Source organism: Adiantum capillus-veneris, chromosome 8 (assembly GCF_014529385.1).
Source record: "Adiantum capillus-veneris isolate H3 chromosome 8, ASM1452938v2, whole genome shotgun sequence".
NCBI lineage: Eukaryota > Viridiplantae > Streptophyta > Polypodiopsida > Polypodiales > Pteridaceae > Adiantum > Adiantum capillus-veneris.
The window spans coordinates 28454704-28526792 of NC_140938.1; the positions used below are offsets into that span (position 1 = coordinate 28454704).

A 72089-nucleotide genomic window follows, 5' to 3' on the forward strand; every position below is an offset into this window, starting at 1 on the left:
AACAGTTGTTACATGCCATGGTGAAATACTTGATAAGGGAAATGAACCCACAAAGATATTTTAGAATAGTGTAGTCACCACCACAAAGATTGACGACAACAAAAAAGGTGGGTCTAATTGCTGCCTTTTAATGGTGAATCTGCTAAATGTCAAATATTTGCATCTATTGTTGGCCCAATTACGCTACTCTGAGAGAGGCCTCTTTACATATTGTAGGAAGATTAAACTCTTGCACTGTTGTTTACCGACAAAAATTGATGCCTTGAAGATGTGTACGTGTATCAATTATCACCCCTAAAATAGTGATGGCAAACCCCCACTGACATGTGAAATCATTACCACCAAATAGCCTGTCAAAATGCTTTTAAGGGGGGTGTGGTTATATATATGAACACGTACCAAAGGTACACAAAGCTAAGAGGTCGACTACATCACTAACACGGAGATAAACCCTCTTGCAGGCTTTAAAGATGTTGCACGGTAGGCCTATTGAAACACTTCAGAAGCTGCTTATCACCATAAAAGAACTGCATAGGGAAGACAATTGCGGATCACTTGTCCAACGGAAACATTTTCAACCCCTCCCCTCTCTGCTGCACACCGCCCTTTGATTGGATTGAGAAGGCTACCTCAGGCAACATGCCTCAAATTTGAACAATTCAACAGTACAGAAAAACTGCTCGACGACATAAAAGAACCACTACTCCATAAGAATAAAAAGAAACCAACAGTATTTCCGCAATGCCACCACCTCGTCGTGCTTACAAACATTATAGGACATATTCCTTCGCCAGCATTTATGCACAGAAAAAGAAGCATTTAAAGTATGAAATTCTTGGGGGGGGGGGGGGGGGGGGGGGGGGGGGGGAATTGATGATGATGATGCAAATTTGAACATCTGTTGAGTCAAAAATCCGTAAGTAAATTGCTGTAATTTAGAACCATATACCTTTCTGCAGATGGCAGGTAGCTTTGGGTAAATCAAAAATACTCGGTTCTTCCAAATATTACAGAAAGTGCAAAGATAGTGTTGTTCAGATTGCACTAGCGATAAGTACTCCATGTGGTAATCACTTTCCTATGGAGATCTTTGGCAAAAAAAACATATGCCAAGTAAAAAGCAATTGACACTCCAGAGGGGGAAGAAAGATCTATAAGACTTGGCCAAGGTCTTGTATTAATAACTGTACAAAATATTACATCAGCCAAAAAGACGAAGTGAAGTATTGACTACTGGCCTCTTTGAATGTTCTGGAATCGCCAGAGACAGTGACAAATCTGCTTGCTCGGATACCATCGGAACGTCCAGTGAGGAACTGAAAGGGCCCAACCTGAGACTTCCCTGGGAAGGCTCAAGCAATTGCATGAATAATGGCAACTCTTCTTGTTGAGGTGGACTCCGCTCTTTTGCAGCAAGTGCAAGGCTAAGATCAGGGGTGCTTGGCCCCTCATCTGGGACCTGAGGAAAGAATTGAAGACATGAAGAGGAGCCCTCTTTTGACATGCTGACTAGAAACAATGAAGGCCCAGAGGAATCATTTATCAAACTATGAGACAATGACTCCGTTCTATCATCCCTGAGCGCAATGTGCTCTGTGCTCCTATGATTGATGCCTTTGCCTGCACTTACGGAGCATTCACCTGGCTCTCTACTTCCCCTGCCGGGTCCTCCATCGGAACAGAAATACTCATCGCAATTACTGGTGAGATCATCTTGATTTGCATTTAGTGGCTTGGCCACCTCCATAGAAATTACCACTTCTTCGTCAACTCCCTCCTCTTCATACCCCTCGATCTCTGCTGGACTAAGATTTAAATCTGCAATTGGCAATTTCCGCTCTGCACCAGCAGTGTTTTCCCTGCATAAAGAGTTGCTGTTGCTTCCTCGTTGTGAGTAGTTACCCTGCTCATCTCCATTGTAGTCCTTCACAGCTGAATTTTTCACAACTGACTCTTCTTTGATTTCTGGTGACTTGCCTTTCTGGACAAAACTGTCTTTGCTCAGATCGTGGCTCTCTGCTCTCGGCTGTAGGCGGCCCAAGCCATGATCTGAGTCAGGAGACCGGGAATAAGATCGGGAATGATGAGAAGAGCGACGATATCTATGATGATATCGATCAACACGAGCACGTGATGGTGACCTGCCACGATTAGCAGGTGGAGATCTAGAGGGTGTGCGTGAGCGAGTGTGTTTATTCCAATGTCTAGCAGTCCTGCCATAATCTCCATCAAGATCCCAATGCCGATGTCTGCTACTGCGCTCTCGTGCCAGTGCTCTCTCTCTTTCTGACTCCCTCTCCCTGCCTCGTTCCCTCCCTTTGTCTCGGTCACCTGTCTTGTCCCTGTCCCGGTCCCAGTCCCGACCCCGCCTCTCTCTTTCCTCCCTGTCTCTCCATCTTTCTCTGTCCCTTTCTTTGTCTCTGCCTCTGTCCCTGTCTCTTTCTCTATCCCTATCCCTGTCCCTATCCTTATCCCTATCTCTATCCTTGCCCCTCTCTCTTTCTTTCTCTCGTTCATATTCCGAATGTCGTCTTGAACGCTCACGCTCTCTATCCCTTTCCTTTTGCTTCTCTCTCTCCCTTTGCTTATCTCTTTCTCTATCCCTTAATACACCTCTTCCAGATTCCATCCTGTCACTTTTATCATGAGCTCTCTCTCGCACTCCCTTGTCCTTATCTGAGCTCAGCTTTCGAGACGTCCACATATCCTCCTGTCTGTCTCTGGGACTCGAACAGACCAAAGGTACTGGTGAAGTTGACATCAAAGGAGTGGAATGTTTTGCCTTCTCAGAGCCACCTTGCTCAATCTTTGGCAGCACAGAGCTCAATTTTGCAGCACTTGAGACCACAAGTTTCGTACTAACATCCACCTGAAATCATACAACACAATGTCACTTTAGACAGAGCTTCATAACATTTTCAGTCTTGATGCAAAGAACTTACCTTCTCCTCAAGTTTGAGGTCAGAGGGGGGGTTTTGTGATGATTCATTAAATGCTTTCATGATTAACGCCCCGTCCATTGAAAGAGAAGCAAAGCTTGAAGGATGACCCTTCCCAATCAAGTTTTGTGGTGTTGGCAAGACTGTTGCTGCTGGCGTTTGAGCCTTGAGCTCAGACCTTTCCTTTCCAACTGCTTCAACCTCCACCGGGTGCGGAATTTCTGGTTGATTAGGCGTTGTTTGTTCAGAAACAACCAACTCAGAATCAGGGCCTATTAAGGGCCCAACACAACTGATGCGCTCTGTTATGGTTGGGGTAGGTGTTTCAACTTTGTTTCCAGAAACCAGTAACACATCAACACCCTTGTTCCGTAAACTATCAATTTGCATGTCCTCAATTTTTCCCCAAGAAAGAACTACAGATTGCACCGGTAGCTTCAAGCTGCCTTCAGTTTCTACTTGCTTTGGCTCGCCCATCACAACAGGAGCAACTGGTTGCTTGATTGGAAGCTTTCTAGCCCGAAAAACCGCCCATAGAAACATAAAATTGTTCCAACCTTTTAAAGAGCATCAAAATACTGTCAGATCTTCTGATAAACGATATCTCTGCAGCCAACCTTACATTAAAATTCCAAATTGGTTTCCTTAACCTGAACACGGCACAGTCCAAAAAAATTTATACCCAGTGCAACACACCAACCCCATGGTCCACCACATGCACACAACAAACGCTGAACTTGAGAGCAACACAGCATTATGAATATCTAGTTCCATCATGGTTTGCTTCTGACCAATCCAGCGACACTAAGTATTGGTGCAACAGGCTTGACAGAGATTTTCACGACCACCACTGAAATAGAATCAGGAGTGCGTAAACAGAACCAGCTTGAACACCAAGAGAAGCATCTTCACATTGATTATTAATAATGATTCCAATTCTAATATATGGCTTTCTCCAGGAACTGTAACCACTGGATAACCATCATTTGTGAATATCAACGCTGGCAAATTGATTTGTTTCTAGCCTTCAAAATGCTTTAAGGAAGCGAAATTCCTCTCAGCTCGAGGGCAAGCACATCTGGTTCCCTCAGGCAAGCAATTTTCAGCCATCTAATTGGATATCCCAGCCCAGGTGTGAACAAGTAAGTCTATCAGAGCATGCAATGCACAAAACACCACATCATATATTCCAATGTATACTTACATCGGGAACCGCAAGGCAATAAATTGGATGGAAAAATCAGAAGCTCTGCATCTTCAATAAATCCCTTCAATGTCAAGTCGAATTTAATCAAGCGATCAACTAAGGGTTTGTAATACTGCACATAGCTGAAAATACGAGGAAAAGAGTCACAACAGCATTTTGCGATTCCAAAATCTATCAATATAACAAGTCACAACTAGACCATCCAAACCGATGAAGTACCTCTCTTTACCACTTGCAAAAAAATAGAGAGCAATGTTGTCGTTGATAGGACCATTTTTCTGAAACTGAACAGGCCAAGAATTGTGCTCACTACCACGTGGTAGTTCCTCTAATAAAAGCAAAGGCTGCAGCTTTTTTGCTACTTCACGAACTTTTGGCAGGGCAAGATTGGATGGATTTGCTTGTAGTCCATGGAAATTAATTTGTGTCTTTTCTTTTCCAGCTACTTCAAAAGTACCTCTGCAACCAAAGACAAAACCAAATGTTCTGATGAGAAAGTCAGAGACAGTACAGGGCCTCAATAACCTTCACTGTTAACCTCTCACTTAGCGGTAATGTAACTATACAAACAAGAGTCAAAACCACAGCTAGCTTAAGACAGTAAGACAAGTACAACAGAGACAAGCAGAAACTAAATTGCAGCCTAATAAATTTCCACACACTTTGGATGTACCTAACCTTCACAACCGAGAAGAAAACAAACAAGAGTATTCTAAATTTGTCACGTAAAAGGCCCGTTGAGAGTGCACACTGCACAGATGTTTGGAAATTTTTCTGACTAAAAAAAACAAGTATAAAAATCGCACACATATCTGAAGAACATTAGGATATGGCAACAAAGCAGAGGCCTTCAAATCCATGTACCTCAAATATACGTCATCTATGCAACCAAAGAGGAAACCAACAGAACTAGGGTGTCACTTAAAATCCCTTTGACAGGATGTGTGCACCTAAAAGCCTTAATAAACATAACTGAAATGAGTCAGAACAGTGAAGAAAAATTATGTACTCCAACTGGAAGCTTGATCATGCAGTGGAGGACCATAGATAGGGATTCCCTAAGATAGGGTGTAGACACTCAAGTCAGAGATTTCGTCTCTCTACATTTTGATTCTTTCCATCCAGCACGTGGAGCAAGAGTTGTGCCAATAACCGGTGCAGCAGATGTTGACATGACACAAAGATCAGATAAGATGCCTGGGTTACTCCAACCTTTGCCTATGCCTCATCAACCCTAGGAGAGTATTGCCATGAACTTGATTATGGATCTCCCAAAGACTCATGCTCGAAATGATGCGATTTGGAACTTAGTGGACAGATTTAGCAAGCAAGCTCACTTTATTCCAGTCAGGAAACAATCAAAGCAAATCATATGGCTAGGGTTTTTCTAGCACAACTTTTCATTCATGGGATGCCCAAGTCTACTGTGAGTGATCGAGATCCTAGCATGAAAGAAAATTTTGGCTGGGCAAAAGGACGTGGAACCTTTTTGACACCCTCGACGACCTCAAATGGCGCTTTCCCTGTAGATGTGTGAACCGCGTTGTTGTAAGCAAACTCCACAAAGACCAGAACTTCTCCCTCTGAATCTTACGATCAGAGATATAGGACTTTAACAAGTCCAAAACCATTGAATTGGCTATCTTCGATTGCCCATGTAAGGTGCAGCGGAAGTGAATGTTGAACTTTGCTCAAGATGAGTGCTCCGAACTGTGCTCAAGGGTTCCTTTTACTTACGGAAGAGAGAACCTTCCGTTCCATCAGTGAGAGAGTGCAATGATCACAAACAAAGTGAAAGACATTGTGAATGAAGGTGCTGAGACTGAGAGATAGAGAGAAAAGAGAATACGACACCAGAATGTTGTCAAACCCTCCTCCAAGGGCCCCACTCTCTATGGCAAGAGAGGTCTATGCTATTGATTGCACAATCCTCGTACAATGGTCTAAATGCAATGGACTTGCCGACGATGATGACGACGACAAGACAGGCTGAAAACTGAAAACGCTAGGAACTGAATTCTGCAAATCTGCCATCTGCTGAATTCTGACTCTATGTCGGTGACGACGGCGATGCGACGACGATGCGCTGAAAACGCAGATGCTGAAATTTGTGAATAGAGGGCTGAATCTGCAAACGTTGGCTGATCTGACCGTGCAGCGAGGATCTGCTGCGGGAAGGTGAGTTCTGCGAGGTTTGGGGGCTGCGGTGCGGATGACTGCTGAAAACTGAAAATGCTGATGCAAATAATCTACTTGTCGCCGGGAATCTGCAAACGCTGATGGTAATCTGCAAATGCAAAAACGCTAGGCTGATCTGTTGTCTGCAAAAATGTCAGCCTGATCTGGGAATCTGCAAACGCTAGGTGATCTGCTGCAAACTGCAAAACGCTGATCTGCTGCAGAAAACGCTAGCTGGTCCTTGTGGCTGAAAAACGCTAAGTCCTCCTGCCGGTCTTGCTGAGAAGGTGCACTACCAAAACTTGGTTCCCTACCGCCTCTTCTGCCAGAAAGTGTTAGCGCTAGCTTTCTTATATATTAACTTGCCAAAGTTGCCTACCCAGTTTCCCAACAAAGTCACTTATTAATAATAAGTGAAAAATGGCTAAAATAGGGAAAATGGGTCTTGTGCACTGTAAAATGCTCATGATGGATTCTGATGGTAATGCTCATGATCATGATGTATGCAACCAGAGGATATGCAACTACTGTAAGGCCTGGATGCACAGCCTGCGCACAGGCTCACAAACGTGCCAGAACACTTCCTAATCTGACTTGAACCCTAATCATGAAGTAGCTTGTTCACATGCATATAGGGTTAGATGTGCATGTGACAGCCCATCTATTTGTGGATGAAATGAAGATGAGAGTTTAAGCCCGGGTGCCTATATTCTCCCGCATCGCTCTCCAAAGCAAGCTCCTAAATCACGGATCTCTATCTGACACTTTATATTCAAGCATGCCATGTAATCAGAGAATCTGAGAGACGAATAGATTCGCCAAATGATCAGCTTTCGCTGTCTTCTGTACCAGAATGAAGCGAGCCTACTTGTTGAATCTGTGAACAGCTGTCCAAAAGCCATCGTGCCCACTTTGAGTCTTAGCAAGATCGAAGATAAAATCCATTGGCATATTCTCCCAAGGTTGGTGTGGAATGGGTAAAGGCTAGAGTATCTCGGTGCTTGTGTCTGTCAAACTTGACCTTTTGACACACCAAACAAGAGCATAGTAGCATACAAACTCATCCACATCCTTTTTGAGCTGAGACCATTAGAAATACTTTTCCACTCCTTCGAAGGTAGTCTCACATGCCTCTATACCCTGAAAAGCAAATTATAGCACTCTACCAACACCTTTAACCTCAAGTCCTTAGCAACACATAACATGGTCATTCTCATTAAGTAACCTTGCTTGAGAGTATAACTTGTAACTATCTCCGCACTTTGGATATCAAGCATAACTTCAAATGTTAGGTGGTGTATCGCCGAAATGGCCATTACACGTGGCTTCCGAGACAACATGTCTGCCACCAAATTCTTCTCTTCCGTTACGTAAACAATCTACAAATGAGCGACAAAATGTTTATCCATCTCATTTGCTTATCAAAAAGCTGATTCTGGGACAAGAAATATTTCAAACTGTTATGATATGTACACATTGTGAAATCTACTCTAAGCAGGAAATGTCTCCACCAAGTCATAGCGATATCACTGCTATCAACTCCTCCTCGTAGATCTGTGCAACCCTCTCTAGTCTAGAGAACATTCTACTCTCATAAGCTATGACATGGCCCTCTTACATCAAGACTGCTCCCACACTGCTACCACAAGCATCACAATGAACCTCGAAAAGTTTTTGCAAATCTCGTAAAATCAAAACAAGACCAGTCGTCAACTTTTCCTTGAGTGTCTTCAATGATGCAATTTATAAGGGTCCCCAAGCAAACGGATCCCCATTCTGAGTCGGGGTGCGCAATGGAAAAGCAATCTCCGCAAACTTTTTAATGAACCGCCAGTAGTAAGAGCATAAGCCCAAAAAGCTCCGAACTTCATGTACATTCTTTAATTCAGGCCAATTCCAGATGGTTTCTAGCTTGTCCGAGTCCATCTATACACCCTCTGTTGAGAAGATGTGTCCTAAAAAGTGCTCTCTCTTGTAGGAAAAACTCGCTCTTTATTTCCTATTGACTACCAATTTGTGCCATTGTAGTGCCTCAAAAACCTTTAAAAGATGGTGTCTATGATCTGCTTCACTTTTGGAGAACACGATGATGTCGTCGAAGAAGGGGCCCACAAATGACCTATACTCTCTAAAAGTCATGTCCATCATCCTGTTGAACATTGCAAAAGCATTTGCGAGACCAAAAAGGCATCACCAAACACTCGTACAATCCAAAGGACATCCTAAACGCGGTCGTGTCACAAAATGATGACGCAGCATGCTATAAGTTGTTCCAACTTCTGGGCACCTGCTGACAAGGCCCCATAAGACACGACATAAAAGAGGCAAGCGGACAGACTGTACGGATGCCGCAATTTATGATAGCTGCTGACGTGGCATTCTGCACAAAGCCTCCGCGTTTTGCGTTGACAGAGATGACATGGCAGGGCGTACGGACTAATGTGTTTTGCCTTGGGAGCTTTTGGAACCAGAAGCTTTTGAGTTTTGAAGCTTTTCATGTAACTGCTTTTAAAAGCCCTCGGGGACTTTAAATATGACCCCAAGGCCACTCTCTAGCTAAGATTAATGACAAGCTTTCAAGCAAAGAGGACCCGCGGGCATTGTAACTTTGCTCACGCATTAATATAAAATAAATACCGAAAGGGACGCCAATCGTTGGGGCCAATCTCTCTTACGCCAGGCCGTGTCGACTCAAATTGAATTGTGATTAAAGTGTGAAGTATTTTTAAGTGTTTTCTCTCGTGTGTCATGCCAGATTCCCGACTTGGGGTGTCCAAGTCTGCTACAGTGGTATCAGAGCTCAGCCGATTTCTCTTCTTGTCACGTGACACATACAACCCTATGTGTCCGTGGACAAGCTACAACATGACCAAGGTTCAGTTCAATCAAGTCAGTCTAGAATAGAAAGTGATCTGGCACTTTTGTGAGTCTGTTCGCAGACCGGGCATGTCCAGACACTTAAATTAGATGCATATCCTCTGGTTGCACACAGCATGATCATCAGATTTCCATCAGAACCCATCAAGAGCGTTTTTACAGTGCATAGACCTATTTTTCCTATTTCTGACATTTTTCACTTATTATTTAAAGTGACTTTTGTTGAAAAGTAGGTAAGGCAATTTTGCTAAGTTTGTATATAAGCAAACCTAGCGCTAGCACTTTCTGGCAAAAGAGGCAGCAGGAGCTTCGGTTAAACAGGCACCTTCTCAGCAAGAACCCCCCCCCCCCCCCCAAAAGCAGTTGACCTAGGGTTTTCCACAAGGAGATCTAAATTCAGCCTTGGCGTTTTTGCATGCAATTCAACCCTTGGCGTTTTTCCATTGCAGATCTGTAGATCCACAGCAAGGCCTCAGCACATCCACAGCAAGACACAACAGACTCCCTAGCATTAGCAGATTCCCACAGCAGAGACTAGATCAGCCTAGCGTTTTTGCATCAACCTGACACCCTCAGCGTTTTTGCAGATCTTCGCAACGGAATCGGCCCTAGACTCAGCGTTTTCAGTTTTCAGTTTTCAGTCGTCAGTTTCTGTAGCAGAACCCCCAAACCTCGCAGATCTCACCTCCCGCAGCAAATCCTCGCCGCACGGTCAGATCCCACGAAGTTTGTAGATTCAGCCCGGAAAATGCAGATTTCAGCATCTGCGTTTTCAGCACGTCGTCGTCGTACCATCGTCATCGACCTCGTCACCGACATAGAGTCAGAATTAAGCAGATAAAGATTTGCAGTTTTCAGCCTTTAGCGTTTTCAGATTTCAGCCCATCTCGTCGCCGTCCTCATCGTCGTGGACATCGTCGGCAAGTCCAAGCATTGTAGAGATTTGTGCAATCAATAGAAGACCGCTCTCGCCACAAAGAGTGGGGCCTACGGAGGAGGGTTTGACAACATTCTGGTGTCGTATTCTTCTCTCTCTATCTCTCAGTCTCAGCACCTTCTTTCACAGTGTTCACCACTTTGTCTGTGTCCATTGCACTCTCTCACTAAAGGAACGGAAGGCTCTCCCTTCTGTAAGTAAAAGGAACCCTTGAGCACAATTCGGAGCACTCATCTTGAGCAAAGTTCAACATTCACATCCGCTGCACCTTACATTGGTATCGGAGCGTTGGCAGTGTTCTGTATCACTCAAGGAAAGATCAAAGAGAACCACATAAAATTTTTTTGCTTGTTAAGGTCGCACGTAACCCAAGACCACTTGGGCGTGTCGATTCCTAATCGTGTTTTTGAAGAGAGACAGGAAACCCAAGAAAGAAGGGTTTGTCCAACCTCCCCTTGTGCCTCTTTTCCCTCATTAAGAGCGGACCGTGCACTTAGCGGCCGGCCAATCGACATGAGGTGGGAAAAAGCAACCTTAAGTGTGAGCGCAAGGCTGCCAAGGGGTGCGCGCGCGGAAAAGAGCAGAACTCGGGTGAAGAGAAGATCCTTCTCTAACACAGATTGCAAGCTAAAGAAGAACCTCAAGACCCTCAAGAACCCAAGAACCGCAAGAACCCAAGTTCCTCGTGAACTTAAGAACCCAAGACTTCAGTGGATGGTCATCACCCGAAGCAGAATGAATACTTCGCATGGAGGTGGTGAGCATGGGAGTGGCGAAGAAGAATTTTCCCCACAAGGAGGTTTTTATGACCCTCCCCCTTCCCCATCTACGCCAAGGATTGCACTGACTCCTATGGAGCTTTTCGACGAGATGATGATGGACAGGAAGTTAGAACGCGAAGCACGAACAGCAGAAAGAAAGGCCGACTGAGCGTGAGCGTGAGCAAGTACGCTTGGCGGCCGAAGAAAGAATGGCAGCCATAGAGCATGAGCACAACGAAAGGAAAGCCGCCTTGTTCCGATTCTGTTCTCAAGTTCAGGCACAGATGCAAGAGATTTGGGAAAAGGAGACTCTCTCAGTCTCTTCTTCTCCAAAGCATGACACACAAGATTTGTGTGATAATGACAAGCATGATGATTTGGATGATAAGGACAAGCATGATGATCAAGATGTGATTTCTCACAAGCATGATGATTTGCATGAAGATGATGTGATTGTTCACAAGGATGATGTGTTAGTTGATACTTTCTCTAGTAAAGCTAACCTCATTGCAGATTCAATCAATCACGAAGAACCGATCTTGGCTCTCGGGTCGAGGTCCAAAGAACCCTCACAGGAAGTACTATGTGTTCAAATGATTAGTCAACACGCATTGTACAAGTGTTTCATCCGTGATCGTTTCCTGTATTTTAGTCAGCATCTTTATGTGATCCCTTTTCATAGGGGCTTGACATATTGCTCGATGAGTACGATTCACTCATGAATGAGCACGGATGTATGCATTCATGAAAAGATGACATATTTGCACCCAAGGAATTCACATTCCGTGTCTCTTCCTTGGCATGACACAGTATCCGAAAGAGCACAAGAAGGATTAAGCACCAAGCATCGACATTTCCATTGTGATTTGCCACAGTTGGTAAGGATAGATCAGACAAACAAGATTAGATCTCATTGTTTGCGTGTGTTTGATGAACGGTTTGGCACTCCATCACTTTGTTCATTTGCATCGCATGCATAGTTTGTTCGAAGGAATAGTATTTTTCCAGTCACTTTACATGGAATGGGTATGTTCACGTTTTTGTGCTGGAAGTGGTTTCAAGAATTTTCAGCCATGGAGATTCTTGAAGAAGGTAGACGCATGACTGAAGACGAAGTTGAAGCATCGAAGGAGCCACAAAAGACTTTGTGTCGCTTTCGGCGCGGCCCAACGAAGCAAGCGTTGCAGACCTTCATGAAGTTCAAGTATCGTTGCTATTGTCCTTTCCAAGATTCCAGACCCTGTTGGCGATCTCCCTCGACGCCATACAATTCGGTACCAGTACCTCACTTTGAAATGGAGATGATGTCACGTGACACATCCAACCCTATGTGTCCGTGGACAAGCTACACCATGACCAGTGTTCAGTTCAATCAAGTTAGTCTAGAATAGGGAGTGATCTGGCACTTTTGTGAGTCTATTCGCAGACCGTGCATATCCAGACCAACGTAACCGCGAAACGTTTCAAGGCCGAAACGTTTCACCCTGAAACGTGGTGTTTCACCACGAAACGTTTCAGTTCAAAATTAGAGCACAGTGAAACGAGAGACAAAAACGTGCGCTTAGCGACTTTGAAACTAAAACTACGGTAACTTGTTGTTAGTGAAACGGCTTGTGTTTCACTTGCCAAGCGAAACGTTTCAAGGCCCGAAACGTTTCACCTGTCCCGACCTGTCGAAACGCGTTTCATGGTGACGTTGATCCAGACACTTACATTAGATGCAGCATATCCTCTGGTTGCACACAGCATGATCATCAGATTTCCATCAGAACCCATCAGGAGCATTTTTACAATGCATAGACCTATTTTTCCTATTTTTGACATTTTTCACTTATTATTTTAAGTGACTTTTGTTGGAAAGTAGGTAGGGCAATTTTGCTAAGTTTGTATATAAGCAAACCTAGCGCTTGTACTTTCTGGCAGAAGAGGCAGCAGGAGCTTCGGTCAACAAGTCTTCTCAGCAAGACCCCCCCCCCCCCCCCCCCCCCAAGCAATTGACCTAGCGTTTTCTGCAAGGAGATCCAAATTCAGCCTTGGCGTTTTTGCATGCCATTCAGCCCTTGGCGTTTTTGCATTGCAGATCTGCAGATCCATAGCAAGGCACAGCTGATCCACAGCGAGACACAACAGACTCCCTAGCGTTAGCAGATTCCCACAGCAGAGAACAGATCAGCCTAGCGTTTTTGCATCAACCTGACACCCTCAACGTTTTTGCAGATCTTCCCGACAGAATCAGCCCTAGACTCAGCGTTTTCAGTTTTCAGCTGTCAGTTTCCGTAGATCTCACCTCTCGCAGCAAATCCTCGCCGCGCGGTCAGATCCCACGAACTTTGCAGATTCAGCCCGGAAAACGCAGATTTCAGCATCTGCGTTTTCAGCGCGTCGTCGTAGTACCATCGCGATCAACCTCGTCACCGACAGAGTCAAAATTCAGCAGATAAAGATTTGCACTTTTCAGCCTTTAGCGTTTTCAGATTTCAGCCCGTCTCGTCGTCATCCTCATCGTCGTCGACATCATCGGCAAGTCCAAGCATTGTAGAGATTTGTGCAATCAATAGAAGACCGCTCTCGCCATAGAGAGTGGGGCCTTCGGAGGACGGTTTGACAACATTCTCGTGTTGTATTCTTCTCTCTCTATCTCTCAGTCTCAGCACCTTCATTCACAGTGTTCACCACTTTGTCTGTGTTCATTGCACTCTCTCACTAAAGGAACGGAAGGCTCTCCCTTCCGTAAGTAAAAGGAACCCTTGAGCACAATTCGGAGCACTCATCTTGAGCAAAGTTCAACATTCACATCCGCTGCACCTTACATTGGTATCGGAGCGTTGGCAGTAACTGTATCACTCAAGGAAAGATCAAAGAGAACCACAAAAAAAAAAATTGCTTGTTGAGGTCGCACGTAACCCAAGACCACTTGGGCGTGTCAATTCCTAATCGTGTTTTTGAAGAGAGACAGGAAACCCAGGAAAGAAGGGTTTGTCCAGCCTCCCCTTGAGCCTCTTTTTCCTCATTGAGAGCAGCCCGTGCACTTAGCGGCCGGCCAATCGAAGTGAGGTGAGAAAAAGCAACCTTGGTGTGAGCGCAAGGCCGCCAAGGGGTGCGCCCGCGGAAAAGAGTAGAACTCGGGTGAAGAGAAGATCCTTCTCTAACACAGATTGCAAGCTAAAGAAGAACCTCAAGAACCTCAAGACCCTCAAGAACCCAAGAACCCAAGTTTCTCGTGAACTTAAGAACCCAAGACTTCAGTGGATGGTCATCACCCGGAATGAATACTTCGCATGGAGGTGGTGAGCATGGGAGTGGAGAAAAAGAATTTTCCCCACTAGGAGGTTTTTATGATCCTCCCCCCTCTCCATCTACGCCAAGGATTTCACTGACTCCTATGGAGCTTTTCGACAAGATGATGATGGACAGGAAGTTAGAATGCGAAGCATGAACAGCAGAAAGAAAGGCCGACTTTGAGCGTGAGCGTGAGCAAGTACGCTTAGCGACCGAAGAAAGAGTGGCAGCCATAGAGCATGAGCACAACGAAAGGAAAGCCGCCTTGTTCCGATTCTTTTCTCAAGTTCAGGCACAGATGCAAGAGATTCGAGAAAAGGAGACTCTCTCAGTCTCTTCTTCTCCAAAGCATGACACACAGGATTTGTGTGATAATGACAAGCATGATGATTTGGATGATAAAGACAAGCATGATGATTTGTATGATGATCAAGATGTGATTTCTCACAAGCATGATGATTTGCATGAAGATGATGTGAATGTTCACAAGGATGATGTGTTAGTTGATACTTTCTCTAGTGAAGCTAACCTCATTGCAGATTCGATCAATCACGAAGAACCAATTTTGGCTCGAACCCCCACAAGAAGATTCGATCAATCACGAAGAACCGATCTTGGCTCTCGGGTCGAGGTCCAAAGAACCCTCACAGGAAGTACTATGTGTTCGAATGATTAGTCAACACACATTGTACGAGTGTCTCATCCGTGATCGTTTCCTGTATTCTAGTAAACATCTTTATGTGATCCTTTTTCATAGGCATGATATATTGCTCGATGAGTACGACTCACTCATGAATGAGCACGGATGTATGCGGATGATTCATGAAAAGATGAAATGTTTGCACCCAAGGAATTCACATTCCGTGTCTCTTCCTTGGCATGACACAGTATCCGAAAGAGCACAAGAAGGATTGAGCACCAAGCATCGGCATTTCCATTGTGATTTGCCACGGTTGATAAGGATAGATCAGAAAAACAAGATTAGATCTCATTGTTTGCGTGTGTTTGATGAACGGTTTGGCACTCCATCACTTTGTTCATTTGCATCGCATGCACAGTTTGTTCGAAGGAATAGTATTTTTCCAGTCACTTTACATGGAATGGGTATGTTTATGTTTTTGTGTTGGAAGTGGTTTCAGGAATTTTCAGCCATGGAGATTCTTGAAGAAGGTAGACGCATGACTAAAGACGAAGTTGAAGCATCGAAGGAGCCACAAAAGACTGTGTCGCTTTCGACGCGGCCCAAAGAAGCAAGCGTTGCAGACCTTAATGAAGTTCAAGAATCGCATGACCCACGCATCAGAGTGGGCCGGCGAAGAGTCCTTTCCAAGATTCCAGACCATGTTGGCGATCTCCCTCGACGCCATACAATTCGGTACCAGTACCTCACTTTGAAATGGAGGGGATGTCACGTGACACATCCAACCCTATGTGTCCATGGACAAGCTACACCATGACCAGGGTTTAGTTCAATCAAGTCAATCTAGAATAGGAAGTGATCTGGCACTTTTGTGAGTCTATTCGCAGACCGTGCATGTCCAGACACTTAAACTAGATGCATATCCTCTGGTTGCACACAGCATGATCATCAGATTCCCATCAGAACCCATCAGGAGCATTTTTACAGTGCATAGACCTATTTTTTCTATTTTTGACATTTTTTACTTATTATTTTAGGTGGCTTTTGTTGGAAAGTAGATAGGGCAATTTTGCTAAGTTTGTATATAAGCAAACTTAGCGCTAGCACTTTCTGGTAGAAGAGGCAGCAGGAGCTTCTGTTCAACAGGCACCTTCTCAGCAAGACCCCCCCCCCCCCCAAAGCAATTGACCTAGCGTTTTCTGCAAGGAGATCCAAATTCAACCTTGGCGTTTTTGCATGCAATTCAGCCCTTGGCGTTTTTGCATTGCAGATCTGCAGATCCACAGCAAGACACAACAGACTCCCTAGCGTTAGCAGATTCCCACAGCAGAGACCAAATCAGCCTATCGTTTTTGCAGATCTTCGCGACGGAATCAGCCCTAGACTCAGCGTTTTCAGTTTTCAGTTTTCAGCAGTCAGTTTCCGTAGCAGAACCCCCAAACCTCGCAGATCTCACCTTCCCGCAGCAAATCCTCACCGCACAGTCAGATCCCACGAAGTTTGCAGATTCAGCCCACAAAACGCAGATTTCAGCATCTGCGTTTTCAGCGCATCGTCGTCGTACCATCGTCATCGACCTCGTCACCGACATAGAGTCAGAATTCAGCAGATAAAGATTTGCAGTTTTCAGCCTTTAGCGTTTTCAGATTTCAGCCCGTCTCGACGTCATCCTCATCGTCGTGACATCGTTGGCAAGTCCAAGCATTGTAGAGATTTGTGCAATCAATAGAAGACCGCTCTCGCCATAGAGAGTGGGGCGTTCGGAGCAGGGTTTGACAACATTCTGGTGTCGTATTTCTCTCTCTATCTCTCTCTCTCTCTCTCTCTCTCTCTCTCTCTCTCTCTCTCTCTCTCTCTCTCAGCACCTTCATTCACAGTGTTCACCACTTTGTCTGTGTCCATTGCACTCTCTCACTAAAGGAACGGAAGGAATCTCCCTTCCGTAAGTAAAAGGAACCCTTGAGCACAGTTCGGAGCACTCATCTTGAGCAAAGTTCAACATTCACTTCAACTGCACCTTACACTTCTACCGGGAAATCCAATCCCCTTTCCGGTGACACGTGGATTTAGGTGATGATTCTCGCAAGAATCAGATGCACCCTCCTGACGCTTTTGGACCGGGAGGAAGCACGGAAAATTCAAATGGAGCCGACAAATAAATAATACGGGCCACCTCGGCCTACGGAGTACCAACTAACAAAGATGCAGCGTGAGCAACGGGTTGATGATTGCGCAAAGCAGATGCTTTAGTTTTCAAAGGATTCCAAGTATGCCAAATTTTTAACACGGCACCAGATCGATAAAGTGCATTCCCGATGGCAGACAACGATAGACTTCCCACTAAAGTCAACCCTCAAGAAACCTCCTGTCCCACCAATGTTTACTGAAGATGAACTCGATGACGTTGTCAAAAGACGAGTCAACCAACTTTTGGGGGCGAAAAAGCAATTGAAGAAACGCAACAAGGGACAGACTACCCTGGCTATATGGGTCGTCGATCTTCTTTTGCGAATGCAAGAAAACAAAAGAAGCATGTACATTTCAAGGGATTGTCCAATTCGTTCTCATCTTCTTCTGACAGTTTGAATAGCTCTTTCCCTTCTAATTCGAGTGATGAGGACAAAAAGGGCAAGAAAAGACAAAAGAACCAGACATGGAAAGAACAAGAAGAAGGCCAAGAAAAGCGGATCCCATCATGGATCCCGACAATTTTCTATGAATGTTCGGACTCCGAGGACATATGTTTTATTCGAAGAGGAAGCATTTTTACAGAGCAAATCAATATGACTTCTTCGAAGACAAGAATAAGAGGACCAAAGAATTCAAGGAAGGAGGACAAGCAATCAAATTTGATACTTTTTCAGGGTTTAGAGATGCCCACAGAGCCCTTGCCTTCATTCAGCAATTTGACTAGCTTTTTCTAGAGGGCGCTACTCAAAGCACTCGAAGATTAGTAGGGCGGCATCTTATTTGAAAGGAAATGCTGGAACATGGTGGTCCATCTTCTCTTACGAAAGAAAGCACCGACCAAGTGGCTTAAATTCAAGCGACTTTTCATTTCTTCTTGGCTCAGGAGTATGAGTGCGATGTGATTGTAGCCTAGAATCATTTTCGGGTGACCAAAGGAGACACTTTGGATTCATTCTGCGAAAGGTTTTGGGATGCTTTTCTACCTGCTTCTTCCTTCAAAGAGATCAGTTTTACGCAGCAAATCAAGAGGTTTTGTTGTGGACTCCCTAAGGAGATTCGAGATTACTGTTTACTACAGGAATCCGAGTCCATCCAGCAATTGATGGAACATGCTAAGCAAGGGTTTGCTATGCATTCGGGTAACCTGACTTAGCCCACAGATAAACAGTTAACACCAAAGACCAGACAAAATTCGACCAATGACAACATAAGGAAAAAGAAGTTTCAAAAGAAGAAAGATACTCGTCCCTGTTTGACGGAGGACCAGAAATCCGAGTATCTCAAAGAAGGAAACAGTTCAAGAGCAGCCGAAGAACGTGGCAGAAAAGAAAGAGAAAAGCAGGTTTGGTACCACATTGTGTGGGGACCGACCCAGATTAGATGGATGAAAGCACAAAACTTTGTCATGCATGGGGCAAAGTACGGGATCAAGAAGCCCTCATGTTCTTTGACGGAGGAGCCAAGGCCAACTTCATTTCACCTCGAATTGGAGGCTCGACTTAGAATCATGCCCGACAGAATGGGGCCACAGGCAGAAGCCTATATATATACCTTCATAAGTTCAAAAAAGTCTGAACTCACGAATTATAAGAGGGAATAAAGCACTCATAGAACTATAAAAGCAAGGGACACAAGAAAAGAAAAGAAAAACAAAAACAAACAAACTAACTAACTAAATCACTTTGTTTGCTACGAAACAAAACTAAATAAAACAAAACATTATAATGTTTTTAAAAAAGGCATGTGTAAAATAAGTTGACGCAACTTACTTGGCTTAAAACAAGTAGTCAACTTTAAGCAAAAAAGAATAATTCTTAATCCTAGAAATCAAACTTCACACAGCAACTTCTAACGGAACACATTCTTAAGTCCTCAGGTAAGCTAAATACGAAATCGAAAAATGAATACTACTACAAACCTACGAAGAGCAAAGAACCCAACTTGATAATATGTGATCTCAACTTCGCTGCTTGTCCAAACAGGAAGAATAAGATTATCAACTTTATCATGCATAGCTTGGACACCAGCTATGACATCCCTACTCACGTCGTCAGTGCCCAAGAGTAGGTGCACGTTTATATAAAAGTCATTCATGCTTTGAACGTACTCTACAAAACCAACGAGCTGAGTGTCTATCACCCTCCGAAGGTGATGGGCATACTGAGCCATGATAAAGGCTAGCATTTGTCAAGCTATAGTAAAAATACTAGAAGCGCTAAAGATCAAGACAACAACATAAGGTGTTATTAAGTCAAACAATAAGTGGGCTTTTTAGCTCCCCACTTCTATTGAATTTACTACTGATTATCTTGAACATTCCAAAGGAAGAAACATTAAAAATAAACTTACTACGATGCAAAAATGAACGAACATTTTTCATGATTCTTTTGAATGTGTCACCATCGTGTAACTACTATCTATCCTTTTTGTTGATTTCTTTCATGTTATCTATTTACTTTCACTTTTTGGAAACACCCCTCAGAAAATCTAACTGCCCTGCATTGCATAGCTAGTGTGGAACTGTCCAGAGGGAGTCCAGGCCTGAGGGCAAGAGAGCACTAAGGTTGGACAAGGACTATGGTTAGCCAAGTGGGGTCATTGACTAGCCAAAGTGGAATCCTTTGCTACAGAGGCTACATTTCAGTTCTCGATGTGGCCGCAGTGTACAAAGAGGGTCGGATGACCTAGAAAGATACAATGGCAGCATCTCCTAAAATTTAGGGAACTGCTATTTTGGGACCTGAAAATGTGTTGACGTCATTACCTCCGGAATGACAAGGGGAACATTTTCTTACTCTGCCGTGAAGTCAACTGGGCAACCAGTTGGGAGATTTTTAGGCGGCAACCCCGAAACGGGAAAATGCTTGTAAACGTGCCAAGTGGCACATTCTGGTGCAGTTTCTAATGCAAGAGAGAGTTGGCGCTGAATTTTAAGCTGGGAGAGGCTCATTTGCAGCTTTTGTCACAGGTTAAGAGCTATGGAGTGCTTGCTTTTCCTCTTATGCACAGTGCGGTGCCAAGAGTGATGCCCTGCACGCTACGCACTGCCCTCTCTCTCCCCTTTGGCAGTATGTTATGCCCCTCTAGTGGGCTCTTCATTTGACCAATGTACAGTTGTGTGGGTTCATGCGCGATTGCCGAGGCAAGAGCCTCTTGCACAGGTACTGGATTAGCTAGCGGCTAATCCCCCCGCAGGTACAGGTGAATTCGGAGAGGTTTCACGCCAAAAATCTCGTCCCATTCAAAGGGCAAGTAGCCCTACAGGTGCGGGAGCTCGAGGGCTTGCTACGGATGCGACCGGCACGCGAAACGGAGCCCGAAACAGTGAATTACAGCCTGCTGTGTATTTTTGCAGGTTTAGGGTTTTGGCCCTAAACGGACCCTAATACCCCCAGGAGGTTCGGGGACGCAAGGGGACCGCTGTACAGGCGATCTGGCGCATTTTCAGGGCTGAAAACAGAGAATTCAGCGTGCTGCAGATTCTCGCCAGGTTTTGCAAAGTGCCCGTATGCGTCGGGAAAGCCAGTCAATGCGTGGGAATACTGACTGTGAAGGGTTCTAGTATAGTTATGCTGCCGGAATCGGGCTGGAACAGTGGAAATTCAGCCGAATTTGTGCAGGGCAGCTTGTAGGGAACCACAGCGTTTATTCCCTTCTTTGAACAATAAAGAAATACCGAAAGGGGCGCCTAAGTTAGGGGCCAATCTGGTGTCGGTCTACTCATGCAGGTGCAATCTAGCAACCTGTATCCCTCTCCCCTTTGTTGTGTCTTGAAAGTACAGGTAAAATAGACGACTAATAATGGGTGAAAGCGAAATCAAGGTTTAAAGTAAAGTCTACCGCCCTTTTTGGATTGAACAGGCCGGTTTCAGAATGAGTATCCTTTTTCAGCTAGTAAAGAAATAAGATGGTAAGATTGAACAACAAAAGCAGATTTACTAGAGCAAAGACAAGAAAATCTAAATAGTTGAGAGCAAATGACACCGTACTTAGCTAAAAGAGAAATATTCGAAGAAATGTGAGGCATACGGATGATGTTTAGATTGGCATATTCTCGTTCAAGGCGCTTATCATAGATATCTACTTCTAATCCCAAGGGAGTCTGAAAAATCTTAAGGTCTAAAAAGGCACAACAATCACTATTTGTGGTACAGTTGAGTTCACAAAACTCCTTGGGATAAATTCCTCCGCCTACAGAACTCGAATTCAAGTACATAAAATCTTGAAAAGAAGGAACGTCAGGGACAAAAAGATCATCTACAAAGCGTCTTACATTGCATAACTTGTGCAAAAATATTCAGCAAGTGTTAGCAAGGACAAGACGCTCCATAAAATCAAACTCATAAGTAAAAAGATAGAAATTAGCAAGAAAAACAGCACAATAGGTGCCCATAGGGATACCAATTGTTTGCTTGAAAAGGGAGTCGCCGATGGTTATATATAAATTGTCCAAAAGAAAATCTAACCAAGATATGATGTCAATGTCATCTACAATCCTGGTGAATCTCTTTCTTCCTTTGTCTACATCTACATTCTTACTTTTCAACCATAAGAAGTTAAAGTTCAAGGCTGACTTTTCTACTAGCAGTGCCTTGTACCTATCCTTCTCAAGCTTGTACGCAAAAACAGGCAGAAGTTGTTCAAGCGGCACTTGAACGGGATGTTGCCATTACACATGTCATTGGCAAACTTCGTTTGCATTGTCAGGGGTATCTAGAGCACGAGGACTGTTACATCATGCCTTTGGAAGGGTGTGACATCCTCCTAAGAATCCCTTGATTCTACAAGAACAGTACAGTGGTCGAGTACAGTGGTCGATTATAGGGCTAGGAAAGCGACTTTGAAGAATGAGAAGGGCCGAGAAATTGTATTAGATGTAAAATTGAAGGGCAAATCCGTCCCACTTGAATAAGCTTCGACCATTTCCAAATTAATGAAATCCAGTCTTTTTGTTTACTCGATCTTCTTGAAAGAACTGAATGATGAATATCGATTAAATATGTCTGAATTGGAAAAGGAACCACAACATTTTCTGCACACACAGGCTGATTCTTTCTCTGAAGGTCTACCAGGCGAGTTACCTCCACCTCGTCCTGAGGACCATATGATTGATATGATTCCCGCAAGTACAACACTGAACCGGCCACCTTATGAGGTAGCCGAGCCCAAAATGAAGAAATAATGAACCAAGTAAAAGAAATTCTGGAAAAGAGTCTCAACCAACCTAGCACTTCAACTTTCTGCTCTCCGGTATTGCTAGTATTAAAGAAAGACGGTTCTTGGAGGATGTGCATTGACTATTAAGCTCTCAAAAAAACCACCATCAAGAACAGATTCCCTATTCCAAGGATCGATGATATACTCGACAGACTACAAGGATCCTCTTGTTTTAGCAGAATTGATCTAAAGAGTGAATACCATCAAATCTGATTTGCTCCGGGGATGTCTATAAGTCAGCTTTCCGAACAACCTTTGGTTTGTACAAATATTTGGTTATGCCTTTTGGACTTACGAATGCTCCAGCAACATTCAACGGAATGATGGATAGGATTTTCAATGAGTATCGATCTTTTGTGGGCACTTTCTTTGACGAATTTATAGTTTTCTCCAAGAATGAAGCAAAACACAGACATCATATGCTACAGATCTTTCGAGCATTGCGGAAGCATAGATTGGTTATCAACACGAAGAAGAGTGAATTTTTCTTGCCCGAGATACATTTCTTGGGGCACATATGTCACGTGCACATCTAACCCTATGTGCATGTGGACAAGCTACTTCAGGTCCGGGGTTCAGGTCAGCTTAAGAAGTGTTATGGCACCTTTGTGAGCCTGTACGCACGCCGTGCATGTCCAGGCACTTAGAGTAGTTGCATATCCTCTGGTTGCACACAGCATGATCATCAGCATTACAGTCTGTAGCCATCATGAGCATTTTACAGTGCACAAAACCCATTTTCCCTATTTTAGCCATTTTTCACTTATTATTTAAGTGACTTTGTTGGGAAACTGGGTAGGGCATTTTTGATAAGTTAATATATAAGGAACCTAGCGCTAGCACTTTCTGGCAAAAGAGGCAACAGAGACCCAACATCTGGCAGTGCACCTTCTCAGCAAGACCGGCGGAACTCCCTAGCATTTTCACCACCAAGTTTTCCAGCGTTTTTTGCAGCAGATCTGCCTTGGCGTTTTTGCTACAGTGCATCTTGCGTTTTCAGTCAGCAGTACCACATCACTTGTCACAAGACGGGCACCACGTGCCGATAGAAAAGAACAAACTGAACAAACTTTTAGCACTTCAATAACAACTTAATTGAGAGAGAGAGAGAGAGAGAGAGAGATACGACACGCGACAGGAGTGGCGGAATTCCACCCCAGAGAGTATTGGCCCCAAACCTTGGCGCCCCTTTCAGTATTTCTTTATATTGCTTCAACACAGTACAAGCCGGTACTCCAGACTCTACACCTTCTCCAGGAAGCATGCCAAAGAATGAGCCCTAACCTCATATTTAAAGGCCCTTGGCCCCAAAAGCAGTTTACAGTAAAAAGCCTTCAAACTCAAAAGCATCTTGTCTAAAAGCAAAGCAATAAAGCTACCAGCATAAATCACGGAAATCCGTACAGCCTGCCACGTCATCAACCAACGAAAACGCGAAAATCTGTACAACCTGCCACGTCATCATGTCAGCGCAATTTTCGAAAAATCTCACGTCATCAGCTGCGGGTCTTGCTTTATTTTAATCTTTATGTCACTTGGGGTCCCATCGGACGGGGTCTCCATAAGTTAGTAAGACTTCTTCTTCTGTTACTTGTTCTTCTTAGGGTTTAGGCCCCTCGACCGACATCTGCAAGTTGCCCCCCTTCTTCAGGGCTTTGACACGTCAGCAATTTGTTACATCTCCCCTTCTTGAAAGATAGTAATCGTCCGCGATTACAGCATATCTGCAAAACAACTCAAGTTAGCTCAAAAGTTTCCGAGGGACAATCAGTTTGCTCTTTTTATTAAGGAGTTCGCTTCTCCTGTTTGCTCTTTTGATCAAGGAGTTAGCTTCTCCTTTCGGCTCTTTTGATCAAGGAATTAGCTTCTCCTTTCGTCCAAATCGGAACTCTTGATATTCCGACGTAGTAAAATTAGCCATCACCCAGACCGTACTGATCTTCCACGAGTATCTTGATGCACTAAAAAATTACATACCCAGGCAATCTCATCCAATTAGGAATATTCAGTAGCTGGCACATCACAATGCAACACAAATGCTTACATATGCATGTTACAAGACATAGAAACATAAAGCCGCCGATGAACACTCCTCCCGCATAACCTAACAAGGTCCGGGCCACGGGAGATATTCAATGACTCCCTCATCACTCCTCCCGCATAACCTAAAAAGGTCCGGGTTGGGAGATATAGAGGCCTTTTACAACCAAACGCCCCCCAGAGTGCAGCCTGCGTCGTTTGGAGGTGCTGAAAATAACCACTTCTCAGACTTCTTAATACTCCTCCCGCATAACCATCCAGGTCCGGGCTAGGAGTCACAACAACGAGCGCGAGCAAGCGCGCTTGGCCGCCGAAGAAAGATGGTTAGCCTTGGAGCGTGAGCGCGAGCAAGCGCGCTTGGCGGCCGAAGAAAGATGGTTAGCCTTGGAGCGTGAGCGCGAGCAAGCGCGCTTGGCGGCCGAAGATAGAAGGGTAGCCTTGGAGCTGCGAGCAAGTGCGCTTGGCGGCGGAAGAAAGACGAGTGGCCTTGGAGTTAGAGCGTGAGGCGCAGAGAGACCAACGCATGCAAGAGTTGGTCCTACATGTACTCACCTCGAAGCTCGAGCCGATCAAAGATGTTGGTAGTTCATCAAGTAGCACAAGCAGAGATTCAGACTCCAACAACCCCGTCATTGAGAAGTTGACATTCAGTAAGTATGACGGTAAGATGGATGCTAGTGTTATTCATTCTTGGTTGCATCAATTTAATGCTTATTTTGCGACAACTAAGAAAACAGGGAACAGCAAGGTTTGGATTGCAACCATGTAGCTTGACGGTGATGCCATTAATTGGTATCACGCATAGCAAAAGGCACAGTTGATCGCGCACCTAGAGGAAGCAGAAGAAGGCGTGCCCCTTTCCTTCAATTGGGCCGACTTCCAAGACAAGCTCAATGCGCGGTTTATGCCTCCTCAGTACCTAGCGCAGTTGAAAGCAGATTGGCACAATCTCAAGAAAAATGGTATGCCAGTCATGTCTTTTTGCAGCTCAGCACCCAATTACACAAATCGGATGATGAGCGCAAAGAGGCATTCCTTTTTGGGTTGGACGAATATATCAAGTTTGATGTAGAAGTCTTCGACCCCGTGAATCTCAACAAGGAGGTAGTAATTGCTCTCTCCCAAGAGATGAAGCACAACGAGGGAAAGCCTAAGGGAACAAGTCTTCTTACAGTCCCTCTCAGACTCCTCAGAACCCTCAAAATGGTAAGAATGATAAGAAAGGTAAGAACGGTAACTCTTCTAGCCAATCTTCCTCTAAAGAACTCACAAAATGAATCTGAGGGTAAAGCTAAAACACCTACTAAACCTAAGCTAACCCCGGATGCAAAAGCTGCAAAAGGAATTATAGGAGGATACATAACGGAAGAAGAACAAGTCATTTATGCTAAGGAAGGTCGTTGTTATCAATGTTACGTCAAGGGTCACAGTAAAGCGGCTTGTCCTAAGACAGCCCCACCTAAGGAACCCAAAGCACCAACGGCTACCACAAGCACTTTAATGAACCAATCTGAATCTTCACATATTTCTGACACACACATTGATGAGTCTCTCTTTAAGTGTTATGGTCATGTGAAGGGTCAGCGTTTTGTCATATTGTTTGATTCAAGTAGTATGCATGATGTGATTAGTGCCTCTCTTGTAGAGAGAGTCCGCCTAAAAGTTGGTCAGACATCTTCTCTCGAGGTGTCGAGCTTCGCTCCCGATATGGACTCTCTCATTACAGTGTCTTGATGTGTTGTTTACAGTTCAACAAGCTGCCTTCCGTAGAAAATTTGTCGTGTCTCTTCTCTCACGATGTGATATGCTTTTAGGCATTAGATGGTTTCGTGAGCATAACCCTCTCATTGATTGGGCGGACAATACTCTCACTCTAAATGCCAAAAGTGACTATCCCATGATAATTCGTGGTGAGGAGGGTTTGCATTCTTTGCCTCTCATTTTTCATGTGCACGCGAAGCGTGAATTACGAAGAGTAGCACAAGCGGCATTCATCTATGTCCAGAGCATTTAGGTTCTGGACAAGTATTCAGCTTTGTTTACCAAGTTTAAGCATCTCTTTTTGCACGATGATCTTCCACCCGTCTCCTACCCGAGCTGCCGGAGGACCATCGCATCAAACTCACGAAGGAGGCACAGCCTATCAGCAAGGCTCCCTATCGTTTAAACAAGTCTCAAGAAGAAGAGTCAGAGCGGCAACTCGCGGAGTTGGTGGCCAGAGGATTCATACGTCCTAGTGTAAGTCCTTTTGCTGCTCCTATTTTGTTTGTTAGCAAGAAGGATGGTTCGTCTCGTTTGTAGTTGATTACAGGGAATTGAACATGATGACCGTCAAGAACAAGTTTCCGATGCCTCGCACTGAGTATATCCTCGATAGGCTAAATGGAGCAAAGATTTTCAGTAAGGTCGATCTCAAAAGTCGATACCATCATGTAAGGATATTCAAAGGGGACATCTACAAGACCGCTTTTCGCAAAGAGCGAGGACAATGGGAGTATGTAGTCATGCCTTTTGGATTGACAGGTGCCGTGGGTACATTTAACTGTCTCATGGTAGGCCATTTTGGCGATATGGTTGGTGTATGTGTATTCATCTTTCTTGATGATATTCTCATTTTTTCTGCGTCGTGGAAACAACATGAAAAGGATGTTGACAAGGGATTAACCCGTTTGGATGAGTGTCAGTTGTACATTGCAGCTAAGAAATTCGAGTTTTTTGTCACTGAAGTTACTTATCTGGGTTATATCATTTCTGCAGAAGGCGTCAAGTTAGACCCCGCGAAGGTGGAACAGGTACGTAATTGGGATTTGCCCAAAACTGCATATGATGTGCGTTCTTTTCTTGATTTATGTCAAGCATATAGTTCGCACATAGAGAATTTTGCACGCATTGCCTCACCCATGAGAGATGTTTTGAAAGGGATAAAGACTCGCAGACAGCGCGTGGATTTGCCCGACACAGCCATTGAGGCTTTCGCAGCTCAAGGCTACGGTGACAGAAGCGCCGTGTCTTATCCTTGCCTCTTGGAATGACCCCTTTGAGGTATGGACGGATGCGAGCAATGTCGCTATAGATGTTGTGCTTCAGCAGCATGGCCCTCGACTTGTATTTCTTAGTCGGAAGCTCAAAAGTGTAAAAAAGAACTATTCAATTTACGATAAAGAACTTTTGTCTTCATTCACTCTCTTAAGCATTGGAAACATTTTCTGTATAATAGAGAGTTCACAGTTTACACAAATCACCAAGCCCTCAAGTGGCTCCAATCTATGCCTAGTGCACATTGGAGTGATCGCCAGGCACGGTGGTCACAATTTTTTGAGCAATTTGGAGGTTTGATTGAGTATATGCCTGAAAAAGCTAACCCTATTGCAGATGCGTTAAGTCGCAAAGGACAGATCCTGACTCGTGAGTCAAGATCCATAGTTTCTCTTCAGGGTGTGTCTTTCGACAGCATGAAGAACCAGTATGCAGATTCCGAGTTTCGTAAGCAATGGTTGCAGGCTCTTGCTTCTCAAGGGTCTAGCAACTATCTCATTCGTGATATTTTGTTGTATTTTCGTCACCGTCTATGTGTGTTATCCTCTCTAAGGACAACCGTATTGCACGATGCACATGACTCTCTCACGGGTGGGCACAGGGGAATGAACACCACTCCGGAAAAAATAGAAAGATTCTTTTATTGGCCTAATATGCGAAAGGATGTGTTTCCTTATGTCACACAGTGCACTATTTGTCAAAAGGTAAAAGCTCCTCGGGGTAAGCAGCGAGCCTCTTGCTTCCGCTGCCTATTCCCGATGGACCTTTTCAGGATATTTCCATGGATTTTGTGACTAACCTTTCACCTAGTTTGCATTCAAGGAACACTTAATGTTTGACAATCGTTGATCGTTTTAGCAAGTTTTGCATGTTGATTCATTGTAAGGCCACAATCACCGCACAAGATGTAGCACAATCGTTCATAAAGCATTGGTACCCCGTCTATGGTTTGCAAAAGTCGATTGTTTCAGATAGGAGTGTTAAGTTCACGTCCAATTTTTGGCACGCACTCTTTGAAAATTTTGGCACTAAGTTGAATTTTTCATCGGCTTTTCATCCACAGTCAGATGGTCAAACAGAGATTTACAATCACTTGGCTTTTGATGTTTTAAAGTCATATGTGCATGATCAACAGTCCCATTGGGAGCTCTATCTCCCATTGGTTCAAGCTATTTTGAATGACTCTTTTTCCTTTGCCATTGGTCGAACTCTGTATGAGACAGCTTTTGGTCGTCCGTTCCAGTCACTTTTGACTCGCTCGGTCAGTCAAATGTCTAATGCCAATGCTGAAAGTCGGTCGTTGGATGAGATTTCTAAGAGTGTGAAGCTTCGGCTAAGCAAGGCTTGGGAGTCTTACTCACGACAGGCTAACAAGCATCGTCGAATGTTTCGATCAAGGAAGGGGATTGGGTGTATTTAAGAATCATGAAGCAACGTCTTAAGCAAGTTGGAAAGACATGTCCTAAGTTGTCTTTCAGAATGTATGGTCCATTTTCCTGTCATTATAAAGATAAATGAGGTTTCTATAAAATTGCAATTGCCTAACTCATGGTCAATGCACAACATTTTCCATGTTTCTTGGTTGAAAGTGTTTCAGGGAACACCTCCGAAGGACATTTGCCAAGAAGAAGAGCCGGAGATCATCGATGAAGCTGAAGTCATGGAGCCGGAGCAAGTGTTGTGTCACAAACTGCTGACGTGTCAAAGCCTAAAGAATGGAGCCAACTTACAGATGTCGGCCAAGGGGCCTAAACCCTAAGAAGAAGAAGTCCTACCAACTTATGGGGACCCCATTCGATGGGGCCCCAAGTGACATAAAGAATTAAAATAAAGCAGGACTCACACACACACAAAAGAATTGCGAAGCTGGCTGATGACGTGGCAGATTTTCGAAAATCACGTTGGTTGATGACGTGGCATGCTGTACGGATTTCCACATTTTGCGCTGACTACTGACGTGGCAAGCTGTATGAATTTCCGTGATTTACGCTAGAAGCTTTTTGGCTTTGCTTTCGGACCAGATGCTTTTGAGTTTGAAGGCTTTTTGCTGTAAACTGCTTTTGGGACCCAGGGCCTTTAAATATGAGGTTAGGGCTCATTCTCTGGCATGCTTCCTGGAGAAGGTGCAGAGTCTGGAGTACCGGCTTGTACTGTGTTGATGCAATATAAAGAAATACCGAAAGGGGCGCAAAGGTTTGGGGCCAATACTCTCTGGAGTGGAATTCCGCCACTCCGTGTCGCGTGTCGTCTCTCTCTCTCAGTTCAATTGTTAATGAAGTGCTAAAAGTATGTTCAGTCAGTTCTTTTCTATTGGCACGTGGTGCCCGTCTTGTGACATCATGTTGCATTGGTTTCGTCGTGGTTCAAAGAAGCAAGTCAGACAGTGCTTTTTGAAGTTCAAGGATCGAGGAACCCATGAGGCAGTGTGGGTCCATGAAGAGTTTTCCAAAGATTATCCCGGATTGTTAGCAGCCTACAGGGAAGCCATGCAGATCGGTACCAATACCTCACTTGAAAAAGGAGGGGATGTCCGGTGCACATCTAAGCCTATGTGCATGTGGACAAGCTACTTCAGGTCTAGGGTTCAGGTCAACTTAGGAAGTGTTCTCGCACCTTTGTGAGCTTGTGCGCAGGCCGTGCATGTCAAGGCACTTAAGAGTAGTTGCATATCCTCTGGTTGCACACAGCATAATCATCAGCATTAGAGTCAGTAGCCATCATGAGCATTTTACAGTGCAAAGAACCCATTTTCGCTATTTTAGCAATTTTTCATTTATTATTAATAAGTGACTTTGTTGGGAAACTGAATACGGCATTTTTTATATAAGTTAATATATAAGGAAAGTAGCGCTAGCACTAACTGGCAGAAGAGGCAACAGAGACCCAACATCTGGCGGTGCACCTTCTCAACAAGATCGGCGGAACTCCCTAGCGTTATCAGCCACCAAGTTTTCCACCGTTTTTTACAGCAGATCTACCTTGGCGTTTTTGCCACAATGCACCTGGCGTTTTCAGACAGTAGTACCACATCAGCCTTGCGTTTTTGCAAGTTGCAGATTGCCCTAGCATTTTGCAGTTTCTCAGCGTCAAATCAGCCACTGCATCAATGTTTCCAGATCTCAGCACTTAGACTCCGCAGGATCAGTCCCAAACCTCGCAGATCTCACCTAACCGCAGCAGATCCTCGCCGCACGATCAGATCAGCCAATGTTTTCAGATTTCAGCATCTGCATTTTCAGCGCATCGTCATCGCGTCGTCGCCATCGTCGTCCTTGCCAACGCAGTGTCAGAATTCAGCAGATAGCAGATTTGCAGATTTCAGCCCCTGGCGTTTTCAGTTCTCAGCCCGTCGCCGTCGTCATTGTCGTTGACATCGTCGGCGAGTCCATTACATCTAGACCATTGTACCAGATTTGTGCAATCAATAGCATAGACCTCTCTCGCCATAGAGAGTGGGGCCCTTGGAGGAGGGTTTGACAACATTCTGGTGTCGTATTCTTCTCTCTCTCTCTCTCTCTCTCTCTCTCTCTCTCTCTCTCTCTCTCTCTCTCTCTCTCTCAATCTCAGCACCTTCATTCACCATGTCATTCACTTTGTTTGTGATCATTTGCACTCTCTGACTAAAGGAACGGAAGGCTCTCCCTTCCGTAAGTAAAAGGAGCCCTTGAGCACAGCTTCGGAGCACTCATCTTGAGCAAAGTTCAACATTCACTTCCACTGCACCTTACAACATTGTAGACATGATCGCAATAAGAATTAGTTAATCTGACATCAGTGAGGTCCGGTGTGGATCTAGATGCGATTGCTAAATACGTTGCCAGGAATCATGGTCTTAGATATGGATGGAATTTTATGTGCTTTGATTTGGATATAATCCGAATGTGCACTGACTTAGTCGTCTTTGTGCAAGTACTAGATTTGTGTCCTCTAGTGCGTCGTACTTAGAGTCAGTGTCTACTGAACTAGTTTATGGTCGTGTGTCGTGCCAAATTTTCGACTTGGGGAGCCCAAGTCTCTACATCTTGTATACATATCCAAGAGTGATCACGAGTTGTTGATAGCCCCTTTTCAAGTCGATTCTCCTAAAACACATAGAACCCTGTAGCCTATAGAGTATATTATTGATCCTGGGTAGTGGAAACCTGTTCTTGACCAAGTCTGTTACATCTTGTATACATATCCAAGAGTAATGTTTAGTTGTTGATAGCCCCTTTTCAGATCGATTCTCCTAAAACACATAGAACCCTGTAGCTGTAAGGTCCAGCGGAATGTATGTTTTATTTTCTCAAGATTAGTGATCTTTATTGCTCAAGGTTCCTTTTAGTTCTTAGGGAAAGAGAGAGCTTTCCGTCTTATGGAGAGTGCTATGATCACGAACAAAGTGAGTGGATATTGTGCGTGCAAGTGAATGAGACTGAGAGAAGGAGAGAGAAGAGATACGACACCCGAGAGGTTGTAAAACCCTCCTCCGAAGGCCCCACTCTCGTCGGCGAGAGTAGTCTACTTCGATTGCACAAAGGTGTACAATGCGAATGCAATGGACTGATGCAATGGGGCTATGCCGATGACGACGACGGTGATGACGACGACGACTTGATGGCTGAAATTTGTGGTCTTCTAACTGCTGATTTCCGGGACTGTTTCGGTGGCTGAAAATGACTGTTCTGGCTGCGTTTTTATGGCTGAAAATGGGGGAACATCTGCAACCAGCTTGGGGGTGATCTACTGCGGTGTCATAGGCTGAAAACTGCGAGTCTCTGCTGCTGGTTTGGGCTGAATATCAAAAACGCTGATGCTTTCTTTTCCTTGCCAAAAACGCTGGGCTATATGCTCCAAAAAAATGCTGATCTGCTGCAGTTCCTAGCGTTGGTAAAAACGCTGATTTGGGGCAAATCGTTGGTGAGCAAAACACTAAGGAAGAATGCTTGATGGCGAGGATCTGTTGTGAGTGAAAACGCCAGGGGCTGAGGTGAAGATGCTCAAACGCCAGGGATGGTGGAAAGTTGGCGCTAGGGGGTCATGAGGGGGGGTACTGCTGAGAAGTTGCCTATTGAGCGGGAAGCTCCTGTTGCCTCTTCTGCCAGAGAGTGCTAACTTGGGTTTGCTTATATATTAACTTAGCAAAATTGTCCTACCTACTTTTGTTGGAAAGTCACTCAAAAATAATAAGTGAAAATAACCAAAAATAGGAAAATAGGCTAAATGCACTGGAAAATTCCCCTAACTGATGCTAATGGATTCTGATGGGAATTCCGATGATCATGCTGTGTGCAACCGGAGAATATGCATCTATGCTAAGTGACTGGGCATGCACGGTCTAGAATAGACTCACAAAAGTGCCAAATCACTGCTAATCTAGACTTGACTGAACTGACTGAACCCTACTGTGGTGTAGCTTGTCCACGGACACATAGGGTTGGGATGTGTCACGTGACATCCCCTCCTTTTCAAAGTGAGGTACTGGTACCGAACTGTATGGCGTCGAGGAAGATCGCCAACAGCATCCGGAATCCTAGAAGGGACTCTTCGCCGGCCCACTCTGCTGTGTGGGTCGAGTGGTACTTGAACTTCATAAAGGTCTGCAACACTTGCTTCCTAGGGCCGCGCCGAAAGCGACACAATCTTTTGTGGCTCCGTCGATGCTTCCACTTCGTCTAGAGTCCTGCTTCTTTCGTCCATGGCTGAAAATTCTTGAAATCATCTCCAACACAAAACCATGAACATACCCATTCCATGTAAAGTGAAGGAAAAAAATCTTGTCTTCTCTAAAGACTGTGTATGCAGTGTAGATGAACATAGAGACGGAGTGACAACCCGTTCATCAAACACATGCAAACAATGAGGTCGAATCTTTTCTGTTTGATCGAAATCAATCAACTGTGGCAAATCACAATGGAAATGCCCATGCTTGGTGCTCATACAATCATGTGCTCGTTCGGAAACTGTGTCATGCCAAGGAAGAGACATGAAATGTGACTTCCTTACATACAAACTTTTCAGCTTTTCATGAACAATCCGCATACATTCGTGCTCATCCATGAGAGAAACATGCTCAACATACAATATGTCATGCCTAGGAAAAGGGATCACATAACAATGCTGACCAAAATACAGGAAACCTTCACGAATGAAACACTCGAATAATGCGTGCGTATCAATCATGGGAACACATAATACTTCCTGTGATGGTTCTTTGGACCAAGGCTCGAGAGCCAAGATCAGTTCTTCAGGATCTATCGAATCTTCTTGTGGGGGTTCTTTGGACCTCGACTCGAAAGCCAAGATCGGTTCTTCGTGATTGATCGAATCTACAACGAGATTAGCTTCGCTAGAAAAAGCATCCACTAACACATCATCCTTGTGAACAATCACATCATCGTCATGCAATTCATCATGCTTATCTTTATCATCCAAATCATCCTCTCATAATCATGCAAATCCTGTGTATCATGTTGTGGAGAAAAAGAGATTGAGAGAATCTCCTTATCCCGAATCCTTTCAACCTTGTCCTGCATATTAGCAAATGAGAGATGGAGAAGGAACAATGTCCACTCCATGAAAGACAGTAGGAGAATCACTTTTGGCATTGAGAGTTAAAGTGTTAGCCTCCCAATCAACGAGAGGGTTTATTTCACGAAACCATTTCATGCCTAAAATCATATCACATCCTAAGAGAGGAGAAACAACAAATCTTCTAGTGAAGGTAGTCTGTTGAATTGCAAACAACACATCAAGGCACTCCTTCCTGATGAGAGCGTCCATACCAAGACGAAAGCCAGAGACCTCGATAGGAGATCTCGGACTAACTTCGAGGCGGGCTCTCTCAACAAGAGAGGGACTGATGACATCATGCATACTACCTGGGTCAAACAATATGACAAAACGGTGCCCCGACGTACGACCATAACATTTAATGGGAGAATCATCAATGGGAGGGTCCTGCGAAACTTTGGGCACACCCGTGTTATCATTCATTGCATTGACAGATCTAGTGGGTGATGTGGGTTCTTTAGATTCATTCGATTCAAGCTTAGGACATGTTCTTTTTATGTGACCCTTAATGTGACAATGAAAACAACGACCTTCCTTAGAATAAGTGCTTTGTTCTTCCGAAGTGATGTAACCTCCTACAATTCCTTGTGCTACCTTTTCATCTGGAGTAAGCTTAGGTTTAGCAGTTGTGTTAGCCTTACCCCTAGATTCATTGGAAGAATTCTTTGATGAGAGACTGTTGGAAGATTGGTTAGAAGAGTTATCATTCTTACCGTTCTGAGGGTTCTGAGAAGTCTGCGAGGTACTTGTGGAAGTCTTGTTCTCCTTATGCTTTCCTTTGTTGTGCTTCATCTCGTGGGCGAGAGCAATTGCTACCGCTTTGTTGAGATCGATTGGATCGAGTTCCTCGACATCATACTTGATATACTCGTCCAATCCGTAAAGAAATGCCTCCTTGCGCTTCGCATCCGATTTACGTAATTGAGTGCCGAGCTGCAAAACACGATTAGAGAAAGACATAACCTGTATACCGTTTTTCTTGAGAGCTCGCCAATCGTCCTTCAATCGTGCAAGGTATTGAGGTGGCATAAACCACGCCTTGAGCTTGTCTTGGAAATCAGCCCAACTAAAAGAGAGGGACATGCAATCGTCGGCTGCCTCTAGGTGCGCGGCTAGCTGTGCCTCTTGCCATGCCTGGTACCAATTAATGGTATCACCGACAAGGTATATAGCTACCGTCAAAACTTTGCTATTGCCTGTTTTCTTAGTTGTCGCAAAATAAGCATCAAATTGATGCAACCAAGAATGAACAACAGTAGCATCCATCTTACCGTCATACTTACTGAAAGTCAACTTTTCTGTAACTGGATGGTTGAAATCCGCGTCCTGGCTTGCGCCACTTAACGAACTCCCACGATCCTTGGGTGGTTCGGTCTTCGAGGCTAGGACTTGGGCAATCAATTCTTGAGTGCGTAGCTCTCGTCGAGCTTCACGCTCGGTCTCCAAAGACAATCTATGAGCGGCACGATCGGCCTCCAATGCCACGTTTCTTGCTGCCGCTTCCTCCTTCCTTAGTTCTTTTCTTTCTTTTCTTGTGTCGCGCTCGCGTTCTAAAGCAAGGCGCTTGTCTTCTTGTCTATCCATCATGGCCATCATCTGCTTCATCATTGCCTCCATAGGGTCTGGTGCACTTGGTGGCATAGATGGCGAAGGGGGAGGGTTGAAGAAATCATCTCCAGGTGGGGACGAGTCTTCGTCGCCTCACTCATGCTCATCACCTGTATGCGAAGTATCCATTCTGCTTCGGGTGACGACCATGCACTATGATCTTGGGGTCTTAAGCTCGCGAAGAACTTGGGTGCTTGAGGGTCTTGAGGTTCTTGAGGTCTGTGATTCGAGAGAATCTTGGGTTCTTGAGTCTTGAGGATCTTGGGTTCTTGGGGTTCTTGAGGTTTTCTTTCGATTGCAAATCGCGTTGGAGAAGGATCTTCTCTTCACCCGAGTTCTACCCTTTTCTGCGGGCGCACCCCTTGGCGGCCTTGCGCTCACACCAAGATTGTTTTTTCCCACCTCACGTCGATTGGCCGGCCGCTAAGTGCACGGTCCGCTCTCAATGAGTGAAAAGAGACACAAGGGGAGGCTGGACAAGCCCTTCTTTCTTGGGATTCCTGTCACTCTTCAACAAAACACGATTAGGAATCGCCACGCCCAAGTAAACTTGGGTTCGTGCGATCGCAACAAGCAAAAAAAATTATTGTGGTTCTTTCCTTGAGTAATACAAAACACTTCCAAAGCTCTGATACCAATGTAAGGTGCAGCGGAATGAATGTTGTATTTTCTCAAGATTAGTGATCTTTATTGCTCAAGGTTCCTTTTAGTTCTTAGGGAAAGAGAGAGCTTTCCGTCTTATGGAGAGTACTATGATCACGAACAAAGTGAGTGGATATTGTGCGTGCAAGTGAATGAGACTGAGAGAAGGAGAGAGAAGAGATACGACACCCGAGAGGTTGTAAATCCCTCCTCCGAAGGCCCCACTCTCGTCGGCGAGAGTGGTCTACTTTGATTGCACATAGGTGTATAATGCAAATGCAATGGACTGATGCAATGGGGCTATGCCGATGACGACGACGACTTGATGGCTGAAATCTGTGGTCTTCTAACTGTTGATTTTCGGGACTGTTTCGGTGGCTGAAAATGACTGTTTTGGCTGCATTTTTATGGCTGAAAATGGGGGAACATCTGCAACCAACTTGGGGGTGATCTACTGCGGTGTCATAGGCTGAAAACTGCGAGTCTCTGCTGCTGGTTTGGGCTGAATATCAAAAACGCTAATGCTTTCTTTTCCTTGCCAAAAACGCTGGGCTATATGCTCCAAAAAAACGCTGATCTGCTGCAGTTCCTAGCGTTAGTAAAAACGCTGATTTGGGGCAGATCGTTGGTGAGCAAAATGCTAAGGAAGGGTGCTTGATGGCGAGGATCTGTTGTGAGTGAAAATGCCAGGGGCTGAGGTGAAGATGCACAAACGCCAGGGATGGTGGAAAGTTGGCGCTAGGGGGTCATGAGGGGGGGTACTGCTGAGAAGTTGCCTATTGAGCGGGAAGCTCCTGTTGCCTCTTCGGCCAGAAAGTGCTAACTTGGGTTTGCTTATATATTAACTTAGCAAAATTGCCCTACCTACTTTTGTTGGAAAGTCACTTAAAAATAATAAGTGAAAATAACCAAAAATAGGAAAATAGGCTAAATGCACTGGAAAATTCCCCTAACTAATGCTAATGGATTCTGATGGGAATTCCGATGATCATGCTGTGTGCAACCGGAGGATGTGCATCTATGCTAAGTGACTGGGCATGCACGGTCTAGAATAGACTCACAAAAGTGCCAGATCACTGCTAATCTAGACTTGATTGAACTGATTGAACCCTGCTGTGGTGTAGCTTGTCCACGGACACATAGGGTTGGGATGTGCCACGTGACAGTAGCGTATCGAGTATATTATCGATCCTGGGTATTGGAAACCTGTTCTTGATGGGGATTTGATTGAGAGCTTTGTAGTCAATGCAGATTCTCCATGATCTATCTTTCTTTAACACTAGAAGCACTGGTGAACAACAAGGTGATGTACTAGGTTGGATTAGACACTTTTCAATAAGTTGGGCTTTGCTTCCTCTGTAAGGTGGCAAGTTCAATGGCAAACTACTAAGTATCAAATCAATCGTGTGATTCTCGGATCTCTAAGGAGGTAGCTCTCCAAGCAAACCCTCCAAGAAACAGTCGGCTTGAGCTTACAAAAATTCTTTTTCTACAAATTTGACTTCTTACTTTCATCAACTTCATTCAAGTAGATCAAGTAAACAAAGAGACTGGACTTTAAATAATTTTGAAATGGCCGAAGCCGATACAAGTGGAACAAACTCGCCCTTTAATTTTACATCAAGTGTGATTTCTTTGCCTTTCTCATTTTTCAAACTAACCTTTCTTGCCTGCTGATCAACCACGACGTAGTTCTTCTGGTACCAAGGAATCCCCAAAAGGACGCCACACCCCTCCAGAGGCATGATGTACAAGTCCTTGCCCTAGATACCCTTGTAGTGCAACCGAAGTTTGCCTATGACAGGTGTAATGGCAATATCCCTCCATGGTGCCACTAAAACCGCCTCCATCGGTGGCCACAAGTATGTCCTCTACGGAAGTCAACGCTCCTAACACGCCCAGAGCACGAGGATCACGACTAGTTCCTCTCTCTCGATACAAGTGAAAGAAATCCTTGTTTATCCCATATGCCTTAGCAATCTATGTAGAAGCAGAGGTATGATGGAAAAACTCGCATGTCAACCGCTATACTTACAAAGTCCCTATCATACCTATTCCTCTCTCTTAGCGAGAAAAACATCTTGCGGGAACTACTATAACACGTCTGGTTGTATGATACCACGTCATGTCGCTCCAAGAGATCCCTACGTCAAGTTGCAATTGTCTTGGATCATGTAATGGACAAAAAAATGCAAGAAGCTATATGGTCAACAGAACTGCGCGCAGGCTCCTTAAGGAGCACTCCAAAGCAAGAGTAGATGCTCTTTCAGGTTTCAGCACAGGGTAAGAGAGTACACTATCGGGTATGCGAGAGCCACGTCAAGCGGCCGAGCATGTCTAGATAATAATGCACAATGAAATAGGGGGATGATCAAAGAGCATTGTCCCTGATACAATGAAGAGTTCACCTCCTCACATCGCTGCCCAATCTCCAATATAGAACCTGTCCAATCTCTCCAAAAGGCGCCACCCTTGCATCTAAAACCCGTGTGAGAAGAGAGAGAGCACAAGCAGAATATCCAGAGTCCCACGTACATGTCCATGGAAATCACGACGCATCAACTTGCTCCAATTTTAACTTCACCCATTAGTGCTACAAACTTTTTCTAAATGGTCACTAAACCCTAACAATATAGCATGACCTTGTCTTATAAGGCATCAACAAACTCTCCCTTTTTGAAGACCTAATGTGGTCATTATCCACAGCCATACCACTTATGTTTTACCCCAATAACCCAAGCTTCAAACTCCATATCATCGTTCATATCTTTCCCCGCCCCCAACCCCCCCAAAGAATGAAAAACAAAAACAAAAAACAAAAAACAAACAAGCAAACTTCAACCTTGAAAAGGAGGCGCAAATCATAAGGCAAGTTCCATACATGTCATGAAAACAGATTTGTCAAACGTCATCATTAGCTGTAAACAGATTTATCAAACATCATAATTAGCATATCAGCAAACCAGTGACTTGCTTTTAAAGTGTCTCTCAGGAAATGCCATGGTTCATCCTTTCTTCACAAACATCTAAACAGCAGTAACTACCACTACAACCCTAGAGGAGCAGCTGTCAGCAGTTCAGATGATGTTACAATAAGATTACTAAAAGTTTCATCATTGAGACACTTGACTAGGGATAACCATACAGAAGACTCTTACACAAGCGGCCATATAAGGAATATGAACAAAAAGAGAATCATCTACGATACGTCTACATGAACTTCAGAATATAGCAGATCATGCACGTGTACACCAAGCATATTTTATGATGTACAGTTCTAACGGTATGTTCACACAATTACAAACTCTTTATTAAGATGGCACATCCAACAGTCTGCATGCAAAGAGGAAAGATCCATAAAGCATCTCACAAAGTGCATGAAACTTACTGCCAAACGATCTGAGCTTCTGGATACACCTTTGTAGACTCTTGGTAACGGGAAATACCGGAACTCATAACCTTCACACTGACACTGCTTGGTGGTCCAAGAGACGCTGGAAAATGGGATGCATTCTTTAGTGCAAAAGGAATAGGGAGCAACGGGGGTTGGCCCTCTCCTGCAGATGTAGGCAACAAGGCTCCACTCGGGACACGAACACCTGTGTCATTTGCAGCATGAATTGGATTGATATCGTTTTCTGCATTGACATCGGTAATATATTCAGTCACATGATCACCCCCAAGATCACCTTGAGTTGAACTCTGCACAGGATTGGCCACTGCTGAATGCTTACAATCAACTGTCTCCTTTCTCGTAGCCTGATCGAGAGGAAAATTGGAAGAGGGTAACAATAAAGGGATCATATTATCCATCACAGGTCCTTCGAGCGGTATTTGTGCCTCACTCACTGTCGTTTTCAAAGCTTGAACAGAAACCTGCACTGCTTCAGTGCAAGGAAGTTTGGTTATGGGAGCCATTTCTGTTATTGGAGGCTTAATCCTGGGTGAAACCTCGTGTATATTTCGAGTTGCATTGTCTATGCTGAGTGTGCCTTTCAACCAACAAGTACTATCAGCATTGGAAAAAGGGGGAACAGACTTTAGAGCACCAACAGCTTCTGGGGATAAACAAGGCATAGAGCTGCGATTATTACAGTCTTTAGCTGAATGCCCTAGCTCTTTGCATCTGTAGCATCTCGTGCTCCCAAGCGATGGCACATAACTTGGGGCACCCCATGCACCAAAAGACCTGCTTCTTGGGGTAAAGTTACTCCTGGTGTCTTCCTGTAAAGGAGACTTGTCTACACCATATTTTTCCCCAATCGTATCGACATTAAGAGACAGCTGCAATGACCTTTTCTCCTCTGTCTTTGCTGTAGAAGATTCTTGTACACCCATCACAGGCAAAGGCAAAAGAGGAGCACTTTGAACGGCATCTATTTTATCACAAACGAAATACCAAAAGACCGGTTACAATTAATGCTTCCGCACATTTAACAACCCCACAATAGAAACTGTGTCCCATGTTGAACAACGACTAAGAGAAAATAAATCCAATAAACAACTATAGGAAGACAAATTTCTACTCAACTGAAGTCAAATGCTTACCTCTATTAATCATGAAAGCATCTATTGAAGTACCGGGCTCTGAAATTCTTGATACTTGTCTCAACAAAGAGCTTGGTGGCATCATTTGCGCTGCCAAGCTCCTATCCTCCTCCATGCTCAAAATTTGAGCATCCTTTTCTGAGCTACTAAGGGCAGAACTAATCTGTGCTTCAGATCTATCAGATGCACTAACTGTAACTTCGTCCTTCATTGTTTGTTTCGTCCCTTCAAAGCATCCAGCCAGATCGTGTTTAGGGGACTTGTTAGCCTTGTCCCCACCAGTGTGTAATTCTGCCGGTAGGGGTGGTTCAATAGTAGCCTCCACTTTACATGCAGTCTCCACCAATCTGCCCATTGATGCATCATCGTTTTTGCTGTCAGTTACTCCGGGCTCTGGATAAGAATTCTTTGGGCCTGATGATCTTGCAGAATCTGAACTGACTTCATTTTTCACCTTTGGCTCAGACCCTTTGAATGACTTGAAGGAGCTTGTCTTCGCCAGTGCCCTTGTATTGGCTATGCCTGTTTGACCTGAAACTCCCTCCTTCATGGCACTCTGCAGGACAATATCTGAGGTATCTTTTGGGCCCTTAGAGCTTGGTTGGAGTTTAGAACCCAAAGATTTTGGAGGGAATAAGAAGGAAGGAACCGAATCACTGAGCTTCTGCACACCTACATTCCTTGATCCAGTTGAGGCATAAGAAAAACTTGAGGATGGATTATTCAACTGACTGTTTGTGGTGCCCTTATTTACAGTTCCGACAACTGAGTTACTTGCACTCGGCAACCGACCCTTGGAGGTTTGCCAGGAGGGAGCTGTATTAGAATTGATAGAACCTGAGCTTAATGCACCTGCTACATGAGGCAACTTGCCACTTCCACGACAAGACAGGGCTGACCCTTCACCACTTGTCCCTATTAATGCAGTGGGTGACACAAACTTGACTTTTCCCGTCTCTGGAGCTTTGAAGGAGGCTTCTCTCAAAAGACCAAACTTAGGTGGTGGCATGTTGGACATGCTAGAGCTATCCATAGCCTGCTTTTTAGTAGGCGGTGCATCTAGAGCATCCTCCATGAGACCCCTTTTTGCTGGAAACTGAGATGAGGGAGCCCCCTTCAAAGTTCTTTTCTTGTCTGAGGGCAGCCTCCTCTTCTGTAGCAATGCTTTAAGTCGCGAACGAGTGTTTCCTATGCTGCATTGCTTTTTGGTGCTGTTAAAAGAAGGCAATCGTGCAGGTGGCGAGCTCATGATCCGTAGATCTGTAGAGGGACGACAATCACCGGTTTTCTGCTTGGATTTACAAACATTACACTGCCAATATCCTTCTGGTACCTGTGCCATCAGACTCTCATAGCAGTACCTGTGAGAGAAGCAACAGTGCTCAAAAACATTGAGACCATTCTGAGGGGTACAAGTCGTGATATCAATGAAAGACCAATAAAAAGCTAGCAGAGGTCCTTTTCAACTTACACATGTTCAACTCCATTGCAGTCATTACAAACAGCAAGCATGTCCTCAAATCCAGCATCACCACATATGTCACAAACTTTCATCTGTACAGTCAGGAAAGCAGAATAAATACAGCCATACATTAACAAGTGAGAGAGAGACACAGAGAGAAAGGAGGCGAAGAAGTTACACATGAAAGGTAAGCCTGTACAAAAAGCAAGATTTTGTATGTCTTAATGACTACAGGTAAGCACTTACATCATCAATAGCAGCCACATGATCTGCAAGAGCTAACTCTGGGCCTGTGAAACTACTGTCAACCTCCATGTGACCCTTCACAGTGGAGGGTAATGCTTCATGCATATGTTCGTCCTTGCTAGTAAACCCATCACTGTGCAGTTCGTCACTTCCCTCCTTTTTAGATGGTGACTCTCCTTTCCCAACCACAATAATCAAAGGCTTGACCTTATCTTCGTCTACAGGTCCCCCTTTTAAGACTACAGATAATGATTGTTTGTTTCTGGCAGCCTCAGTGGCAGGCATAAGCAAGCAAGTTCCCTTTTCCATTGCCTTTTTGGCGAGTGAATCTGCATGAGAAGATGTGTGGCTTATCGACCTGTCGGAAATTCCATGTGTTGCATCTGCATTCCATTTTGGTGATTCATCAACTGCCTTTGTCTGCTGTTGCAAAAAACCCTCTCGCAGGCCAACAAGATCACCTTCTGATACCACCTGTGCTGCGACATTCACGAATCCATCTGACACCTGCGAGTCCGTAGCAGGGTCCATTGAGCCTTGGGGACAAACTACTCTCACCTCTTCTTGCATCTTTTGAGGAGATCCGCTAGGCATCACAAAATTCTTGCCAAAACAATCAGTTGGACAATCCTGTGATACCATTCCAGCACCACCAAATACAGGCTGGCGCGCTGTTATGGAACCTAATTGCTGACTTCCCATCATCTCTTCAACCGCATTTACATTCCCCGACAAGATAGGGTCACCACCTGCAGTGACCTCCTCCATTACAACCATTCCATTCTTGTTTGGAGAGACTGTACAGCCCTCCAGCAATTGCTCACCAATTCCTATTTCTAAGTCAATTTGCTTCCTTGGGATTGGCGCAGTTGTCCCATCAAGGTCTTTAACCTCCCCCACATCTTTGGAAGATATAGGTGTTGCACCCCCACCTTTCTCTTCTGAAAAAACCATAATGACAGTCTGCACAGCATCCGTCGCAGGACTCTCTGGCACAGTCCTTGTTGATGTTTCTAAATCAGATGGCAATACATGGCAAAAAGAATTTTCTTGCCCAGAACTATCTGGAATTCTCTTCCGGCGAATGCCCAACTTTCGAGCAGCACGTGTTTTTGTGGGTGTAAAAATAGTCCCTCCAGAATCAGCAATGCGCTTTGAAGGGGATGTTTCATTCCAGCCCCAATCCATTCTTTTTCCAACTGGTGACTGCTCAGAGGCATCATATGATGTCCCAGGCTCATCGCAAGCCTGCAGGTTCTCAGTCGATCTCCACATTCCATCATCTGAAAGCTTGCCGTGTGAATCTGTAGGACTTGAAACAGGTCGATTGCTATCAAGAGCAGCTTTCTGCTGGCAATAATAGCAGCATGGCAGGCTTGGGTCCTGAGATGCCTACAGAACAAATTCAAGTCCGTCATTTGATTCAGAGCTCTGAGCTGCAATTAAGCAAGTTAGTTATCAAAGGCTTCAGGGAGTACTTGACATGGTGCTTCGAGACAGAAGCTGTGATAGCCTCGGGTGCCTGCCCATCAGACCAAGAAAAAAAGGGGTACTCAGCATCGACAAACAACCGATGACTCATTGAAGAGAAATACCAAAATTAAACTCTTGATAACTATAACATCTATGACTATGAAAATGGTAAAAACACTATTTTCACTTACAAACACAACAATTCTGGGCTGAAGATGCATCCAAATGATTTCTGCAGATTCCACAGACCTGTGAAGATTTTGCAAAATGAGAAGTATACAACAACTGCAACGTCATAAGGTATCCTTTTGGCAAATGGTGTCATAACATTTAGTATCCATTACTTGTATGGCTGCAAAGTCCAACCCTCCATCAGTATTATCAAGTGGCCCTTGCATCCGATCCTTTCCTTCAAGTATCGGTGTCATCTACATTATACAGCAAAAACTTGTCATGTACAGAAATATATAACTATGGCAGTAAATCAAAAAAGGAATAGGGCATAAAATACTCTGGGGCGATTGAGCTTATAAGTCTTCTTCAAAAGGTCTGCAATCGTTCGCGATCTGTATCTTTCCATGCTGGCTGACCAACAAGCCACCAACTTCTGCAAGATGATGTGGAGTCAATAGTGGCTCTTTATGACCTAGATTCCAAGAGTTTAGACCGATAAAGCCAGCCATTCCAGGAAGTAAAACATCCACAAACCCAGTTTAATTCACAACGCAACCAACAAAACAGCAGCTATGAGAAGCCCTAAAGCGAGACTGCAAATACATGAATAGCAACACCTAGTAAAAATTCATCCAGCACGTAAATATCACTTTTGTGCACAGCACACGTACAGACCTCTAGAGGCTGGAGATCCAAGTATTAGTTCGCTAAGGAATTTGATGATGAGGGAGCAATGGCTCTATAGGCACAGTTGCAATCGTAGAATCAAAATTATTATATTTGAATGTAAGCCAAGGATGCCACAATGTGAGCTGCCCGGGAGTATAACGAGCCAGGGCACCTGGGTCCGAGGTGGTGAATCTTGAGTCAATTAGATAGAGGAGAAAGAGACTGGAGCGGCTTCTTAACACAAAAGTTTCGCTGCTGCAAAGAGAGGCACTCTAGATCGCTAGTCCTCGTAGAAGGAAAAGAGAGAAGAGGCTCAATTCTCCATCCTGCGCAGCAGAGTAATGTGAGCTTGAGCGAACTGTACAAAGAATAACGCGCTTTGAAGGGTTCGCTGTAGGATTCGAAATGAAGGGATAGTTGATGGCGAAGCGGGTTGGGCGCTGCAACAACTGCTGTGGTGGATCCTGTCCGCTAGACAGAGCTTGGCCATGGCGATGACGATGGAGATCGAAGGAATCAGGGCACCGTCTGTGTTCTGCTGGCGACGTCCTCTATTCTTCCAAGTTTCTCCTCCTCGTCGTCGTCCTCTTTCTCGAGTAGTAGCGAATGGCACCACGCAGAAGCCCTTTATTTGTGACGAAGAAAGTGAGAGCCAACAAGCGTATATATAGACATGCCCTCCCTTTGCAAAAATGCTGTCTCAAAAAATGTACGCTTTAAATGTCGCTCAAAATTAGGATGCAATTGTATTGTATAGTGTGTAGGGTTCCGTGGGAAGGGTGGTTCATGTCTTTTGGCACCCCCTTTTATGTGTACGTTATCGTCAATCAACTTCTACCCCCATGGGTTCGTTCGCACACAAAAACCCCTATTTGTTCACGGTGCTTAAGTTGCTCATTTGTTGCGCTCTCATGTAGGGTTGTTATAATTAGCAGTGATCTCATATAGCACACATACTTTACACGTATGCATGGCACTCAAACTCCCAGGTTGCTCACTAGCACTTTCATTCATGATTGATAGTTGATTTTGCAAAGTTATTTGAGCCAATTTTATTTTCTCCCACTCATTATACTTTTAAAATGGACGCTTGTTGTGAAACTATGCAATTTTCCTTAAAATCTTACATTCTTCATCTCATGCTACAGGATCACTTTATTTTCATGCTTTGTTCGAAGATCATTTTGATTATCTCCTTACCATGAATTGTTGTAAGACATGGCATTGATTACTTTTGACGACGTGATGCATTGAGGCCCTACTTAGGGTTCTATATCTACATTTGAGTCAAGTCACATGAAGTAACCCATAAATGCTTGATAATATTAGGAGTATCAATTTTGTAATATGTGGAATATTGGAAATTCCTAAAGTTGCATCGTTGTTGATTTAAGACGGGGTTAGTGCAGAAGTACGGCTATGGCGATCGTTTCATCAATAACAAACTTGTGAAATTGCAAGTTTCTACACTTGCATCATTGTTGAGTATGAAGAAAAAAATTAATGGATGAGATTAGACTAGGCTATGACTATGGTGAGTTGAAAGCACCATGATGCTAATGATGGAAGTCTTAGTGATGTCGAAGAATGGATAGAGATGCGATGTCAAAATGGCTTGAGTGTGAGTTTAAAAATCTTGTACTTTTTTCACATGCCCTTTAAATAGGCTCAAGCATACATATGCTCTCATAGCTAATTGTTGCTAATAGTTGTATATTCAACATGATTAGACCCGTTCAGCATGAAATTACCAATTTACACAATAAGCCTTAAAGTTATGTTGAGAGGAATTCATGGAGTTGCACTAAATGGATAGAAGCTATTGTCTTAAAGGACTACAAGGCAAAAAAGTGGTGGCTAATTTTTTGGATTCAAACATAACAACTAAATTTGGCTATCTAGTTGAATTGATTTTTATATCAAGGAGGACGATTCTTCAACAAAGTTATCAAATAGTGCATTGAAGTCCACTTGATTGTTCCTACCAGAAATGCTTTCTCAAAGATAACATGGCTATAATTGATGCAAGGACCAGATGACATGGCCCCAAATCTAAAAATTGCATTGGAGCATAAACTATCCCCTGAAGATTCTATAAACTAAGGTTCGAGAAGGTATTAACTCTAGAATAAGACACGTTAAATCATTATATGTCTCAAAGGTTGCTTAGAATAAGAGGAAAACATGGATCGCGAACATAATTTTCAATTGTTTGAGCCAAGGTACTTAGTACTCTTGTTGAGTTCAAATTGGATCCACTCTAGAAAGTTAAAACTTGTTATGAAGGCCCTTACTTGATTAATCACAGAATGAACTTTCAGCATCATTGATCCCTCGAAAGGGTTATCCGCCAATCCAATGAACGATTTTTGCCTTAAAAAGCTTCTTGGCCCAACACCATTAGTGTGGATCTGGGAGTATACAAAGGCCATATGGATTACTCCTTGACATTCAAAGTTTACTACACAAAATAAAACATGTTTCAAATGATACATATAAGATGAGGTGAGAAGACTGCTCAAATGAACTCTTTAACCGCCTTATGGCATGCAAGCAAACACTAAATTTGTGTCTAATTCATAGTGGACAAAAGAGACACGTACACTTTCCTCGCCATGACAAGGGAAAAACATATTGTGTGTAGAAGCCCTTGAATAATGTAAGCATCTTGAAAAAGAAGACACCGCCTTACGAGAAGTTGTCCATGGGGGAAACCAAAATCACAGCAAAAAAGAAATTGTGGGAATACTCATATAGATAGACTCGGCATTGCCCATACATCAAGAATAGTTGCAGACCATCGATCTACTAGACTTTGTAGAGCTACCCTTGCAAATTTTCAAAGGCAATGAGCAAATATTCCAACAAATTTAGTTTCTCAAAAGAGTAGCAAGTGCTTCTCATTGGCTCTAAGCTTCGCTACATAATTGATATCTCGTGTGGACCCAATGAAGGGGAAATAAAAGCCCCCAAGAGGTATATAAAAGACATTTTTACACGATGGATCTCTAAAAAGCACATCTTGATTAAAAGGCTACATACATGTAGCACACAAGACTACTCATACATTGATCTGGTAGAAGAAGAGAGAAAGGCGGACTTAGCACTTACTAGATTCTAGGATATTATATTTGAAATCATAAGATAGGATAAGCAAAAGGTTGATAGAATCTCATGCAAGTCTTCTTATTTCCCTAGACTGCTACATAGTTCATCGATGTTCTCAAAGACTACGCAATTGTCCGAGATAATGGGAGGAAGGAGGATCTTGGGGATAATGAGGCCCCTCCCATCAAAAGTAAAATTCCAAAAACTGGATGATACAATAAAACAAAATGACCTATTAGTTGGTTGTTGGGTACCCAGAAGACAAAGTGGCTAAAGCATCAAAACAAGATCCATGGACCCATGTTTGCCCTAGGAGCTAACCTACACAGGAACCTGAATCTAGAACCCTCAAAAAACACAAAAGAAGGGCTTAAAATACAAACATATAAAAGGTATGATGTTGACAACATGGAAAGATGGCTCCTATATCGGGGTTTAAATTTTGTGTTCTTAAATATCAAACATACCTAGAGAATATCCATTGTCAAAGTTAAGGTAGCTTTGAGATTACATTACAAACATAGAAAAGGTACGATGTTTACAACATGGAAAGATGGCTCCTATATCAAGGTTGAAATTTTGTGTTCTTAAATATCAAACATACCTAGAGAATATCCATTGTCAAAGTTAAGGTAACTTTGAGATTACATTACAACTATAATTAAAGATTCAGCTAACAAAATGATAGAGCAAATCAAGAACTTTAAGGAGGAAAAAACTAAGATCATGTGCAAGCTAAATGATTGCAAAAATAATACTTGAGAATAGGTGCACTTTGAAAAATTCTAATAGTTGACAAAAACTAAAGTGGTTGTATCAAGTGAGCACAAACTTTACTAGCCAAAATTCAGAATTAGTCTCTTCAATTGAGATTATGTCACAACAAGTGATCGTCTTGAAGTAGAATGAAGAACATTTTAAGGATATGCTTCACAATTACCAATGGCACCTTCATCAAAATCATTGAATCTTCCACCATGAAAACCAAGCTCATGACAAGTGGTAACCACATGTAGATGTTGTCAAAGTCATATTGAAGCATTTTGTTAAAAGGACCGTGGGAAGATTTATGTGCACAAAATTTATGTAGAGACATTCACAACAAAAGATGACAAGCTCAAATGGCCTAGATGAAGAAATCATAACCTATAACAACACCCCAAGGCCATCATACCAATGGACAGAGACAGGACACTGCTTTATAGTCTCTCTATGAATGTAGTGGGAAGAGGATGTCCTCTTTTCACAAAAACCTTTTAAATTTGAAAAGTCATAAATCATAAAGAATTGCCAGTTGATAAATCTAAAAGAACAAGAGTGTGAAATAGGAGAAAATGTCATGATGTTTGACAAAGAAATTTGAATAGCAATGCGGACATCGTTATCACTGAAGATACATGCCTGCCTCAGGAATAGAGTGGAAAGAACAAGCTAGAAAATAAGAATGACCAAGATTTGCATTATCTATACAAAAATGTCATTATCAAGGCATGGGGAGCCTACATTGCTTTGATTGCTTTGGTGCATAAATAGTGTTTCCCTAGTTATAATCTATGTATTTGCAAAGAGTGTGTGTATCTTGAGATTTCATCAAAGTTATATAGTCCTTTTCCCATATTGAGTAACTGCTAGCACTGCTTTGTGCACAACAAAGTACACTCACTCTATGTGAATCATCCACTTCTCTAACTATTGTTAGTTTAGCTAATTATGTGATGGATTTAATTTTTTCAACATCCATTGATATCCCATTTTTGGAAACTATATGCCCCAAAATCTTTCATTGTCTAACCATAAATACACACTTCTTAGAATTTTAAAATTCCTATGTAAGTTGCATTTGCAAAGATCTTTTGTAAATGATAAAAACGATCTCTTTGCAAAGAAGAATGTACATAGAGGTCATCCATATATACTTCCTAAAAAATCCTCAGATACTCTTTGAAAGGATGACTCATCAACCTTTGGAAGGTAGTTGGAGCATTGGTCGATCCAAATGGCATGACTCTATATGCAAAGATGTCCCATTCAACCACAAAATCTTTTCTATACTGGTTTCTAAGATATGTTATGTGATCAAAAGAGGATAGTTCTCTTGAGTTGAGGCATTTGCTTGTTGTGTTGTTTCTGTTGCTTCTTGCTGTTCAAATTCTTGTGCAAATTCATCTGCCTTTTCAGCTTTTGCTTCTTTCGTTGCCTCATTTGTTGTGACTTTAATTGCCGGTGATGGTGGTGGGCTCGGCATTGGTTGATCTTGGTGTTCAGAGACAGGAGAAGAGATGCGGGGAGACACATCACCTTGGGCATGTTGTGCTTCTCCTTGTGTAGTGGTCTCCTCTGCATGCTCTTGATGTTCTTCTGTCTCTTTGCCGCTTCTTCGGCTTCCTTTAGCTTTAAAGCTTCTGCTCCTTGGTACATCCGTTCCAGTACTTCAGCGGGTTCTTCAGCCTGCTTCCTGGTGTGATGCTTGGTCCTTGGTCCCTTAAGTCCACTAGGCACCCATTTTTTCGGGTCCTTTCCTTGTGCTTGTCGACTACGTTGGTATGCGTGTTTCTCTCTTTCAAACCGGGCTTGATTTTGCACAGGCTCTTCTTGGTGTGTTGCCACAACTTTTCTCTTCATTTCCTCCCTTCGTGCTCTCATTTCTTCATTATCCGAGCTTTCACTGTTGTGCCTTTTCAGCGAGCTTTCAGTCGATTCTTCATCAGATTTGTAGGATCTCTTGGCCGATCTTGTAGCTCGAGGAGATGGTTGAGCTGACACTATCCAAGTGTTTTGGTCTGGGACAGGTGGTAGGTTGTCGGCCATGCCGATGGCATGGTATGCAATTCTTGTCAATACCTCTGGTGCACCCAGGTAAGTAATCTTACCTTCTTTCTTTGTGCCTTTCAAAGTTGTCAAGACATATTGTGCATGGCCCACCGATTGCCTGGGTTGACTTAAGGACTTGCGTGAAGGTGGTGGCAACTGCATGATTGGGCATGGTATACCTTGGTGGCCTTTTAGCAAGGAAATGAAAGTGTTGGTGGTATAACCTGGCTGACTCTTCAATCTGTTTGTGAATAAGGTCAACAAAGGTGGCTGTGGCGGTTTCTTTGGTGAAAGTACCTGTCGTTTTCCTATCCCTTGCCCTCATTATCATTCCTTCTATGAGTGGTCTGAGTGCTTCTGCCACTATTTCCTTGGTTATCACCACTTCAACTTTATTCCCCTGAGGGTCAGAAATCTGTGCAGTTCCATCTTCTTTGATGGTGGATAAAAGCTCGTAAGCTTTTTGGAAATCCACACCGCACGGCTCTTGTTCATAGAAATCTATGAGTCCTAGCCTGCGGTTGGCTTCTTTCGTCTCAGGCTTCGCGGCGACATCGTACACTTCTTTTGGTAGGAGTTGCAACTCTACCTAATGTCCCTCCTCACTCCCGAATCTGCCAGTGAACATTGTGGTGTGATGCTCTTCGAGGTGTTCTTTTGGAAGATAGGCTACCTTGGCGGCTTTGACTGAATTTGGATCCAGTTGGTATGTGGGTAGCTCCTGTAACTTTTCTTTCTAGTTGAGCTTCTTCTTGGCCCGCTCTGTTGCTTGCATGGCTCCTGTTCAGTGAATAGAGTGTCAAAGTTAGCAGATTTGTTGGATTTTTCTCTGAAGTGTCCTTAAGTCTGAAATGCTTACGATTTTAGTCCAATTTGCTTCAAATCAATTTTTGAACAAGCATAGATGCATAAAAACATGCAAGAAACAAAATGTCAAGTTCAAAAAAAAAAATGCAACCAAAGTAAATAATCGCGATTATTTACAACTGAGTAATTTCTCCAAGTTTTTGCAAACTTGGCATCACAGGCTTGAAGTATATACCAAATACATGTTCTGTGTGAAATATGGGCTCACTTGGATGCCTAGGGTGAAAATGGTACCAGATTTTGGCTTTAGGTCTCTGAAACAGTAGATATAATGGAAATTTGAGATTTTGAGCTCCAAATTGGTTCAAACTTGGCTAGTGGGCTTAACACATCTTGTACTTTGGATGTATGATGACAAAATATCAAAATTCCCCCATTTTGGTTAGAAAGTAAATAATCGCGATTATTAACATTTCTACCAAAATCAACATTTTTTGGTATAAATGCGTATGAGATATGAAGTGATTTGAATCAAGAAATATGGTCCATAACCCAAAAATTGGCTTGCAAAGATTTCTTTGCGTTTTCTGGCAATTTTCCAAGTTATAGGTGCTCATTTTGGCTCATACTTGATTTTTGGCATGTAATAGGTGTGTCACATGATAGGTGAGGTGATGATACAATTTCCAAGCAAAAATAGTGCAAAGTAAATAATCGCGATTATTTACAGCAATCACAATTTTCTTGCTAAACTTAAAATTTTTGACATAAACACATTCTATACACCTAAAACAAGTCCTAAATTGAATTTGGTCAAGTTTGGTCTTGCCGGCATCACTTTGTGCTTTGTCGACTCTGAAATCTTTGATTTCTGTGACTATATTGTCTGTTGAGTTGGTCAGCAATTTTGAGGCTTTGGACTTGTCCGCAACATATTCGTAAAGCAGCTCATTCAATTCTTGTTCATTTGGAGTCAGTTTGACCTCGTATGTCGAATTTGACGCTTTGTAACTTTCGAGACGTTTTCTGCTTTTCGAGGGCTTTGCTTGATTGATTTCACGAAACCAATCATATACATTGTTTATAAACCTCGTAGGCAAGCTGTCCATGGAGTCAAAACCAAATTCTAGCATCTACCAAAAACCTAGCTTTTCTACTGGGGACCCCCTCGACCCCTACCGAATGGTCAACTGATGATGTAGAAAGGTTCTACTATGTTAGGACATGCTACAGTTCAAATCTCATCCGATTTGGTCGAGCTGACAGGCGCTATGGTCAGTTTTTGGTCGTAACTCTTTGTGCACTGCTCAGTTTCTAGGGTTTTTTCTAGGGGTTAGCGCTGGAAATGGGCAATTGTAGACTCTAGAAAAGATGCGCGAAAGAGGTCGAAAAGCTCTCTCTACAAAGGCCACAAGTGGAAATGAGGTGGTTTTAGCCTACCTAGGATATCTATACCCAGACTTCTTGAACCAATTTTCCCAAGATTCCCCCGTTAGTTCTACTAGGTCGTGAAATCTATGTTAGACTCAAAAATTTCCTTGATCGGAACCCTGTAGCTCATTTTGCAAGAATTTTGCAAAAGTAGGCATGGCCGTCTAATTTAGGCTTCCCGCTTCTATCTTCTGATTTCATTGAAAATTTGTATGCTTGTCCGCCTTGTCTTTCTGATCACCATCGTGTCTTTCGTTTTTCCATCTGAGCTTCTTTGCTATTTATTATTAATTTTTGACATGTTTATTGGAAAAATCAAACAAAATAACAAAATGCGCTAAAAAAGTAAAGTGAATATTCAATAATTAAGAAAATACATCTTTAGTGTTTTTTGTTGGATTTTTCCATTTTAAAGTCTCGATATTAAGAGATGATGAAAAATAACCAAAAAAGGACTATTTTTTATGATTTTTTGATAATATACACACTATTTAAACTTATCGGGAAGATATTATCAGTGAATTTTTCCTTGATGATGAATTATAAGGGAATTATTAGGTAATTTTGCAAAAAATCATACGTTAACATCGAACTTTTTCCTCTCTCTTCAAACATTGCCCTTCCACCCCTCCTAGATGGCGCACTTTGGGACGATTGTGTGCATGGGTTGAACAATCGTCGATGCATAGCCATGGTTGGCTCTACCATGCTTTGAAGATCAATGCAATTCAAACCACTATGCTGTGCAAGAGCTGGGTCTTGAATAATTAACCCAAGGGTTTCTGATGTCGAGGCTTTCTGATGATGTCTTTCAAAGAGCAAACTTTGTAGCTTTTGTGCTCTCTGTTTGACTGTACCATCAGGATGCTTAAGCACGCTGATTGCATGAGCTGTTGGTAGCACTTTTGACTATTGTCGAGCTTTTTCTCGCCATTGGTAGCTTGGTTTGCTTGGTGTTGTATGGTGTGGTGAAGTCTTTTGAGACTTAACTCGCCATTGCTTGATTGGTTTTACGGTTTGTGGAGAAGATAAGTGCTCCTTTTTTTTCCAAATTCATTTCAAGTTAGGTTCTTTGTGTGGAGATGCACGTCTCTGTGTTTTTATCCTTCGAACCTTCTTTTGTTTTGTCGGTGATGTTTTGGGCACCTAGATTTGAATCGGCTTATCCTTAAGCTGTGCTTTTGGTACCCAAATTTGCCTGACTCCTTGCATGCTACTTGTGGCATTTGCTTGTCGAGGGGATGGATAAGATTGATTACTTCGTGGTTTGGTCAATTGATTGTTTCCTTTCCATTCCTTCTTGCATGGTGCAATTGAAACAATGAGTTGCCCGCCTTTAGGTGATAGCTTGAGCTGATTTGTATCCCAATGTGGTATTGCTTTGTATGTCCGCATCCAGGGAATTCCAGGAATCATCGTCTCATTCATGTGTTCATCTGGTAAGCATACAAAATCGTGAGGACATGAACATTCATGTACTATCACGTTCAAGTTTACTACTCCCAATGTTGGGGTTGGGTTCTTGTTGCATCCTTTATTGTCGATATTCCTGCTGTCAATGCTTGACTTGTTGCCTTTTTGTACGTGGAATAACTAAATGCATTTACTCTAGCTCCTGTGTCGACCAAAGCGTTGGTGCTATGATTATTGAGCTGTACTTTGATGCGTAGGTCCATTCCGTCTAACCAAGCCATCATCTATCAAAATTGCATCTTAAGGTAATTCCCATTGTCGGTCATCTATTTCCAGAGTGCTGATGGGAATTGGTAGTTGTTGATTCCTGAGAGCAGCTTTCTGTTTGAGTACCCGAAACCGAGCTTCCTCTTGGGCTTCATCAATAACCTGTTGTCGTTTAATCCTCCTTTGCGCGGCTGCATGCATTCTCTCTAACAATTCATTGGTTAGCGGTAAATTATATTTCTTTAAACGACATCCACTAATCCAATTAGCCATTGATTCACCATCTAGGGTGGACAATTTTACTGCTCCACTTGGAGATACATCTTCAATGATAAACGGTCCGTTTTCCTCTTTTTTAAAAAAAACTTGGGAATGTGTTGCTTAAGGGAATAGACTAAAACTAAGTCCCCTTTCTTGAAGATTTTTGCTATTAGATGGGAATCAAAAAACTGTTTTTGTTTACGCTTTTGTGCATAGATGTGAGCTACAACAGTTAGCCTTTGCTCATCTAACTTTTCTAAATCTTCAAGTCTTTCTGACAATTCATGTCTAGTCCACTCAAGATCCTTAGCTACCCTTAATATCGGCAATAGAAATTCTATTGGCAACATGGCATCAAGACCATAAACAAGGTTAAAGGGTGTAGCATTTAAGCTGTTTTGAATGAAACTCGATAAGCCCATAGAGCAGCGTGGAGATTCATTTCCCAGTCTGTCCTTCCTAAACTAACCACTTTAGTCAGTACCAAGCTAAGCATTTTGTTCGTATGCTCAACTTGTCCATTTGCTTGTGGGTGATAGGGAGCTGATTTGTTATGGATGACCATAAACTCATTAAGCAAATACTCGATTCCCCATTGAGGAAACGAGTTCCCCGATCACTGACAATTTCTATTGGCAGTCCGTATCTCATGAATACATACTCATATAAGAATGCGGCAGTGGTTATGGCATCATTCTTTTGAGTTGCTTTAGCCTCGGCCCACTTGGTCAAATAGTCTGTAGCTATAATGATATATTGAGCCTGGGTTCTATAAGCAGGTGGTTGTATCGACCCAACAAAATCTATACCCCATTTCGCGAAAGCTCTAGCGCCTTTGCTCATCTAACTTTTCTAAATCTTCAAGTCTTTCTGACAATTCATGTCCAGTCCACTCAAGATCCTTAGCTACCCTTAATATCGGCAATAGAAATTCTATTGGCAACATGGCATCAAAACCATAAACAAGGTTAAAGGGTGTAGCATTTAAGCTGTTTTGAATGAAACTCGATAAGCCCATAGAGCAGCGTGGAGATTCATTTCCCAGTCTGTCCTTCCTAAACTAACCACTTTAGTCAGCACCGAGCTAAGCATTTTGTTCATATGCTCAACTTGTCCATTTGCTTGTGGGTGATAGGGAGCTGATTTGTTATGGATGACCATAAACTCATTAAGAAAATACTCGATTCCCCATTGAGGAAACGAGTTCCCCGATCACTGACAATTTCTATTAGCAGTCCGTATCTCATGAATACATACTCATATAAGAATGCGGCAGTGGTTATGGCATCATTCTTTTGAGTTGCTTTAGCCTCGGTCCACTTGGTCAAATAGTCTGTAGCTATAATGATATATTGAGCCTGGGTTCTATAAGCAGGTGGTTGTATCGACCCAACAAAATCTATACCCCATTTCGCGAAAGCTCTAGCCTCCATCATTGGTCTTAAAGACATGCTATCTACACGTGTTGGCATTTTTTCTCGTTGACAAGTATCACACCTTCAAACATATTCTTTGGCATCTGCAAAAAGTGTTGGCCACCATATACCTGCCATCAAGATTGTTCTTATGGTGGTCTCACTAGAAAAGTGACCTCCAGCTAATCTAGCATGTGCTTGTTCTATAATCAGAATATACTCGTTTTCATTTGCACAAAGACGCAAATGTTGATCTTTAGCTCTCCGATACAACTGGTTCCCAATAAGAACATAGTCTCTTGATTCAGTTTCATTGCTCTTTGACGGCGTTTACTCATATCCTCAGGAAATGTTTGGCTCGATAAGTAAGTAACCAGATAGTTACTCCACTTAGGAACAAGTGACATTTGAAACAGTATGGGTGTTTGTTTTTGACATTGAGGACAATCCTTTACAAAAGATCAAACATCACTCCTCATAGTTGGCCAAAATACTCCAAGTCTCAAGATTCTTTGCATAGTTTGGTCTTCCACAAAGTGAAGTCCTACTATGGTAACACGTGCTTAACTTAGGTACTGTTTTTTTTCTTCAGGATTAATGCATAAGAATAATATTCCATCTCGATTTCTTTTGTATAGCCTACCAGCTAGTAATTGATACATAGCTGATTGCTCGATTAATCCGATCGTAATAGGAAGTGGTATTTGTGAATCCACTTGAGCTATTGTCATCAATGACACCATGTTTTCCGACCATCGAGGTATCATTTCCACGGAGAACAAATAGGCATCTGGTAGATCATCGTCTACTCCTTTAGGCGATTAACAAACAATCCTTGACAAATGATCTACTCGTTGATGTGTAGTGCCCTTCTTTACAACCACAGTGAAATCAAATTCCAGAAGAATGATGAACCATCTCACTATTCTTCCTGTGTTGCATGGCTTGTTGACCAAGTACAACAAAGCTTGGTGGTCCACAAAGAACACAAACTTGTTGGGTAATAGGTAATGTATATACTTTTTAACGGCATAAATCATTCCTAATCCTTCTCTTTCGGTGGTGGTGTAATTATTTTCCGCCATGTTCAACTCTCGACTAGCATAAGAAATAGCAAAGTCAATTTTTTCGTCTCCTGGTTGAGCTAGTACACAACCGATAGCAAAAGTGGAAGCATCTACATGTATGTGGAATATCTTATTCCAATCTGGTGCTTTCAATATTGGAGCTAAGGTGAGAGCTTGCTTAAGCTTCATGAAGGATTCTTTACATGCCTCGGTCCATTCAAAGTGTGTAATCAAGCTATACATGGGTTTTGAAATTATAATTTACATGTAAATGAATCGTCTGTAATATCCACAATGCCCCATGAAGGTTTGGACCCACTTGACTGTTGTTGGTCTTGGCAAATAAGCAATGACATGAATTTTTTCAATACCAATAGCTATGCCATTTTTAGACACTATATGTCCAATAATTTTTCCTTGTCTACCCATGAATGTGCACTTTTCAGGATTTAGGCAAATCCTATAAAGTCTACATTTTTTGAATACCTTTTTGAGGTGTTCAAAATGATCAGCCCAGATTGACATCAACCTTTGAAATGTGGTTGGAGCATTAGTTAACCCAAACGGCATAACCGGATAGGCAAAAATACCCCATTCTGTTGCAAAAGCAGTTTTATGCTGATCCTTTGGGTCAACCAAAAGTTGATTGCAGCTCGTTCTAGAAAATGCTCAGTGATTGGAAGAGGAAAGTTGTCTCTAATGGTAGGTGCATTCACTTTTTTGAGATTGACACACTCGTAATTTTCCATTCTTCTTGGGTATTACCACAATTGGAGACATCCAATCTATGTGTTCAATTTCGTAAATGAATTCGACTTTCTTTAGTTTCTCAATCTCTTCTTTGATCTTCCTGGCAAATGTTTCATTATACGTATATGGCCTTTGTCTACTTGGTTTCGCACCATCTCTCATGGGCATGGTATGTTGACAGATTTTTGGATCAACACCCTTGAGATCCTTATAAGACCAAGCAAAGATATCACGATATTCTTTTAGTAAGCTTAGCAAGAGCTCTTCTTCTTTCTCTGTTAGGTCGTTTGCAATGTAGGCAGGCCTAGGTTCTTCCCCTGGTTCAGCCAAGTCTATCTTTTTCATGTTACCGGGCCCTTCATAGGACTCGCCTTGTTTTCGTAATTCCCTAACAGGGATCTCGGAGAGTATACTTTTTTTAATGGGATGGAACACTCATTACATCCTTACCACCCTCTTCCGTGGTTTCCATTTCGGTCGTATATACCTCCTTTAGAGCTTTCTTCAACTCTTGATATTTCTTTTTTAGCTCAACTCGTGTCATGTTTGGCTCCTTATCCTGTTTGTTTGCTTGAGTATCCTTTCTTGTTTTTCTTGATGTTTAGACATTTCTAAATTTTTGTTTGAAGGATATCTGCCAGTGATTGTGTCCTTGACACAATCATTTGCATCTATCTGCATCAGGAATTGTGTTCTACTAGAGATTAATGACATAGGTCGTGTTTTCACGTTTCTGGTGTCTCTTTTTTGTCTATACCATTTTTGGTTAGGAAATTCAAAAAAAAAATTATCCCCTCCTTTCAAGAGTAGCTTAGCTCTCACATGTTCTTTTTCTGACCCTGCATCTTTTGAGGTAGCCGAGTGTTCATCTAACTCATCTGTTGCATCGTAGTAGAGGTCTGAAAAGACTTGTTGAGCTTTCCTCAAGTCCTTGGGTTCCTCCATTTCATCTTCAATGTTGAGGGTTGAAATCATTTGGATGGGAATTATGTCGTAGCCATCCTCGTTGTAAAATTGAGTAGGCATAGATGTATTCATACATACATCCATTGTTGCTAAAATTTGAGTCCACTCAAATGGCTCAAACAAATGCTTTGGAAAGGGTTCAAGTACATAGGCTTCATTTGTGCAATCCCTTTCTAGAATACATTCTTCTCTTTTTAAACTCCCATTTTCTGAGGCTCCACACATCCAAATAGGAGTGTCCTTGTTTAACCAGGATGGAAGCTTAGTTTCAGCCGGAGAGACTGAATCAAACTCTTGTATGGGTGTTTTCAAGACATCTCTATAAGTGTGGTCTTTTAGATTAACTCTTGTTATAGATCCCATCTACTTCAAGTACAGATAATTGTTTCCCCAATCTTGAATAAATTGTACCTGTCGCATGAAAAGTCTTTCCAAATTGAGTTTTTTTCCAAAGTCTACTATCGCAAACGTATGTTGATATTCAATCCCACAGGAATTGACTATTACTTTTTCAAGCAGCCCTAACGGTCTCTCATGTGTTCGTCAGCAAATTGCAATTTCATTCGAGTTTGTCTAATGGCTGGTTGTCCCCAAGATTCCTATACTGCTTTCGTGGCTATGGCTATGCCTGCCCCACTATCCAGTATTGCCATGGTTTCAATGTCATTATATTTCACTGGAAGGGTGATGTTTTCTTCTTCCCCTTCTTAATATTCTCTGACTTTGTTCACTGGAATAGATCAAATCTCTTTGTTGTCCATTTTGTTTTTGTTTTTTTTTTTTTTTGAGATTAGCCCCTTTTATCCCGACATTTTCTAGGGTTTTTTGTAGATCATTCCATAATTATGGTCTGAGTTTTAATAGTCCTCCCAGGATAAGAGTGCATTGGATGGTTGTAGACATGATTGAATGAATGTTGTCTACTTCTAGAGTCTGTTCCTCTCTTTTTACTTGAGTGGTCTTACACACTATGGATTCATCTTTGTTATCTCCCAAGTAAGAGGGTAATGTTTTCAAGGTCAATGGTTTCGACATTCTTGAAGCTTCAGATCCGCAATCCCCATACAAGGATTGCACATCCATATTCATATCAGAAGGTAGGTTATCCAACCAAACTTCCTCTATAGGAGGTGACTTTAGAGTTGGGATCCCATCATTGATCTCTCTAACTTTTCCCATAAGTGTCATGGCCAGTCTTCCTCTACGAATGGAATTCCGTTTAAGGCATCTTCATTGTCTAGCACTATAAGTTCTGGTTCTTTTGTTTCAAGGTGGAGTTCTACCACCACTTCGAAATTTTCTTCAGTGTCTCTTATCACAACCTCTTTAGGTTTTGCGATACTCTCAAGCTTGGGTTTTTGTTTTTCTAGCATTTCTTGCTGCTTTAAGTCCCGCTTGATAAGCTTCCAAGGCTGCATTAATAGGCTCAAAAATTTTATCGACCAAAATGGATCCTCCAGATTTCACGGTTGTTTCCTTGATTTCACTTCCAGTTTCTTTCACCTTTTCCTGGAATAGCTTTTTTGCTTTCTCCTCGATTTCAACCTGTTGTTTTTTTTTCTCATCTCATATCTTTTGCTTCTGCTTCTTTTGATTCTTTGAGAGGAAACTTTCGTATTTTCCAAATCATTAGAGGAGTTGTGTTTCTTTTTCTTAGCGTGAGCTCTAGTAATTACCTTGATTGGAACAATCGGTTCACTCTCTAATGAGCTATTAGGTATCACTTGGACTATGTTTACTACTGTTTTATCCTTGTTTAAAGGATTTTTAGGACAATATTCGAAAAAGTGTCCTCCCTTTTGTAACATTGTATGCAATAGGCTTCAACTGGCTTGAGGTTTTTGTCAGGCTCTGGACATTCATTTTTCCAATGATCATCTGCACCACAGTTGTGACAATTTCTTGTTCTTGGCTTAATCATGGGTCTTACCATGGGAGGCCTGACACCTTGATTAGCTACATATTACATTGGTGCGAGCTCTGGTGGAGCATAAGTCATGGTTTCTTCCATTGGTGGTGGATGTGAATTATACCAATCTCCTTCTACCATTACTGTAGATGGACTAAGCTCCGCATAGGGTGTAACAGGCACTAATGCTTGTTCATCTATGACTCCTTCGGAGTGCATGTACTTTACAAGCACTGCATTATGTCCTGGGTATGGAGATTGTTGACCCAACACAGGTTGAGGTCTTTTCATACCCATTGGTGGTTTTTCAGCTTGGGCTATATTAGGCTGATATCAATACATGGGTTGTCCTTGTGGCCTCATAGGCACGTACTAAACATTCCCATCGTATTTTGGTCGGAAGTAGCACTCGTGGGTCTCATGGTTGGTCCATTTACCCTCAATTGCACACCATTTTTGTGTCTTAATTGGTTGTCCATGTTGAGGTATCCCTTGTCCTGGTCACCTTATAGGTTCTTTTTGCATGTTGTCCATCATGTCGTTCATCCTTTTGAGCATACCTTCTATGGCTGAAAGTGGTGCTACAGCAGCCATTTCCACTTGTGCTGGTTTAGTGGATGTTGTTTTCTTGCTTTGGCTATCCTTAGGGACATCTTCTTCATTAAAAATATCACAATTGTCTCCTAAATCAATAGCATCTGACACACACTCTTTTAGGATTGTAAGCTTTTTACTATAGAGTATAACATGAAGTTCTTTGTTTAGCAGTCTCTCTAGAAACAAAGATACAAGTCATTCTTCTACAGGTATCTCTAGCCTTGGGCATTTGGCAATGTATTGTTTCATTCGAGTTACACAATCCCTAACAGACTCAACATGTTCTGTTTAAAGCTGTAGATTTGAGCTACCATATTATGTTAGATCCCCGTTTTGGAACAAGCAGCTACAAATCCTTGAGCTAATGTGTTCAAGTCCATGATTGACCTTGGTGGAATGTTTTGGAACCATGTCAATGCTTTTCCTTCTAATGTCATTCCAAACCCCTCGAATTGAGTATGGAAATCGAATATACGTTCTACTCTTAGCACTTGCTTAAAGCTTGCTAAGTGGTCGTATGGATCCCTTGATCCACTATATTTTCTGACCCATTTCTGAAAATTAGATGGTCTGACGCGTCTGTTTGGTTCAACTCCTGGTCTCCTGGCAGTTGGTCTTGTTTCGAGTCCTTCAAACCAGTCTGTTGGAAATAGTGACTCATGTAGCCCTGGACTGGCCTTAGTGTCACCCGGTCTTCTACGTGATGAGGTGGTTTCTGGTTTTTTCACATTACTCTCAGAAGATCTCTCACAGTGTTCGTCTCTTGGAATGGTTTCTGGTCCTTGGCCCAATATCCAATCTCTTATGGAATACCCTTGGTATTTGTTTGTTCTACCTCCTCAGGAGTCATCATAACAAAGTTTTTGTTATAACAATCCCTAAACAGGTAGGTTGGTTGATTTGCTGATCCTTTATCCTTGATCTTGAAGATATAGATGATTTTCATGGCCGTTAGTTGTTCTGATTTGGCATGAGAAGTCCACAGAAGATCTTTTACATTTCTATCTTCCCAAATAGACTCCAATCCTGGGATTATGAGTACTTAGCCGTTTCAAAGGCTTCAAGTCTACTTGATCGTATCCTTTGAATTCTAAGGTTGGTGGTCCTTCTTTTGCTGACATATCTGGCATAATGGTGTTTACTTCTAACCCCCATTTGTCTATCACGTCAGGGTTTTCAACTTGTAAATACTGAGTTCCGTTTCTGTCCATGTACATTTTTCCTTGTTTGTTTGCCATAATCTCTTCTTCGAACTCAATACCATGGTCATCAATGCGAATAGCATACTCCTCGTTAGGGTCCAGGTAAACCTGAGCTCCATGGCGATTAGTTTTATAAAAAGAGATTATATGCTTATAGAGCATTGTCGTTCCGGTTTCGAGTGAGTCAAGTAAGAAGAAATTTCAGATGTTGAATCTGAAAAAGTGTCTCAGACTTCTTCAAGGATTGTGTGCAAGGAATTGCCTTGATTCACGCTGTCTTCGGTGGATACTCTACTGGAGGTTTCTCCGAATATGCCTTGATTTCCTAGTAGACGGTCAGATCTAAGGTTCATAAAGATTGGTGAAGCCCTGGGATAGAGTACTTACCTTTGGATTGACTTGTCGTCAATTCCCACTTGACTTGATTGCAACCTCTGTTGAATTGCCGATTCCTCGTTTGCAACTTGATTCCTGTACAAATTTGATCAAGTTAGCTATTCTTCTATAAAGACAGTAGAGTTTTTGCTAACTGTTGTGATTGGTCTATATGTATCACTTCAAATCGAGCTATGGGAGTCAGCAATTGACTTTCATATTCGACTTTAGCAAAAATCAAAGGATGAATCTGCAACCTGGAAACTGAGTGAACATCTACCAATTTGGATCCGATTGAACCCAAAATTGCTCGATGGCTTTGTATTATGCTGGTCTAACACTTTATAAGTTCAAAAGTCAAAATTGATGTCCCTGGGTAGCAATAGTAAATAATCGTGATTATTTACTTTGACAGAGATCTGTTAAGCACCTCAAGTTAAGGTCCCTAGCCAAGTTTCATTAAGTTTGAACAATTTTTGGTCAAATGGTCATCAATTTCCTGTCCGCAGACTAACTTTGCAAATTTGATCACAATTTTCAATCCAGTGATCCAAATCTTACCAAATTTGGTTTGTGGGCTTATTACAACATGGTAAAACTAGTGGTATGCTGACTTGGTAAAAAAGGGTTGAAAAATGGGACAGATGTAAATAATTGCGATTATTTATAACTGGCAACTTTTTGCATCTTTTTGGTCAGTACAAACTTTAGTTTTAACCTAGTTTTTTTACAGTTTGGTGATCCAAATCTTTGTGCCTTTACAAAAGTTGTTTGTACACATGCAACGAGTCAATGGTATGAACCTTCGTCAAATATGAGCTAAAAGTTAATCGCGATTATTGACTTCAGGCTTGAAATGAACCAATTTTTACAATTTTCAATGGACAGTCTTTTTATGAGCTATTTTAAGCCAATGAATCAAGTCAAAACTTAATTCGACCTAAAATGTCAAGAAAATATAAATAATCTGAGTTTTGACCAACTCGTAATTTTTTTACCTCGAAGTGTCCTTGAGCTTACCAATTGGTTCAGACAACTTTTAAGCTTACTCTCGAGTCGGATTGAGTGGTTTGGAGTCTTTTAGTGCTATTTCTAGCCGTAGACCTGAAATTCTACAACTTTGAATAACAAATCACAATGATTCTTTCAGAGAGAGTAATGTTCTGAAATCCACCTCGGATCCTACTTACCCTACTCCTAGATTCTCATGCAATGGGGTTGTGGAAAGTGTCGACAAACACTTGTTTGTGGAAAGTGTCCACAAACACTCGTTTTCTTGTCTTTTATGGTTTTCTGAGCATTGATCTTAAGACTTGTGTCGTCTACCAATCATCCTCAAAATCCTAATATATTTCTACAATCCTATAATCCTAAAGGCACTCAGCAAGTACGATTACTTCCAAGCTACCTCTACACAGTAAAAGATGACAATTTTAGACTATGCGATTTCTAAAAGAAAGTTTTGAGCTCTAGGCGATCCTAGAGGAGTTAAAGGATAACTTCACAAAACGCTCGTGTTTATCCTTAGTTTAGGTCTCTTCGATCCCTGGCAACGCGCCAAATGTGGGACGCATGTCTAACCTCACCATCCTATCTTATTGTAGTATTAGCGGCCACAATTAAATTATCAATCCATGGGATGAAGCTGACTCGACTAGTGCATAGAGGCTACAAGAGGTTGTCAATCTCTCGGAAAACAACTAACAACTCGCATCTAACTCAAGCTACACTCAAGTGACTGAAATCACCAAAAGCCAATCGCTCATCCCCAAACAAATCACATCTGTTGCAACATCAAATGACATCCAAACGTAATGAAACTTCTAGGACATGTTTATAAGACCTAAGCATGATCTAGGACATGCTCATGGTTTTAAACCCCACTTTAGGTTAAGTGTCAAATTCGCGATTATTAACAGTAGTGGATTTTTGACCTAGTCGTTTTCGATCCAAAATGCATCTATATGCTTAGCAGTGATGCCCCAATACCTCACCTATGATTAGTTTTAGATTTGAAAGTGTAAATTCCTACTTATGATGAAATAAGGCCGTGGGTCGGCGTCGCTAAAAGCTACGAAATACCGTGATGTGTTTATGTCAATGCGTAGAGGTCTTACCTGCGGTTGCAATGCAACAAACACAACTGCAATGTGACAACCGGGGAGGAAGTAGGCAGCGCGAGAAGGAGAGGAGTGAGAGCCGTTAGCTCACGCTGTGTATTTCATTATCCAAAAACTTAACAATAACTTACCAAAATTGGCTTTTATACCTTAGCCAAGGTTTTTGGTGGTCAAAAACTAATAATATGAGAGTTCTACCAAAGATGGGTAATGACAGGTTGATACAATCTAGAAGCTTGTAGCCCCGGCTCATTAATTACATAGTTTATCCGAAAAAATAGAAGTTACAATATTCCCGATTTATCAAAATAACAAGTGTTTTACAATGAGAACTCCGAAAAATGGTATTCGTGTTAGCTTGCTGCTAACACAGTGCAAAAAATTGAAAATAAGATTGAACAATGAACTAAAACAATATACTAGGGCCAAGTGGCTAAAGAATGTAGGGGCTATAATGTATAATTGTACAAACGTGAAGCATGAATGTAGCTTCACCCTACACTCATCAAATGTATGAACCGCTTTGAGGCTAATCTCTTCATTAGAGCATCCGCTCGGTTTTCAATCATGTGAACTTTGATTAACTCAATGCGTTTGCTCGCCAAAATATCCTATACCACATGATAATTGACCTCTATGTATTTTGACTTGGAGTGAAACATGAGGTTCTTTGCTAACGCAATCGCACTCTAATTATCACAATGTAGCACTAGAGTTTGGTGTATACCATGGTCTCCCACTACATGAGATAACCACACAGCTTCCTTACTAGAACTAGAAACTACAACATACTCTACCTCAATGGTAGAAGACAAAATGAAATTCTGGATACATGATCTCCAAGAAACTGCCACTCCAGTGAACAAGAAAACATAGCCAGATGTGGATCGCTTAGTGTCCACACAACCCGCATAATCCGAATTAGTGTATCCAACTATGGATGCATCACGGTTCCAAAAACTTAAGCACTTGCTAGCTGAGCCCTTGATGTGTCTCGAGATGTGTTTCACTGCTTCTCAATGCTTTCTGCCTGGATTTGCCATAAACCTACTGACCACTTCCATTGCATTTGCAAGTCTGGCTGTGTGCTAACCATGGCAAACATAAGACTGCCAAGTGTCGAAGAATACGGCACCTTTGCCATCTTTTCCCTTTTCAGCATCCGATTTGGGATAATCTTTCTTGCTTAGTTTTTTGTATGCAGCTATTGGGGTACTCAATGCTTTCCCCCCTTGCATATTAAAATGTTGCAAGACCTTGTGAATATACTCTTCCTAAGTTTTTTGCATGCAGCCATTGGGGTACTCAATGCTTTTCCCCCCTTGCATATTAAAATGATGCAAGCCCTTGTGAATATACTCTTCCTACGAAAGTTCAAGTATACCATGTTTGCGATCTCTCTTGATACGCATACTAAGAAAGTGATGTGCATTGCCCAAATCTTTCATAGCAAACTGCTTGCTTAAGGCATCCTTGAGAAGTGTAATCTCATCTTTTGACTTCCCGGCTATGAGCATATCATCCACGTATAAAATCAGAATGATGAGGGAACAACCTTCAACCTCTTTGTGTACAAGCAGTGATCCTCTTGGCTCCGTACGTAACCCTCGGACTGAATGTATTTATCAAACCTGATGTACCATTGCCATGAGACTTGCTTTAATCCATATAAAGCTTTCTTAAGTCTACACTCCAGTTCTGCCCTTGTTGGCTTCTCAAGCTTTATCGCGCAAAACCTTCTGGGCGTTTCATGTAGACATCCTCTTCAAGATCCCCATGAAGAAACGATATGTTCACATCCATTTGGACCAATTCCAAGTCATCAATGGCTACTAGACCAAGCACAAGACGCAATGTAGTCATCTTGACCACTGGAGAAAAGATTTCATCAAAATCCACGCCTTTCGTTTGCTTTTGCAACCAATCTAGCCTTATACTTAGGCTCACGATCATCTGTGATAATACTTCTTCTTGTACACCCATTTACATGGCAATTTCTGTTTACCCGCAGGTAACTCTGTCAATTCCCAAGTTTCATTGTCTAAAATTGAGATATACAAGTTGGCTACTCACCAAGGTAGAAAGAAACTATAGTACCATTGAAAGAGAGGGTTTGGCCATTGTCTACGCTCTGCAAAAGTTTTGGCATTAGCTTCTGGGTATCCATTTTGTAGTAATAACTGACCACCAAGCTCTCAAATATCTATTTAACAAACCCCAAGTAAAGGGACGGGTTTGAAGGTGGTTATTGTTGTTTCAAGAGTTTGATTTTTAGGTTGTTCTTCACTTGGCAACGAGCATCAGATGGCCGACCATCTCTCTTAAATTGAGTCAGGGGAGCCAGCCACGAGAGTAGAAGATGACTTTTATACATCTTTCTTTTTAAGGTGGACACTACCACACAATGGTACTCAGACATTATGCATCTTTTGTCCATATGTTCTTATCCACCAGATATTTCAAGCTTGCTAAAGAGGAGACTGCTTATCAAAAGTAAGCCCTATACCATGATTGGTGACACGCTTTACAAAAGTGGTCCGGAAGGAATTCTTCATAGTTCAAGCCATTCTAGAAGAAGCTCACTCTAGTAGCATAGGTGGCCACTACCCAAGGCACATCACTGCCATCGCATTCTACATACTTGGTTGTGGTGGCCATACATGTTTCGTGATGCAGTGCAATATGCTCGGTCTTGTGATTCATGCCAATGGTGTGCCCCAAAACCAACTTGCCATGCCAACCGCCCCTTGCAAGTCTCTTTGGCATGGTTGCCTTTTGAACGATCGGGTATATATTTTTTTGGGCCAATCAACCCAGTTTACCAGCTAGGGAATAAAAGGTATCTTTTGGTTGCTACAAACTATGCTACCAAATAGGCAGAGGTAGCGGAAACTTGTGATTGCACGTCAGCCACAATGGAATTTTTTTTGTATGAAAACATATTCTGCAAGTTTGGTTGCCCTCTCAAAATCACTAGTGATCAAGGCACCCACTTTGTCTTAATGAGCTATTGGCCACCCTTTTTGCTAGGTATAAAATCTTTCACCCAACCTCTTTCTTCTTAGCCTCTTTGGCCTTCAACTTAGTACATTGCTTAGACTATATTGATGGGCAAGCTTTGCAAAAACGATTCAAAAGCATACAGCGGTGCGTTATTTCCTTCTTATGCAAACAATGTAATACTCGTGTATAGTGTCCTCACTATTGTTTTAACTTCCAACATTACACAAGAAGGTTGGGGGCAAGGGCAAGAGCGCAAGTGTCACCATCAATCAACCTCCTGATGCCCTTTCTCCTAGTATGGCTAGGCGATGTGTCCAAGCCTAAACACAACAGCTGCACGACCATCAAGTGGAAAGAAGAGAGGTTGAGTAGTCATTAAAGAATTGGAGGAGTCATCAAAAGATTAGCAGATTGAAAGGAGCAAACAACAAGGTGACGATTTAGATTTCAAGTAGGGTGACTGTGAGTGACACTTGAAATTACAAAGATCGAGTCCATCCCGAGGTTTGAGATCTAGGGGCTTGATATGCGTCACCTTCATCTCCATCAGGGCAAAGCGAGGGCAGCCACCCACTTTCAAATCATTGTGTGAGGCCTTTAAAACCATATGGTTTCTTTCCACATGGTAAAAGAACAAGTAGACGTCAATGCATGATGTTTAAATCATAGTGGTTTTTCAATGATTGATTATGTGTTGCATGTGAGATAGTCTCGACACTCTCAAATGCAGACATGGTGGAAATTGGGGTTATTGGAGTGGTTCTTGTACATTTTGTAGTCCTCACTGATGTAGGCCATCTACGAAGGGAACTTATGGACCCAAAAAATTAGCGTTGAGTGAGTTTATGATGCTTTATTATCTATTTTCTCCAAGGAGGCTCGCGTGTGTGATTTTTTCCATCTCCACACCATTTTCCTTCACATGTTCTCACGTACTTATGCTGTTATCGACGATTTTGCAGATGTAATAAGTTCTAAATCTTTCCTCTGTGAGTTTAATGATAGTTATGATTTTGTTTCTATTTTAATCGTGAACCATGTTGCAAGTTGAGATGTTGGCATTATCCATATGTATACGTAGATTTGATGGGCTCCTTTGCAATGCTATTCTGGATTGCCTTGCTAGATGTGATGGCTTGGTGACAAAGTGTGAGCATCTACAATGAAATTGCATCAGCCTCGAGCAAGGCCGCAGCGTGTTTATGGTATGTGTGTTACCACAAGAACGGCTTCTGAGTAGGCTAGGGTTGAGTCTTCATTTTGACGATGTTCCAAAATCAACACAGACACAACCACTTACATCGCACCCATCACATCCCCGTGAGCCTATGGTGTTGTCTATTCCACCCCCGAGTAGACGTCCATCTATAGTACATGGTGGGTCATACCATGGCCAACCGCTCCACAGGTCACTCTTTCCCTTGCTATCCATGGGGCCTCCACCAGCATAGCCGCCACCAAGAACTTGTAAAAAATTTGTATTGTTATTTCTTATGAACTCATTTTGCAAAGGATCGCTTTCTATTTTATTATGTGAGATTAGTGCATTTGTGATGTTTAATATTACTTGGTTTATATGTACTTTAACCAACGGTGTTTAATCTTGAAGTGACATCTTGTTTAATTTCATAATTTATTCAAGAAGCAGTTCGAAGATAGCGGTGCGCCTCTTACCCCGGTCGAACACGCCTGAGACGTTCGACCACCCACTACTTGTGCACACCTTATGCTTTACTAGATAGAAGAATAAGGGGCTCTCACACACATAGTGTTGAGATGCTCCACCCACATTCAAAGTTCTCCCTCTCTCTCCGCTTCTCACTCTCCGCACACACACCACATTTACGCACTCACAATTGGTGTCAGAGGGCATGGTGACCGAGGAGAGCATGGTAGTACCAAGAGATTTGAGGCAGTAGTTTTCTCTCTTTCGATAGTGGAGAGATCAAGAAAGCTTGGAAGCTTTGCGAGAATGCAATGGGAGCTTGCGAGCTCAGTTAAGAGTGATGCATGCTCTTGTGGAAGCTTGTCATCATGAACGCGCTCGGTCTAACTGACCATTCAGAGCAATCAGTGTTTGAAAAGTATCATGTATTTGAGCTTTGCCAATCTCAATGCACTCGGCGTGTTCTTGCCATCTTGAGCAATCTGCATTCGACACAAGCTTCCACTATTGCACCAGAGGTACCCCCTCTGTGCTCTAACCTGGTGACCAACGATATGTAAAGGGTTTTAAGAAGTATCATACCAAGAGTTCTTTTCGGCTTCCTATTAGTCTCGTACTTTAATACTTTCATATCTAGGTCATTTTCCAAGGAAGGCTATCGTGTGCACAAAGAATGTGAGTTGGTTTCTTGATAACTATCTCATTCTCAAAATTCAAATTCTTTTCTTACTATCGAGAACCTCTGCCTCGTTTGCTAGTACAACCCTTAATTTTTTTGATTGAATGCTAATTTAACTTTAGAATCCTTAAGTAATTTTGGAAAAGAAAATCATGTATACCATTTTAGTATATAAGTAACTCAAAGCTTTACATTATTGATTTGTAGTGGTTTACAAAGCTCTAGGATTGCTAATTGTGGCCAAGTGAGTGGCTCTCTTATCTTCCTCATTTATAAGGTTGGTTCTCCCATGATTGCATAAGATCTAGTTCCTCTTGCTCTTCCTCTACCTCGTCCTCCATTTCTACCTCCTCTTAGATTATCTCCTTGATTTTGAGGAATGGCTCTAGCAGTAATTCGAGGGTTTTGCTCTTTAGGATAGTTATTTCTATAGTGCCCCATTTGATTGCATCCATAGCACCTAACGTTTGGGAAGGTCTGCTCCAAGTTCACTGCTACAGCTAGTCCACATTGTTGGTAGCCTTGGTTGAAAGTTTCCCTGGCTCTTCCCCTAAAGTTATTAAATCCATTATAGTTCCTTATGGAGTTGGTTCCTTCGGTTGCAAGAGGCTTAGCCCTGAGAAGGGCATCCTGTATCGATGTAGGCCTCATGGCTTCGAGACGTGTACTCAGGGGTTTGTTGAGGCCTTGACAGAAACGGGCAATTTGTTGCTCCATGGTAATCTGGGGAGCATAGCATCGTAAAGACACAAACTTGGTGTAGTACTCCTCTAATGAAAATCCTAGGTGGCGTAGACCAAAGAACTCGTTCTTTGATTGCCTGCTTCATTTTCTCCCAAGATGGACTACTCGTGGGATTATCTATGCAGTGTTGCTTCCACCAAAGTTTGACATCTCCCCTGAGATGGAACATACCCAACATTGTTTGGTTTTTCGGAGCAGTTCCTACAATTTTAAAATAGTCGTCCATAGCATCTAACCATGCTTCGACATCTCGCTCTAAATTGGGTCCCTCTCCCTTGAAAGTAGGGAGTTGACTTTAGTAATAGTTTCTTCTCTTGAGAAACAATGTAAAGGCTATTTATGCGAGTATTTCCCTGAGATTGAATTAGTGGAATTTAGTACTATATGAAATCTCTCTTACTTATGCTTTTAACTTATCTCATACTCAAAACTTTTGCACACAGGATGAAGACAATTACCAAACCATAAACAAAACTGCTTATAGCATACCCATGAGAACCATAGTATGTACAAGAGTTAATACAATCCATGAAGGTCCTACTATGTACAAGGGTGACGACAATCCTATACTAGAATCTTGTGGACTTTGGGTGGATCAGATATAGGATCAAAATATACAACATCTTTTGGTCCATTAAAACTAGGGCCTACACCTATGGGTCTAATTCTACCTGGGTAGATTACTTTAGACACTTGGTCAAACACCCATTGATTTTGTGATACTTGGAATCATCTATTACAAGGGTTTCCTCTGGATTCTCCGTTCCAATGAAAAAGTATACTTCAATCACTTGAAGATCTTCGGTCCACTTGAGTCTCTTCA

General features: G+C 42.6%; 1 protein-coding gene across 3 annotated transcripts; it reads right to left on the minus strand.

The window, feature by feature from the left end:
• Window positions 1-901: 901 nt before the first annotated feature.
• On the minus strand, window positions 902-45342 carry LOC147451862 (uncharacterized). 3 transcript variants are annotated; one of them, XM_086517734.1, is made up of 14 exons: window positions 44682-45342; window positions 44344-44439; window positions 44177-44260; window positions 44024-44081; window positions 43838-43881; window positions 42360-43751; window positions 42123-42205; window positions 40652-42012; window positions 39793-40479; window positions 39492-39702; window positions 4366-4605; window positions 4144-4268; window positions 2943-3496; window positions 902-2869 (listed from the first exon to the last, which is right to left on the minus strand). In XM_086517734.1, the coding sequence occupies exons 2-14, from the start codon at window positions 44410-44412 to the stop codon at window positions 1202-1204; spliced, it is 6576 nt and encodes a 2191-aa protein (XP_086373860.1). In that variant the 5' UTR covers window positions 44413-44439; window positions 44682-45342; the 3' UTR covers window positions 902-1201. The 3 variants fall into 3 exon arrangements, with proteins under 3 accessions (XP_086373860.1, XP_086373858.1, XP_086373859.1); XM_086517732.1 differs by having other exon boundaries at window positions 39492-40479; XM_086517733.1 differs by having other exon boundaries at window positions 39492-40479; window positions 44344-44478.
• Window positions 45343-72089: the final 26747 nt, after the last annotated feature.

What these genes read in the sequence shown, in the direction of transcription:
- LOC147451862 (XM_086517732.1), bottom strand. Translation starts at nt 44,412, where the DNA reads ATGGAAAGATACAGATCGCGAACGATTGCAGACCTTTTGAAGAAGACT. An exon ending in ATAAGCTCAATCGCCCCAGA is followed by an intron (nt 44,261 to 44,343) that starts GTATTTTATGCC and finishes TGTATAATGTAG; the next exon opens with ATGACACCGATACTTGAAGG. An exon ending in GTCTCGAAGCACCATGTCAA is followed by an intron (nt 43,752 to 43,837) that starts GTACTCCCTGAA and finishes TTTGTTCTGTAG; the next exon opens with GCATCTCAGGACCCAAGCCT.